The 72,089-nt window shown below is 33.0% G+C and overlaps 1 protein-coding gene across 1 annotated transcript; it reads right to left on the reverse strand.

Moving 5' to 3' along the window:
• Window positions 1-11,379: 11,379 nt before the first annotated feature.
• Window positions 11,380-35,833, reverse strand: LOC143068171 (uncharacterized). Its single transcript, XM_076242421.1, has 6 exons — window positions 35,777-35,833; window positions 34,778-34,952; window positions 14,222-14,478; window positions 14,029-14,092; window positions 13,673-13,959; window positions 11,380-11,403 (listed from the first exon to the last, which is right to left on the reverse strand). The coding sequence occupies exons 1-6, from the start codon at window positions 35,831-35,833 to the stop codon at window positions 11,380-11,382; spliced, it is 864 nt and encodes a 287-aa protein (XP_076098536.1).
• Between the last annotated feature and the right edge of the window lie 36,256 nt (window positions 35,834-72,089).

Below are 72,089 nucleotides of genomic sequence, written 5' to 3' on the forward strand. Positions count from 1 at the left end.
ACTCATTCCCTAGTGCATTTGAAAGGCCATTGATAGATATTAATCCAAAGTTTTTTGCCTTCACAAACACAATCCATAGTTCGCTACGCCTGTGTCACTGAATAGCGAAACAGTAATGACAGCATCATCAATAACGACTGTTCGAATCATGACTCGTTTAAGTTCGTGTTTCACTGCATCAGAAACATGCACCATGATTCTTGTGTCAGCCTCTTAATGTGAACTTAGTGCTAAACTTGAAATACATCACGTGTTGGATAACACTGAACATCCTGAGCATTTGTTGCTACAACTACCATACTCATTCAAGACTTCATTCACTCTTGTTACAGTTTCAAGGTATTTTATTAAAGTAAGGACATACTACTCAATCAGCAAACTCGTTAGAAACACCTTGAAACTGTAACAACAGTGGATGTAGTCTCGGATGCATACATAGACAATACTGGTAGTTTGAAGGCTGCTTCTAAGAAGCAGGAGCTACATTTAGGGGAAGGGAATACACAGACGAATCAAGGGTCAAAACAAATTCCTCAAAATTGACAAAGTTTTATGAGAGATGACGACAATAAGAAATAACTTTTTAATTTTCATTCGCAGCAGCTTGCTCAATACAATTTTGAGGAAAAGGTAGATGTAACAACAAATGCTCAGGATGTTCAGTGTTATCCACCACTTGATGATGTTTCAAGTTTAGCACCATGTTTACATGAAGAGACTGACACTAGAATCAAGATGGATGTGTCTGATGCAGTGAATCACAAACTTAACTGAGTCATAACTCGAACAGTCGATACTGATGTCATTGCTGTTTCGCTATTCCTTGACATAGGGGCAGACGAACATTAGTTTGCATTTGGAAGTGGGAAAAGCTTTTTATATATAAATCTATCCACGACCTTTCAAATGCACTAGGCATTAAGAGTTTACCCGTTTGCTGGAAAAGGAACTGCGTTGGTGACATGGATGAAGATATGACTTTAACATTTAGAATGATGATTGACCAGCCAACATCACCAGATATTGATATGATAATGTCATTGATAAAACGATACGTGGTTTTGTTGTAAGATCGATTATTGAGGCTATTCGACCCACGACTCGGTCTAGTCTTTTTCAGCATGTAAAGCGTGCAATATACCATGGCGGGTGTGAATGAGTAACAATCTTGGAATTGGTTCCTATGCTAACTAGTCCAGACGCTTATGAATGGCGAAGGAACGAATATACGATCCATGGGAACCCTTTTGAACAACTCTTTGTGATGCCTCTTTATCTTATCAGGAGGCTGTACATTATGGATTTAAGAAACAATACCCCAGTCTTTGTAAATGTGGAAAATTAGCTCTTCAATTGTGAATAAATATGTATTTGCGGCCTAACGAATATATGCTGATTGGGCATTATGTCCTTTCCTTAATGAAATACCTTGAAACTGTAACATGAGTGGATGAAGTCTTGGATGCGTATGGTAGTTGTAGCAACGAATGCTCAGGATATTCTATCTTATCCACCACATGATGTATTTCAAGTTTAGCACTAAGTTCACATTAAGAGGCAGGACAGACACTAGAATCATGGTGCATGTGTGTGGTGCAGTGAAACACGAACTTAAACGAGTCATGATTCGAACAGTCGTCACTGGTGATGCTGTCATTACTGTTTCGCTATTCCGTGACATAGGCGTAGCGAACTATGGATTGTGTTTGGGAAGGCAAATAACTTTGGGTTAATATCTATCAATGGCCTTTCAAATGCACTAAGCAATCAGTGATCACACACACTTATTGTGATCCATGCCTTTACCGGTTTTGATACGGTTCTCTGTTTGCTTGAAAAGGAAAAAAGACTGCGTGGGAGAAATTAATGGCATTTTTAGATGTGACTTTAACATAAAGAATGATGATTGATCAGCCTAAATCACGGGGTTTTACCGTAAGATCGCACAAACTTATCAGATGGGGGTTTTGGGAATAAATTAAAGCTAAAAGTTTAATGACCAGCACAAAAAACATCATTTTCTTTACATGCTGAAAAAAGTTGAATATTCAAATAATAAATTGAAATTTCTATGTCCGCCATTTTTTTATATTACCGGAAGTAAGGGTTTAAAAGATATACGTCTTATACATTGTATCCATGAGAAGCACTAAAGAAAGGTTCCTGTACAGTGTAAGGATATAAGCAATACGTTAAAACACATTTCAATTACCCTCCCTAAAACATAAGCTTATTTTAGTACAATGTCAACCATGTTGGATTTTACCGGAAGTAGGGATTTTAAAGACATCTAATCTATATAATATATCCAAAAGTAGTAAAAAACAAAGGTTTGTACTTAGTATTATGATAGTAGCATGATAATAACACCTATTCACATACTAGCCTTCGATAATGGGCTGATTTAAGTATGATGTCCGCCATTTTGAATTTTACCGGAAGTGAGACATTTTTTTCAAACGCCTCCCTATCTGAAATCAAAGAGTAATAGTTAAGGAAGGTCTATGCCAAATTTCATGCTTGTAGCAGGATGTGCACAATTCGTCTGAAATATGCTTGAAGCCGCCGGACTAATTTGATCAAATAACTAGACCAATTTCGTACTGTTACAATTCGAGATGACGGTATGCCATGAATCTACCTTAATATAATCATAACTCGTTTATATTTCTAATATTTTGTCTCATACTTGTATAAATCTATTTGAAGGGCTTGACCGTTAAATCGCGTTATCAGAGGAAGGCATGACTTGCGACAGTTCATGCTCAGGTCAATGTAACGCGCATGTCTTAATTCGATTACACGGCATATCAATTTTAACAGCTAAAGCACTCCTCACAATATCTTGAATGCACGGTCTGCTAGGAAGTAACTGAATTCATCTAAGGTCAGATTGTTGAGTTTATTGTACGCATAATTAATGTAAATACTTATATTATTAATTTTTCAATTTCAACAGATTATTGATTAATTAATTTAAAATCGGTCACATTCAACTTGATAATTTATACATTAGTGGACAATTTACTAAAGCAAGGATTTATATATGTAGGACTCTAAAGTGCGATGGTCACGCTAAAGTGCGATGGTCTACGCTAAAGAACGACGGTGTATCACGCTAAAGTGCGATGGTTGTTTGTTCGCTAAAGTACGATGGTGTCTCACGCTAAAGTGCGATGGTTGTTTGTTCGGTAAAGTACGATGGTGTATCACGCTAAATTGCGATGGTCCAAAGGATAAAATTCTAAGTATAAAAACAGCGAGGTTTAAAAACTCTTTTTGTAAAAGATAATATCATTATGCTAAGGTTTAACATATGTGATAGGCTTTACAATTTACCGGTAGGCTGAAGTGATTGTTTCTAAAATAACAAGTCCGACCATGTACTAATTGCTATTAAGGTAACTTATGTTTTGCAAAATATTATTTTTAATGTAAAATGAATTTTTAACAATTCGAAGCGTATTGAATATTTGGATAATTGGTGTAGATTGCCGTTCACACTAATGTTACAACATATCTTACATTTGTCATTGAAAATTAAAAATACAAAACTCGCACGTTCATTGTCGGAATATGCAATATTTATTTGTATAAGCTTTAATCAGCCTAAATGCGAGTGAAATGCAATGTTCGACAAGCTTTCTCCTTTTTTTACGTAGCGAGTACAAATACATGTTTTATTTTCCTACAAAGTACAACTCGAACTAATGTCTTAGCAGACAATTTATAATTCACGCATGAAAACATGTATTTTTATTTTACCGACGTTACTTTTCATTAAAAAATCGACGGAATTTTAACGGGGATCACAAAGTAAACTGCCACATAAACAATGATTCAAATGTTTCCGTTTGCTTTAAATAGAAGCAAGTATGTGTATACTGTTTTGTATTTATATAGTAAACTGGTCGAATGTAGTCCTTTCTTCCAGCACTCGAAAAAAAATAAACCTTGTGATTCAGCCGACAAAGAACACGGTTAAATTAAATCAATTACTAGTAAGTCATGGACATTTGGTGTAAAATTTGTTAATCAAATATTCAAAATCTATCTTCCGGCATGTTCATTTTTAGTTTGTATAAACGACTGTTAACGTCATAATCCAACTACGTTTCTAACGTCTATTATACTTTTGAGGACCATTGCACTTTAGCGTATGGAAGCATCGCACTTTAGCGTATACCATCGCACTTTAGCGAGACCATCGTACTTTAGCGTCCCCATCGCACTTTAGATTAAACTGGTATTGTTCCATTATCAGGTATGTTAACTATTATTTAATAATGGGGTTGCCTTGTGAGACATTAACACCATCAAATGCAATTAATTAATTTATGGTACCATTTATTGTTCTTTAGCGTGTTTAGGACAGCAGTAAATCGTAAATTATATTTCAAAGTTGAGCCTCCGTTAAAAGAAATTAGTTGATAACATTTTTGATATGGCAGCTACAGTGATGTCTTTATAACCGATTGTTTTTCGGTCCACCAAATTGCGTTGCATATATACAGAGACATTTAATACAATATGTCTCTGATATATATTATAATATTTATTTCAAATAATATTCATTCATATTTTGAAGTTGTGTCTTTATAACCGATTGTTTTTTCGGTTATCCAAATTGATTTGCACACATTTTGATATTTATTTAGTGTATAAAATATATATTATTTTAATTATATTTGTTCATAATGACATTTATTGGAAGGTTTATGATGCCTTAGTAGAAAAGGCGTTGAAAGAGGTGTTATAATTGGGGTAAAGAAAACTGCTTTAGCCACCTGTGATGTCAAAATAGCTACGCATCTGAAACAGAAACTGAAAATTTGTTATGCAGGAGTATTTCATTCATCAGCAGGACCATCTATATGTATGTTAGTCAGATAAGTGGCAGTATGCCTTATCTAATTACATCAATAAAACAGGAACATCTTTTATTCTTTAATTTTAATGTAGCTAATTCAGTACATGCCAATTTTAGCTTTAACAATGATTTCAGTAGTAGCATTTCGAGCATAATAAGGAAAACGATTTTAAATGGCGAATACTATATTGATCCGGATTGCTTTTACTATGAAAGACCATACCACGAATAAGAATAAGATTGATTTATTTAATAGGTTTCTTATCTATATATGTCATCCCGATAAGAAAACATTTCAACACTGATTTATTTTATAATTACACTGAGAAGGTATAGTCCCGCAAGTAATTTTATATTCAGAGCATTTTTAGTATGTGTACATATCACGAAGGAATTTTTACATTTATTCTAATTATAGCATTCTCACCACAAGTTTACCTAAATTTGATTTATTTTCATATGTCATCTTTATAAAAGAGAGAACCATTTCAGTAATTTCAGAAACTAGTTCTGAACTATTCGTGCGAAGTATATATATAATATAAAAAAATAAATTGTATCTCGCAGCTATATAAAAATTCATCAACGGTAAATATCAATGATATCAGTAAGTAAACTGATGCATTTTTATATTAGATATTTATTTAACAACCAATTTGAAGTAGGCAAGAGAGCTCATCCAGTATATGAGCAAATAAGACTTGGAGCTAGCAGGGTTGATGCAGGTCATAAGTTGGAAACGAGCTGTTTCGGTTAAAGAAAGCAATTTCACAGTCTTGTAACTGGGGACCAGTTGATTTACATCTATGGCTATTATTCATGTACCATGATCACAACAAATCATTCATACCCTGTCTGTATTATGTATAAATAATGTGATCAAACTAAGGTCTTGCACTAGGATAAACCGTCATTACTCACACAGTTTTTTTGCGCACGTTTTAATCGTTCCCAGAAAAATAAAATGCTACATGTAATGGACAAGATAATCAAATGTTGTTTTTCAAGATTGCTATAACCATCAAATATTTACATAAGCTGAAAATATTATTGCCATCTATTTGCCGTTCAAGTAACGAATCTTTATTGGTTTTTTTTTTTTTTTTTTTTTTTTTTTTTTTTTTTTTTTTTTCGGGGTTTGTTTAAACTAGCTTTATTGGATTTTTCATATGAGTGGAACTAGTAGCTATCAATCCACTTGCGCATTATCAACTTTAAAGTTAAAATGATATTAGTTTTACAGATTACAATGTTTCCATTAGTCTCAAAGGACAAGGTACGATAAGCATCAGAGAACGGCCCCCTAATTTCGTTCAAATTAAAAGTGACTTGCTATTAAATATAATACATTATTTTTAAAGTTTAAGTAGAAAATTGATCAGCAAGGCACGATAGTTTTACTACTTTACTTGGAAAAAGGCATCGTTGGTTTATGTCTGTCATATTTGTTTTTCGTAAACTGTTTTGTTATAAATTAGGCCGTTAGTTTTTCATCGATTTGTTTTATATTTTTAATGTCGGGGCCTCTAATAGCAGACTATACGGTATGGGTTTTTTTCTCATTGTTGAAAGCCGTAAGGTTGCATATATTTGCTTACATTTACTTCATTTGTACTTTAGTTGATAGTTGTATCACTGGCAATTATAATCTTTTAATTAACATTAATAACGAATAGAGAAGAAATAGTATACACTTCTTAAAAGTTACGTTTACAAACTTTATTACCAGATGTGTAGATGTTTGATAAAATTATCGTCTGAAATTGTTGATATAAATTTACAACTTAAGCGAGCTATTGTCTGGGTTAATGGTTTTCTTAAATCTTATTTATATCATTACAGAGGTCAAGAAAAGTTCAAATAAGTTAGGTGATGAATTGATTTTATTGCTTTTGTGGTTTAGATTTAATAGTAGCGTATATCTCAGACTATAAAACTGCTAATTAGTGCGATTTTGTTATCTGAAAGAGAAACAACGCAATTGGGTTAAATACTGTGAACAGTTATACATGGAATTTTATGTATATACGTATGTTAGGGAATATTCGTTTTTGGAAGCAGTCATAAATGATTTGGGATAATAATTGTTGTCGAACGCCATACGCATGATATGCAATAAAACAAAAACAAAACAAAAAACAGAACTGACAAAAAAAAAACAAAAACAAAATTAAACAAACAAAACAAAATGTTACAAGATACCAGTGTTAATGCCGTATTGACGAGCGCCCTAAAGACGGCAATATTCCATCGGCTATTTTTAGAGTCTAATTTGGGGGGTCTTAACTGCACCCCAGTTTAAAAAGTTTTTGTCTGGGGAAACACGATTCATTTACTAGTTTCAATTGGCTTTGAACAAGCTTTCAGTAACTGCGAGTACTCTTAGGTGGATACTTGATGTCTTCAGTCTATTTGTTAGTTGTGTATTGTGTTTTGTGTCGATCTGATGAGTCAAACCTACCTCAACTTTGTTTTATTTTGTGTTGTTAACCACTGTCCCCGGTTACGGGAGGGCTTAGTTCTCACAAACTTGTTGTTTGTCGCAGTCTATTATACTTGTTTTACGTTTAGATTGATTTATACTTAAATATGGCCTTGTTTTCTTGTTTGAATTGTTGCCGGGGCCTTTTATTGCTATTATACTGTATGGACTATGTTCAATGTTGAAGGCTGCACGGTGGCATATAGCTGTTTACGCCCATGCTATTAAGTTTTAGGCAAAAAGTTGCCTCATTGACATTCATGTCAGATCTTTTAGTTTTTATATTTTCTGATGGTAAAAGTAGAATTCAGTCATTGGTAATATAAAAAGTATTAACCATATATCTGATTACAAACATAACAGTTGGCAAGTCAAATATCTTCATCTGTTATATCAATTTTAATTATTTTTCTATATTGTATATTACCAATCTGGAGCTGATTTTGATTGATTGTCAATTTAAGATATTTCATGTTTCCAAAAGCGTGCTTGGATAGTGGGTTTTTCAATCACCAAAATGACTTCGTTCGTGCTTGGAAGATTGTAGTTACTCATGGTTGTGTTCTCTTATACATTTCAGTATCACAATTTGTTAGCAAGGTCAAAGTGTTATGAGGCATTTTAAGTAAAGAGATAAACTAATCGTATGCTCATTCTCGAAGTGCCCCGCAATATTAAGTAATCCACTAAAATGAACATGACATCGGACAAAGCGTTCAATACGATAGGACTTAACTTATAAGCGATATTGATTTTTTTCCAAGATTTGTAACCTTAGTCAAATGTGCTTGGTTCCAATGTTACCACGATTGCAATACAAGAACAAGATTCCAATTAAGTGATTGAACCAAACTACAGTGAGAAGGAATATGTTATTTGTCAGATATACAAAGTTATCTAATTTTATACAAGTTACAATTTCAGTTATGCTGTTACAATGTATCTATTTTCATCTATTTATCATCCAGTTATGCTATTATCAATTTGCATCCATTTATTGGACATCAAACGGCGAAGTAGGTCATTGGCTTCGGGAATCTGTTAGTTAGTAGTTACTGCGGTCAGATTCTTGTTATTACATAATATTACAATCAGAGTTATCTGTTATATCGACTCTCAATGTATGATACTGGTTGGCGGTAACAAGTTTCAAAACATTCTTTATGAAATGAATGTTTTTGAACTTGTTTAGTGGCGGACTTTATAGGCTGCACCAGTACCGATGAACTTGATTTGTCACTGTATTATTATTTAATTTAGAACATTAATCCATGTAATCTTCATTTCCACCTCAAACGTAGTTTCTCATGTTGATTTTGGACATCTGTTGCCAGGGTTCATGTCAGCACCCCATTATTTCAAAATTTCATTTCATTTTAGTTTTTTATTTGAATTTTGAATTTTATTCATCTATTTTATTTGCATCTAATTTTTATTTATCTATTTTATTTGCATCTAATTTTTATTTATCTATTTTATTTGCATCTAATTTTTATTTATCTATTTTATTTGCATCTAATTTACGGTTGCCCAAAGACCCTTTGTTTGTGGGTTGGTAACCGACAGAAGCCATGATCTTACTTCGCCAATAAAATATATTTTGATTTTTAATAACGTCTTCTCTCTTATAATTATGTTCTGAATAAAATCGCGTCAGATAATGATGATAAATAAACAATCTTAACAATAAACTTGTTAACTTTCAAGGCAGGCGGACTTGTGGTTGAAATAATTTGATAATTTCACACTTCTCAACAATTACTATTTCCGGTGAGCAGCGCAAACTTGCTAGGTAGGTCTGGAATATTTTTTGGAAAAATTAGATGCAAAGTCCTGCATTCTGAGAGATTTGAGAGTCATGTTTTGAAAATGCATATAATAATTAGTTATATTGATTATAATAAATGTTTTGTTCATCTATTATTTCAAATTCAAAGAGAAATATTTCTTATGCCCCCTCGACGTTATCTTCATTATCAGCACAACAGGTAGCTAAGATTTGTAGCATACTCTGAATCACAAATGTCTGAAAATAAATTATTTCAATAATGCGTCAAGTGTTACTATGACCGAGAAGTACTGACGGTAACCAAAGAATAAAATGTATTTGTCAACAACATGAAATTTAAATGCACATCTAAATTAGTTTTTAAACAGAAAACTTTTACTATACATTTAACATTTATGACAAATTATTATGATCTACAATGTCGGTTGACATATTGCTTATGCTATATTTCTTTTTCCGCATTCCTCCCACTTCTGGATAAGGTAAGTGGACTGTATCCGAAAATAGAACTAATATATTATTATTTTTTCTCTAGGCAATGTGAGGTAAACAAAATCGAAAACACGTACAGTAAACTGAAATTGACTTAAAACAAAAGCTGACTACAAGTTTAAACCGATTCTCTTTCTACCATAAAAGTAAACGTTGATAAACGTTCGGATAGCTTTCTATAAATAAAGCAGCTAGGTACAAATTTCCTAATTTTTGGGTTCCTTAAACTTTGTTTCGGCGACTATATTTTGCTTTCGAATGTTTCTGTATTAATAATATTAGCCAAAAGCAAAGTTATTAATTCATCAATCATTATTCAGATTTCAAGACAAGAATCAACCATTCTTAATAAAAAGAAGATCCTGTCTATTAAAGTTTAGTTTTCTATAGAAATTTGCATTGAAAATAGACTGAAACATATCTGACTTTATTTTATAGTTGATGACATCTATCTGTGATGCTTGTGTTTTGTCAGAATAAAGAGTATAACGATACCATTTTGTTGTTTTATTGGTTTTAATGAATGGGATAGATGCACAATATATACAAAGGAATTACACTATAAGCAAGCAATCAAGCAGCTAGCATGAACAAGAGTTGTCACTGACTCGGACGTACTTTTTATATATGTATATATATATATATATATGACTCGGACGTACTTTTTATATATGTATATATATATATATATATATATATATATATATATATATATATATATATATAAAAAGTACGTCCGAGTATATATATATATATATATATATATATATATATATACATATATAAAAAGTACGTCCGAGTCAGTGACAACTCTTGTTCATGCTAGCTGCTTGATAAAAACCGCAATTTTTATACGTGTGCATGTAAAACAAATTTCGCTGTAGAAGGGTCTAAAAACAGCACAAACAACATTTTCCAAAAGACCAAAAAAGTCGCATTTGTCCAACAGGTCAAACAACTGATGTTCTTTAACCCTGCTGACTGTCATTGGCAATTGCCAAATAAAATTGATCACAAGATGTTACTAAATGGATCTTATTATAAATTTAATACTAAACAGAAAAAATTAACTTGTGGCCACGATGTTATGCCACAAACATACGGTGTTAATATTTTTTTAGTAAACCAGATCCGGATTTAGACAATAAATGTCGCTTCAGAAATGTTAGGGATCGAAACGGTATTTGGAAGGCCATATAAAAAGTACCCTCATTTATAGATAGACTCTTGAATTTTAAGAGTCAATATAGGATGAACGAATCATATAAACCGTAGGGAAAATATGATACAAGCCCAAACGAAAAAATATAAACGAGTCTAAATTGAAAACTACGTTCAAACCTATGATTGCGGTGGATAAAAACCGCATTTTTTATACGTGTGCATGTAAAACAAATTTCGCTGTAGAAGGGTCTAAAAACAGCACAAACAACATTTTCCAAAAGACCAAAAGTGAAAAGTATATTTAAACCAAACGCATTTGACTAACAGGTCGAACAATGTCTATTAATAAAACCTCAATACCACAGCCATATAGTTATTAAAAATACATTAGAGTGAACTAAATTTATTTTTAGTTTTCTTTGGGCGACCAAGTCCAAGTTTATGATTCAGCAGTTTTTGGTGTCTCAGTAGCTGGTATCTGGTAGGAAACACCTCATTACAAACACCACAAGTATTCTGTCTTGGAGCTTGGGTTTCTTCTGAGCTTTGGAGTCAGGTATAAACATTTCATGTTTGACCCCATCAGCTACTGATGTTAACACATATCTGAAAGTACAGAAACATCATATGCACAAATTAGTTCTAGAATGCAGTAGATAGAATGAATAAAAATAGTCAAGATGTGAAAAGAGCAATGGCCTGACACAGAATTACAACAATTTTCTTTTCTTTTGCTTTAAATTAAAATACAATTATACAGAAAAATATTTGTTCATGAATACAAATCTTCTATTATTGATGATTCTACATATGCATTTTAATATGTGATAGTCACTGTAGTGTACAAAAAAGTGTGTGTACCAGTATTTTACCTGCATTGATTCTCACAATACCCAAACGTTGCAACTCCAAGAAGCTCATCAGGGTCACTTACGGTGTCAGTTGGTGCCTCGTGAGTTGAAGAAAGATGGTGCCCATCATTCATCACATCTCTAGTAACTAGTGGCAGAAGCCATTTTACTGACTTCGGAATGGCCTGGAATACATTTTCAGCAATGACAGGTGTCCCCCTTAAAAGATTATGTATTATCAATCACGACTGATAGGTATTCATGCGTTTCATTTTAAAACTGTTTTGTTTTCACTTTATATATTAAAAGTTACGCATGACTTCTATTTTTCATTTCCAAAAAACCTAAAAACACATTTTGAAAGAAGGATAAGCTCCACAGACAATATATACCAAACCAGAAGTTTTGTTGCATCTTCTTTCCAGTAGAATACATGCATGATAACAAAATGTTGTTGCTTTTTCAATTATAATGCACTACTTTTAATAAATGTAGTGTTCTTTATAATTTATATTACTTACAATATGTCGGTTCTTTATAATTTATATTACTTACAATATGCATTTAGCTCACTATCTTAAATTTGGGATTCACATGATTCAGTTCTTCATCTATCAAAAATAATAAATCATGCAAAATTCAAACAAAACACACAAAATTCAATTACAAAATTACATATGCATGTAGGAATCTGTTTTCTATAACTATATTAAAAAATGAAGTTAACTAGTATGTTCTCACATCTTCAAAAATATGACTTTATAAAAAGTATGAGTTTGAATAAAGGCAACAGTTGTATAGCGCTGTTCAAAACTCATAAATCTATGGACAAAAAACAAAATCGGGGTAACAAACTAAAACTGAGGGAAACGCATTAAATATTAGAGGGAAAACAACGACACAACATTAAAATGTAACACACACAGCAACGGACTAAGCATTAGACAAAATCCGATGAGAATAAGCAATATAACATGAAGCACTAGTAAAATAAAACCAGATTTGAATATATTAATAAGAATCATGGCAATTCAGCTTCATTAATTTTACTTGAGTCGAAAGGACAAACACAACTACAGATTTCAACATTGGAGCTGTTCTAAAAAGTATACCTGGGAGAAAGGATTGCCATTTTTAAAATTTGTCTATTAGTGTGTGGGGAAACATGTATAATAGTGGGTAGAACTTTTTTTGTTGGTGGGGAGGGGTCTGATATAAGAGGTTTCTCCACTCCCAAGTATATTTAAATGGAACAGCCCTTTGTACATGTAACATGCAAGAAATATTAAACAAAATTGTGACTGTAGGATATGTTTTTCATCCAAATTTTTCGCAACTTGATACTTTTAATATCATAATCATGATAATTATCAAAAAATACTTCGCTATAATGAACTACTTTTAGGAGAATTAATTCTGTTAAAAATCATACAACCATTCATTAAAACTTTTTTTTCAAATATTTTTAGAACATGATAAAAAGGAATAAATTATTTATAATATAAAGGTTTTTATAGAGAACAATTATTCAAACTTTATACCTGCATAAACAATCATTGTCACCACAGGATTATTTTTTTAACACAAACATTCCAGTTCTTTTGTACATGTGTTTAATATAATATTGCCATTCAAGCAAGAGATTGTTAATGGTTCAGCTTTGTTTTTTTTTTAGACTGCAGGAGAACATTTCTTTGACCTTTTCATAGTCCTGATAATAACTGGTGTAATTCCATTCAGCATGACTACTCAGAAGACTACCATCACATCCAACTCCAACTGAACATATATTAAAGTCATCATGGGTCCTTTCATTCCAATAGCTGTTCAAATCTTTTACTGCTGAATCAAGGACTTTATATTTCTTTTGTATTCGGTCATCCTCAGATAAGTCTGTTTGGTACACTGGGGGTTTCCTTTCACCAGGTAGACTTGCTGATAAAGAAACTCAAGCAAGAAATTTGCTTAGTGGACTCCATAGGTGTACATAGGTGTATTGGAATGAACCTTGACCAGCCAGGTACATTTGTACATGAAATTACCATATCAAGGTTTTCTTCTTTCCAAAACCTTCCTAAGAAAAAAACAGTTAAGGAGGACTTTGGGGTCCAATTTGGATCTCCATCTGTTATAAAGACCTGAATTGGCTTTCTTAAATCAGGATTCAATTTCAGAATGTTTCTGACATCAGATATATGATCAAAAACTGAGGCTGAATGATGTTTCACTGCTCTATTAACCACCCATAATGGCCCAGTTGCAGGATACTTGTGACTCTTTCTTCCAAGTTCATCGGTACTATAAGACTGGTCTTGGATATTTGCAACGTCAATTTCTTTATTCTTCAACAGCAAGTAACCATCAGGTTCAATTTAGTAGCCAGGAACTGGAAAATCATGGTCTTTATAGTGTGGTGAATCATCATTTGGGAAAAATGTACGAAGCTGGTGATATCTCGAAATAGCTTTCCCACCTAATTGGACTTAACCATCACGGCTCCAAACTGAAAAATGCTCAGAGTATTTTGCACCAAGTTCTCGAACATATTTAACAGAGCTAAAATATGCATGTACATCTTGGTGGTCATTACTGATATCTGTGTTCTTTTTTCCAACACTAACATCAACACCATTTTTATGATTACTGGCTTCTTTTGTATTTGACCTTCTTGGCTGTCGTAAATTATACACTTTTGACTTTGATATGCTCTGGAGTCCATCTACTGTTTTCCATAAATGCTGTCGAATATCTTCTATACGAACTCCACAAGCACTTACAGTTCCATTCCTTCTTCTTGCATGAGCAGCAAATCCATGAAGTTTACAAAAGTCTAACAATTATTCTATGAGCTCTGGATGTTTTTCTTCTAATGGTTTAGGTCCACTTTTTGAACAGAAAAAAACACCTTCATTCACCTGTTCATCAATTTCATTTTCTTCGTTTGAATCTTTGAATGTTTTCCATAGCAAATTCCCATGTTTATGTGCAGGAATTCTCACAAGACATTTTGAAATTATCAGTCATTGTAAGCGTCTTAAAGTTTCTCGCCTTTTTAGCTCTGATTGCTCCTTGCAAGCTACTGATGACATATTCCATTTTGTTTTTTTAGACAAAACAGTTCAGGTATAGATTGAGTGATTTTATTCATTTTCATTTGACAACACTGCAGTTTTTCAATCAAACTATTACTCCCAGTAATTATACTTGCAATTTCTGAGAGCCATGTTACTGTGACTTTAACCATTTGCTCGATATTATTTAAGTTGACTTGCAATTCAGATTGTGATTTTGTGAACACTGAATGTGACTGGTATTCAGACTTTAACATTTGAAAAGTTTTGCAGGTGGTTTTTATGACCTTAGATCGTGGAATTTAGCAACATCAGACATCTGACCTCGGAGGTGCGATGGTCATTTTGAAGTATAATGGTCTACACTGAAGTGCGATGGTTTTTATGACCCCAGATCTTAATGAGAAGAAAAAAAGGTGAGTTAAAAGTGATTAATACCTAAGATTTTCATCACACACTGCTTGCTCATTCAAGATTGAATGTATGCGTTTTGCGAGCGGTTTGTCAAAACTATTCAAAATGCAAATAAAAAGTCGAGAACTTACTTCAATTTCTAAATCGTTATTATTTCTTCAGACTTTCATGAAAACATAGAATATAACAATCACTCTCGATCATTAGATGTAGGAAGATGGGGTGTGAGTGCCAATGAGACAACTCTCCATCCTAATAACAAATTAAAAAAAGTAAACAATGGCCATTATAGGTCAATGTACGACCTTCAACACGGAGCCTTGGCTCACACCGAACAACAAGCTATCAAGGGCCCCAAATTACTAGAGTGTAAAACCATTCAAACGGGAAAACCAACGGTTAAATAATCAAATAATCTGCGTTAAGTACGCTTAAATAGTAATTAATGTCAATAGATTGCCAAATATAAATGTGGAACCCCTAGTTTAAAATAACATTGACTCAGACTCCACAAAATATCAATCACGGATTTCACCGTTTTATGACGAAACTATTACTGGAAATCTGTAAATAAAATACAAATACGTACTAAAATAAGCTTCCGATAATTAAATACTCGATCTAAATGGATCCCCAATTCAGAATAAGGCTTTGCATCGGATAGGCTCGGCATTTCAGTTTGTGCTTACCAAGTTTGTTTTTCCAAGTCCATGCTGACGTCAAAACACGCCCTATTTCCCGTAAAACCAAATGACTCGCGGAATGTATCTCAATAGGAAGTTAAAGTAACTCAAATAATACACAAACTAACGTAAGTCAATTCATATAATTTATAAATCAATATATACAATATTCAATGAACACAAATTTAACCAGGTTATTATTGAAATGTTCCTAGTTTGAACTATTTACTATTCAAGAATGGATAACTCGTACATGAAAACTTGTAATGAACTTTGGCGAATTTAATAAAAGTAAGCATTTCTAATTAATTAAACATTCTCAGGTTTTAGCAGTTAAAGTCCAACGTGATCACATCATTAATATAGTTTTAAATTGATTAAAATACGTTCATCTCTGAATGTTATGTTCCAAAACATCGCGGTTTATATAAATACCGGACAACGATCACGTACCGAAATACCATCACAACACTACCCCCCTCCCAGAATGTATTTTGTCCCCAAAATATTACTATGTGTTCATTGTATAAACAATAATTATTTTATCATTAAAATGAGGTACCAAATGTCAAAATCTTTGAATTTAAATAAAATATCAAAGGTTAAATTACTCCCAGTATAATTATAAAACTATGTACTGAGGATTTCACCTCTTTTTTGTACATAAATAATATATAATGTTGTATTACTGTACCGAAGATTTCTCCTCTTTGAGTACAAAATCGAACAAGAGACCTTTTAGACAGTTAGGTAAGTACCCCCAACTACATCATTAAATATGAAAATAAAATAATCAATAATTGACTTTTATAAAAATGTTAATGTTTCAAAATCAGTACCGTTTTTCATTTTATCAGTTCTCTTCTGCTTCCTGGGTGGACTCATGTTTTCCTTACTCCAAAGTGCATCGAAGCCTTATATATAAGGGTCTCTGTTTTTTAATTCTTTTTGTAGATTGTCAATATCGTCTACCCTTCTCTTAAGTATTCATTCCAGTCTCTGGACATAGTTACCAAAGTAATTTTGATCTTTCTCATATTTTGCTTTCAAAATCTTAAGCTCTTCTCTTGAATTTTGTATAGTTTTTAAGTCACTATATTCTGTCTGTGTTTCTTTATTATGCATCTCCGAACAAGTTGTCATTTCTTCCCTCTGACCAGTCAGCTCCACTATATTTATCTCTTCTACAATTTCCTCCCTTTCTGTATAAATTTGTAAATCGGTGTCCTGACTATATCCCTATGTAACATTATGTGGTACACTTGCTATACTAAAATATTCTTCATCTTCATATGTTGCCTCTTGATGTTTCAATAAAAGGTGTGGCTTATAAGTTTTAACATGTTTTATCAGATGGTTTTTGAAAAAAGTCCTCTAAATCCACAAAGAGTGCAGGCAAAAGGAACTCTGTCCAGTTCTTTATGCTGCCAAATTATATGTTTGATTGCTGCTCTCTTATTGCAGCTACTGAAGGAACATGTTGCCCAGTTGCAGTTGTATTTAATATAAACAGACATTATCATATATCTAAATTATGTAAAAATCCAATTTTAAAAAGGAAAAAGATTTATTTTATATTTTCTTCTATAGAGTGAAGCCCACAGAACATTATCTAAATACCGGACAACGATCGCGTACCGAAGTACGATCACAACAAAGGCATGAAACTGCTGGGCACCAGTTAAACCGCATCAAACAGAGCATTCCGGGCAAAACAAGACAACTCTAAATACATGTTCATAGAAAATAATATGTGTATGTTACTGGAATCCTTCTCTGAATAAGGGACCACCATATTGCCAATAATAAGACCTCAGTGTTCAATAATTACAATTTCTACCAAAATTTGGCAGTCAAACTTGGAATAACAATTAACAGCAAATTCATTCTCACAATAACGGATAACAAAAAAATAAAAAGTCCTATAACAGCTAACAACAAATGAATTTTCTTCTCCTTCTTCTTCGACGACTTCGACGAGACGAGACGAGATACGAATGGGTATATAGTTACAAACGCCTTGTATGTTAAGAGCATGATATCCCTTTTTGCAAACATGTAAATGTTCATTTACGGATGGTCCCTTTTCCGAATCAAAGTTTCGTCAACAGCACCTAGGACAAAAGGAAACTCTTTTATTTCATAAAATCCACCCATGATATTTTGTTTCTTCCCATAAGACAATGGAACTCATTCACACAGCATTTACACAACGCAAAATTGTCATTTTACTGACACCGTTTTCATCACCAATAATACCGTTCATAGAACTTCCACTGGCATAATAACGTAGGGCTATCATGACTTGTAGTGAGACGGACAGTGAACTAGATCTATGCGTTGATTCGTCAGATCATCTTGCATTTCTTTACATAAATCATATATGCCACGGGCCGGTAAGAAGATATTTTATTAACAAAGATCGTAAGTATTGAATTAAAGGGACGATAACATAATCCTAAGATCATTCAAAGAGTGTAAATCAAAGCTCAAAGGTTGTTTGTAGATCGGTCTTATTTACCCCTAAGATGCATCGTGATAATATTCCATTTATTAATAATTTTTCGGCGTCTCCCTGTCAGGTTTCATGCAAAATTTGAATTGCCTTAAACGAACCATACTTTTTAACCCTTTTTTTTTTACTTTCGAACTTTTATATCTGGGCGTCACTGGTAAGTCTTGTGTAGACGAGGCGCGGTTTTGACGCATTGAATTTTAAACCTGATGCCTTTTGTTATCTATTATTCATGTTTGTCTTTGCCTAATACGTTCTCCTATTTATTTGTATTGAAGTGCTGTATTATTATGTTGTCATTTTAATGTCATATTTAACAATGCCATTACAGTGCGAGGTTTGGCATGCCACAAAACCAGGTTCAATCCACCATTTTTTTCTTTAAAAATGTCCTGTACCAAGTTAGGAAAATGGCCATTGTTATAACATAGTTCGTTTCAGTGTGTGTAACATTTTTACGTTGTGTTTCCGTACGTTGTGTCGTTTGTTTTCTCCTATATTTGAGTGTGAATTCACATTACTATAAGACGTGTCACGGTACTTTTCTATCCCAAATTCATGTATTTGTTTTTGATGTTATATTGGTTATTCTCATCGGATTTTGTCTAATGCTTAGTCCGTTGCTATGTGTGTTACATTTGAATGTTGTGTCGTTGTTCTCTTATATTTAATGCGTTTCCCTCAGTTTTAGTTTGTTTTCCCCGAATTTGTTTTTTGTCCATAGATCTACGATTTTTGAACAGCGGTATACTACTGTTGCCTTTATTTAATGAACGATAAAAGGCGCACAATAATCAACTACACGTTTAACTTAAGGAAAACAATTCTAACAACAGCATGACTCAGAATTAAAAATCGGGAAACAGCCCAACAAGCCAAGGAAACAAAACTTCAAATCTGATAAGATAAACACTAGTCGATGAGGTTGAAAAGAATAAAATCATTCTCCTTTGCAAACTCACAAATACAGTAACAAATGACAGGAAGAAAAGGAAAAGTTGTGAGGCACAATAGCGGCCGAAGTCGGTGCAGTTGGCGTGGGGGGGGGGGGGGGGGGGGGGGGTGGGGGTCATAAGAGATGATAGAAGAAAAAAAGTTGCAAGATTGGTCCAGCATAACCAAAGGGTGAAAAGCTAAGCAACTAAGGAAAAGAACGGCAACAGGCGGTGGACCCAAACTTGTGGAACATTTTACACCACTTGAAGAAAGAGTTTTTGACATCATATTGGTGCAACTTCTGTGGAAGTGCTTCCTACAGGGCTAGATTAATTCCTTTCTCAAACCACAGACACCAATAATATTGAAACAAGGTCAGTAAATCTTAGTTGTCATGAAGAACTTGATTGTGATGAGGATGAAACATATCCCATTGAACTTAAAGGTAAGGATGCATCAACATCCCACGTAGATCTAAATGAATCTGCAGTAGCTGAGATAACTGAGAGAGAAAATGGAATTGATCAACAACTTCAGCAAGTAAAAAATGTGGTCTAGGGAGAGAAAAATAATCTCAAGAATGTTTGGATAATAAAAGATTATGTGTTAAAAAGGTGCGAACAATCAGGTACAAGTACAATAAAAATAATAAAATGATTATTATTGATGATGACGATTTTTTATTAAGATGAAAATGATAGGCTCAATCTAGAACAGATTGGAGTCGATTAGAAATTGAAATGTCTGAACACTTGAATGTTGACAAAGATAGACTTCAAGTTGAGAGAAGTATCGATACAAAATTATCAACCTTGTAGAAAAACATGATTCCAAGGTTGGAGATGAATATGTTAAACCATCCGAGTTTACACTGGCATCAGGCAGCTTTCATTGTTCTGGAAGTGTTCAACATCTATTTATATTGTTATCGTATATGTTTTGTGGTTCGCTATTGTACATAGTTTATTACATTTTTGGGGGGCTTACGTATGATCAAAATAATTCTTTATATTTTTAAAACCGTGGTATATGGAGTAATTAAAGAGATATATTTATAGTATTAATATTGGTAGAAATTTCGAAATATTCTAAACCGGGAAATTTTTAGATAAATTTCCAGCAAATATTTTTTTATCTAATTATAGTAATATTCGTATGGCACCAAATACTCTTGACAAATAATCCAAAATCTAAAGTTGTTTGTATGAATTTGATTAAAATAGAATAAACACGGTAGAACAAACGCAAAATGCAAATCCATATTTATTTGTTATTTTGTACCCTTATTGCGGCCTCACTTCATCCTTGATTAATATCACTCATGATCAGCTATGTGATGAGGGCAAGTTCTAGACAAGGTAATTCACGATCTTGTTAAATATTCCGCATCAACTTCACAAATAATACATGGTATCTGCGTACTGACGTTATTTATCATATTAACAACTTGTTATATTGTTCTTTCATTGGTCTTTTTGTTCTATTTATTAATATTACTTTTACTGTTTGGATTGTTTTCTGTGATATCCATTTTACGTGGCTCGGTACTTATACATCCCGTCAATGTGTTTGTATTATCTTTCATTTTTGCTGGTGTGTTTTGTATATACGATTTTTTGTGTTTCTTTGGTTCTCATAACGTGGCTCGGTACTTTAAAAGAGCCCGTCATTATGTTATTATTAATTAGAAAATACTTTGAACTACAAACGACAAAATTATTTTAATCGAGTAGTGGTATTTAACCATTTGTGGATTCTTGAAAATACTACAGAACTTCTGTACAATTTTAAATCTCGGTCTTATTTCTGAAATTATATCTAACATACTTTTGATTTTTTAACCCTTTGTGCCAACATTCCAAATGTGAAATTTTAAAATTGTTTTGTGTAAACATTGAACGACAAAATTTCTTCCTATGTGACGTATAAGTTTTCTGACGTCAGACACGCCAAGCAATGAATGTGTTTTTAATTTGAGAGATGCCTTTGTGCTTTTTTGTAAAATTGTTGATGTAATCAATTATAGTTCATTAAGGCAGCAACCATTTGATTTTCTGGGGGGGGCTATGGTTTTTTTTGGAAAAAAAAGTTTGTTTCCAGGTTTTGGTGAAAAAAATAATTTGTTTTGGACCCTGAGTAAAAAAAATTGTTTGTTTCACCCTCAGCTGCCACTATATGTAATGCTAAAATTGAAAGAAAAAAATTGTCTTCGGTTTGTCGCTAAAAAAATAGATTGTTCTTCGCCGAAGGCGAAAAAAAAAGTTTGCACAGAAAAAAAAACCATAGCCCCCCCCCCAGAAAATCAAATGGTTGCTGCCTAATTAATCTATAGCAATGAACAATTACAAAATGTAAAATGTACGTACTATTCAAATGAGAAAAATATAATATATTCTATATTTTGGTGACCGTAGTAGTATACCGCTGTTCGAAACTCATAACTCGATAAAAAAAAAAATCAAACCGACTCTTCAAATGCATGGGAAATGGTATATGAAAACTGTCTCGATAGATAATGTACTACTGTTGCCTTAATCTATCGAGACAGTTTTCATATACCATTTCCCATGCATTTGAAAAGTTGGGCCTTATTTTACATTCATGGCAGGTATCAGTTGATGGAGCCTCTGACCTGATAAAGGCCTAATACATTTCATCTAAAAATGTCACTCCAATCCTGTAAGCGTTGTTCCTTTAATGATACATACGTACGGTTGTCTGTAGAAAAAAAAAGAAAACATCAACATATCAAGATCAGTTCAATAGGCCCGGTGTTACCATTGTATTGCACATGAATATACTTTAAACGATCAAGTATATTCGGATTCAATGTAGGTTTATCAGTTGATCAAACTGTATATATAGCTGTACAAATGTAAGAAAGAAACATAATTAAACAGACCAAACCCATTAAAAAATTAATCTCTTCCAAAAAGTACTTGTATTCATGGGCATCTTTTTTTCATGGTTTGAGCAAAAGATACAAAGGAACATGTTCCTGTTTTGGTGAATTCATGGATTGATAGTTTTCTGAAGACGAAAGAACATGTGATAGTCGACTTGTTTGGCGGTTGTTGTTTGTTGATGTTCATAAGTGTGTTTGGTTTTTTTATATAGATTAGACCGTTGGTTCTCCTGTTTTAGACTAGTCACTTGTCATTTTAAGGCCCTTTATAGCTTGCTGTTCCATGTGAGCCAAGACTGTAAAAGAAAAATTTCAAACTAATCTAGACAAAGGTGGGTCCGATACAACATCAATCCCAGGGAAAGCTTTGAAACTAGGTCTAAATAATTAAAAAAGAGGTTCAGAAAAGGCATCATAATGCACACCAGGCAAAAGGCAACTAGTCATTTTTAAAAAGAAGGGAGCGGTCATACATATTAAAATCATTAAAAACTAAGTTGTCAAACAAAATAGGGTGTTTATACCGCCACAATTTTCAACCGGATACCCTTGAATCCGCCATTACAGTTAATAAACCAAATCCTGACTTTTTACCTACCGGATTCAGAATAAGGTTGGATTTCATTTTTCGTTTCATTACCGAAGAGCAAGGCATGGTTATAGAATATTCAGAAGTTGAAGTTTTACCAACGGCAATGACTTTGCATAATGCTGAAAGTCAGAAACGTCTCCATCATCAGCTTTCACACCACGAAATAGGCGAGAAAAGACAACATTTTTATAACGTTTTCCAGACTGAATCTAGCAGACAAGAACACTTTTCTTTTACGAATTAAAACCATAGCGAAAATAGAAGTTAAAAATTGGTGACTAAAATAGCAGTATGGCGGCTGTTACGTTGAATTAGGTCGAACGTTAAATAGCGTTAAAACACGTGTAAGAGTTTTTCATCTCCGGAACTGGTCTCTGTCTTTTCTTAGCCGCTAATAGTGGTAACATATATACTGTACAGTATGTAAGTCGGCCGTTGTGAATGCTACTAGCAGACTAACATCAGTAATATAATCCTTATAGTATGAGCTAACTTAATAGGATCGAGTGGTTATTCATCATATGTAAAACTAATGCCATTTTCATCTAAAGAGTAATTTAGGGATGGATACAACCACACTTACATAAATAAATAAAGGGCTGCGCTTTAGCGCATGATACGCCCGTTGCTCTTTTAACTTGTCTTTTAAGCTTTAAATGAATTTATATGATCAATTAGAAATATATATACAAATCAAAAGGGATGTTACATTAATATATTCACCAAAGTTTCATAAAATCCCCCTTTTTTAAGTATAAAAATTCATTACATAAGAAAACGTAAAATCAAAAATTTATAAAAATGGAAAGGGAGCTTATGTCAATAGATATAAACAATTTATCAAAGTTGCATAAAATTTTGTGAAAGTGTTAGTTATTGTCCCAAAATTGGAAAATCCCCCCTTTTTTAAGCATAAAAATTCATAACACGGAAATGTAAAATCTGAAATTTATAAAAATTGAAAGGGAGCTTACATCAATAGATATAAACAATTCACTAAAGTTTCATGGGCATTGGTGAAAGCCTTTTTGAGTTATTGTCCGAAGTGTTGAAAATCCCCCTTTTTTTATGAATAAAGCCCCATAAATCCAAAACTTAAAATCTGAAATTTATAAAAATTGAAAGGGAGCTTACATCAATAGATATAAACAATTCACCAAAGTTTCATGGACATTGGTGAAAGCCTTTTTGAGTTATTGTCCGAAGTGTTGAAAATCCCCCTTTTTTATGAATAAAGCCCCATAAATCCAAAAATTAAAATCTGAAATTTATAAAAATTGAAAGGGAGCTTACATCAATAGATATAAACAATTCACCAAAGTTTCATGGACATTGGTGAAAGCCTTTTTGAGTTATTGTCCGAAGTGTTGAAAATCCCCCTTTTTTTATGAATAAAGCCCCATAAATCCAAAACTAAAAATCTGAAATTTATAAAAATTGAAAGGGAGCTTACATCAATAGATGTAAACAATTCACCAAAGTTTCATGGACATTGGTGAAAGCCTTTTTGAGTTATTGTCCGAAGTGTTGAAAATCCCCCCTTTTTTATGAATAAAGCCCCATAAATCCAAAACTTAAAATCTGAAATTAAAAAAAAAAACGAAAGGGAGCTTACGTCAATAGATATAAACAATTCACTTAAGTTTCATGGAAATTGGTGAAACTGTTTTTGAGTTATTGTCCGAAGTGTGGACGACGGACAACGGTATACCATAATACGTCCCGTCTAAAAGACGACGGGCGTATAAAAAGTGCTAAGTAAGTTTTTTATTACGCTCGTAAATGCTTAAGTAAGTGCAAATATTTCTTAATAAAGAACTTACAATTTAAGATGTGTTCGAGTTACCTGAATTGATAAGTTTATGATACGGTAATGCAAAGCGTAAGGAATTCGAATGTGTTACGGGCTGTCAATCGTTTAAGATTGCTTCTTGTGACATTATTAGTCACTAAGACAGTATTTGGGTGATTGCTCTTCAGTGCTAAGAGCGCTTCTTGTTCCCTGCATGTGGTTCATAAAGTGTTTCTCGTTTATTATAAATAAGACCGTTGGTTGACTTGTTTATATGAATTTACATTAGTTATTTTTGGGCCCTTTATAGCTTCTGTTCGGTGTGAGCCAATGCTGTGTTGAAGACCGTACTTAAACTTGTAATTGTTCACTTTTACCAATTGTGACTAGGATGGAGAGTTGTTTCATTGGTAATCATACCACATTTCCTTATATCTAATAATAGAAATTGAGGTAACTGCATGAATTAAAAAAGTTTACATTTTTCAACAGTCATTACAAGTCATGGGTTTCAGCCTGATCTTCGAGTAAACAAACTTGCAGTCCTAGGACCGGTCAGTGAAGTTCTTACACCTATTTTTAGTTAACTTGACTAGTCACAATTACTGGTTAGAAAATTATGCTGAATAGGAAAGTCCAACATCAACAGTCAATGTGTAGGACAAAAATGGCCAGTCGGAAAACACTTTTTTTTTTTGATTTTATTTAAAACAAACAACTGCTCCCTGAGCTAGAGGTGCAAATTAATGTTTTACACAGATTAATTTGTTATCTCTGTGTGGTATTTTTTCGGCGGAAGTGATTGTTATGCTAAAAAAGATGTATTTTCACCTACCATAATTAATAGTTTATTTATAAATTTGTCTTCTACAATTGCTCCGAAGCTCCATACTTTAATTAAAGTGTAAACACAGGTATCACAGATGAATTAAATCTAAACAGCCGAACGCCACCAATGGGTCTTCAATGCAGCGAGAAAATCCCAATACAAAAATCATACTAGTTCAGTGATTAAAAGTAAAACCACAAAAATACTGACCTTAGAGGAAAATCTGATCGGAAAGTCCATAATCACATGGCAAAATCAAATAACAAAACACATCAACAACGAATGGACAAAAACTGTCATATTCCTGACTTGGTACAGGCATTTTCAAATGTAGAAAATGGTGGATTAAACCTGTTTTTATAGCGCTAACCCTCTCATAATGGACGTCATTCTAAACCGAAAACTCCGAAATATATATATAAAAAAAAAATTATAAAAGATCTACAAAGGCCATAAGACTTTTTCAACTGATTTTTATAGGTCGTTCTTATGTTGTACTGTTTCATCAATGTCCCAGGGTAGGGGGGAGTGTTGGGATCCCACTAACATGTTTAACCCCACCACTGTATGTATTTGTCTGTCCCAAGTCAGGAACCTGTAATTCAGTGGTTGATGTGTTATATATTTGTTTTTGTTCATTTTTTGGATTGTCAAGTAACTAACAGAAAACCCTTGCCGTTTTTGGCACAACCTTTTTGATCTTTTGGTCCTCGATGCTGTTCAACTTGTACTCGTTTTGGCTTTCAAACTTTTGTATCTAGGCGTCACACGTAGGTCTTGTGTGGACAAAATACACTTCTGGCGTATTAAAATTTTGAACATGTTGCCTTTTGTTGGCTGTTGTTCGTGTGATTCTTTGCATATCCAACTATCTCCGTCATCACGTGACTTTTACACTTCTGTTGTATATCATTAATGGCCGATAGATTATCAATGAAAGTGAACGGGGTACATAGGTAAAACGGTCATAACTTTTTTGTTATAAAGTATATTTTTCCTTCCAACCCCTCGTTTCACAGTTTATAAATTTTTACAATTAAATATGTTTTAAGTTTCAGTTCAGAAATATGATTTCGTGCTTCGAAATAAGTTTGAAAATTGAGGTGGCATAGCCACACAGCCTCCGTTGACATCTTCGTTAAAACTCGACAAAATTGCAATGGGACCTTTTTGTAAAATCAATTTTCTCAATTAATTTATTGTTACTTATATCCTTCCAACCTCTAAAAAGATCGACAACATATTTATTTAAAGTAAATGGCAAACCATATCAGTTCAGGTATTAAACTTTTTGCTTCGAAATTTGTTTGAAAAGTTCATATTTTGGCAGTCTTCAGCAACATTTTCAAAATGGCGGACACTGTTGAAGGTTCATAACGACACGACATGCCGGTATTCATTTAGTTATAAATCAAAAAGTAATGTTTCAAATATTTATCAAAGTGTGTCTTTTTTGTACTTAAGAAATTTCTTTTTTCACATGTTCTTCAATATATTTATTAGAAACAGTCTCTCACACTAAAAATAAAGATTTACATGCAGCGACCATGCAGTTTAGAACATTGATAGCGTGGGGCGACATGGACATATATATTTTTGAAGATTTGTACGATGAAAATCGTAAAATTGTTAGATGCATGTCTTTTCAATAATTGTCTTACCTTAATGCAGCATATATTTAAACACTATTTCCCTCTGTGAAAGTGGATACATGCTATTTGTTTTGATAAAATTTCGAAGTTACATATAACAAAATGGCGACCAAATAATTTCAAACGTAGAGGATGTTCGACACTTAGTTTACACATGCAAATAATTCAATAAGATTTAACTGTTTGTATTGCAATTAAATATGACACGTTATTGTAACTCGTATGATAATTAAGGATAAAGCAAGATTGTGGAGATATTAATTAAGTCATCAACGTGATCAAACAAAACAAACATGGCAACGTGACCTAATCATGATGTAAATTTTGACAAGACTTTTAAAATATATATATTAGTATTATACGATTGTTTATGAAATCATTTTATGATAATATTTTATATCAACGAAAGGAAACCACGGATGGGTTGAAACAAAGATGCAATATCTATATATATATATTTTGAAATTATTACTTGGGTAACCAGTTCATTTTACATAACCATAATTAAACCAGTCACATACAGAGTTATCGAACCTAATTATGACTGGAATAGTTGCATATGGTCAATTGTGTTCTCCAATTTATTTATATTGTAGTCCTGTGTTGTCTTTTTGATGTTATATTTCACATGGCCATAAAAGTGCGAGGTTTGGCATGCCACAAAACCAGGTTCAACCCACCATTTTTTCCTTTAAAAATGCCCTGTACCAAGTCAGGAATATGGCCATTGTTATATTATAGTTCGTTTCTGTGTGTATTACATTATAACGTTGTGTCGTTTGTTTACTCTTATTTTTGAGTGTAAATTCACATTGCGATAAGACGTGTCACGGTACTTATCTATCCCAAATTCATGTATTTGGTTTTGATGTTATATATATATGTTATATTTGTTATTCTCGTGGGATTTTGACTATGTGTGTTACATTGTAGTGTTATGTCGTTGTTCTCTTATATTTAATGCGTTTCCCTCGGTTTTGGTTTGTTACCCCGATTTTGTTTTTTGTCCATGGATTTATGAGTTTTGAACAGCGGTATACTACTGTTGCCTTTATTTGTACATACATTATGCCGTTAGTTTTCTCGTTGGAAATGTTTGTCATTTCTGGACCTTTAATAGCTGACTATGCTGTACAAGTTTTATATACATAATGAAAATAAATATTATGAAGTTATTCAAATATCTACTCGAAGCATCTAATTTATCTTTATTCGAAATATGTACAATATGAAAACAAGGAAATTTTGTATGATTGCCAATAAATTCAAAAGAAGTGGTAGTAATTCATTATCTTCAACCTTACGGGCTTCAGCAATGAGAAAATCCCAAACCGGATGGACGAAATTTTCAACGTTATATATAATCACTAAAATAACGAGATAGCGGTACAATTTCATATTAATGTAAATTAATACTTTTTCCAGCTATCAGTTCTCCACCACGATAATGCAAGCGTTACTTAAACCGCTAAAATTGGTACCTACGACCAAAATTGATAATTAGAGCGATTTGATCGTTATATGCAACATGTTCTGAACCATATTTTTTCAAGGGCATCTTGGGATGAATACTTTGGATTTTTAACACAACCGATTGTCATTTCAGAAAAGCGTTTTAGTAAATCAACTTTAACCCAAAGCACAGACAACATAATAACTGTCCGAACAGTTTTTGAATGGTCTCGCTCATAAGATTTGAAAATCGGTAAACTACTGTTGTAATAAATTTCCTTTTGTTAAAAGGGATAACGAGTACCGTTATGCGTAGTAATTTGCAACGATGGATTCACCCGTGCATACAAATCTGGAATTTAAATCATTCGACGGTTTACATTCAACCAGTTTATAAGTGTGTAAATTTAATTGTTGCTAAGGTCTTGTTGACTTTTTATTTATTCATGTCTGACGAGAAAATCCAAATTTCTCCTGAACGTGCATCCGCAAGAAGTCATCATAGGAGTGACGTCGATTGTCTTTCCAACAATCCTACAGGTGATGATTTTTCGTTGTTTTCCAAGCAATTACACAACGCATCAGAAAAAAAGAAAAAGGAAATCTTCACACTCTTTGAAGCAAAGAAACCAATAAGCGGTCAGTGGTGACTATTTTACGGTTAAAAGTAACTTTTTGCGATGAAAATTTACTTTTCTACGGTAACGGGTTTTTTTTTTTTTTGTATCCAACTACCGCATTTTAGTTACGATATTTCGTTAACTCATTTGCGGTGAAAAGTTGTTAGTGGCTTTGAACTGGCTGTCAGTTAACTGCGAGTACTCTCAGATATATTCCTAGTGTCTCTTTGTTGGTAGGATGTACAAGTACCCGGCCACGTTCACATATATTTTGTGTTTATCTGATGAGTTGAGCCTTTTTCAACTGATTTTTATAGTTCGTTCTTATGTTGTTGTGTTATACCGGTTTGGTACTTTTTTCCGATTTCGGAATTAAAATAGAATTTTGTCATTTTCATATTTTTAGTTAGTTAAAATCATTCTTCTACTAAGACTACATATTGATATCTTTGATTTTTGACAGGAGTTATAATTGGAAATCACCGTATTTCGGTTTACCGACTGTTCAGTTCTACCGGTCTTTTTACCGATCGGAAATCGGTAATTTTTTGAAAGTCAAAGAAGATGTTTTCAATGTCAAAAATTCATATAAAAAGTGTTATAACCGGATACCATGTATACAGACAGAAGCCAGATATTGGGACAATGTGCTGTGTCATACAAGAATTCAATGCATTTGCCAATAATTGCTTAGTTGTGAAACTACATGGAGATATTATTGGACATATGCCGTCAAAACCAATTTCCTTAAAAACAGCATTGAATGAGATCCTTGATTTATCTAAATCAATTAAAATCAAATGGTAAGACTAGCTATGAATCCACCCATGCACCATTTCTATTTTTTCTTTCTCCCTGCATATTGTTCCAGGTATCTTTTACCTGGCCCAAGTTAGTCCAAATAATTATGACGTCTGGCAAGGCTATTTTGATTTTTTTCTAGGCGTCCCAGAAAAAAATTAAAATAATTAATTATAAGGGCTGTCTCTGGGGTTCTGTTATCCCACCCTTTTCATATAATTTAGATCTATAAAATTTATACCATTTCATATATGGTGTAAGAAATTACAAACTTAGAAACTAAGTCATAGCCATATTTTTTGTTGTATGTTGCTTAAAAGTATTATTCGTGTTTGGCTGAAAAGTTACGTTTCAATAACAAGAATATTTAATACTTTCTACAACTATTGCAGTACAGGTTTTTTAACCAGCTTAGCTGCCTCAAAAGTCCTTGTCTGTTTTATTTCTTTTTTAATTTGCTTTACTATACTGAACAATTGAGATTGAATTTGCAAATATGTAGACCAAACGTGCTATAATAGATTATATTGTTATGCAAATATATAACACCATTAATGTTGAGTCATTTGTAGCAAAATAAACCTCGAAATTCATTGTACGAAAGTGAGTTAAAGTTGCACGCATTGGATGTCTTTTCCCCAATTGAATTATTCCATTTCCTTATATATTTACAGTGAAATAATTGGTACTCCAATGGCAGCATTTATCCCTTGGGTGAAAAATTTAAATCATCCAGGGGCAGTTATACCATGCAGATACAGTTTAGAAATCCCAAGTCTGATGAAATCACATGTGCATGAAGTACTAGAATTATGCTTTGGAAAGGAGATGACAGTAGATCTTATAGACATGACAGTAGATCTTATAGACTGTTTTGATGTCTTTACTCCTCCAGTCTCCCTAATGAAAAAATATCCTGATTCTCCAGACTGGAAATCAATGACACCATGAGTTGTTTTTAAATACTAGAAAAGGTTTCTTTCAAAATTTTCAATGATCACTTGTCATTACATATTTGTTCAAATAAAGTTTACAATAGTTTGTCCTTGTTTTCTTTTTAGATATGGCAACACGACAGTCATCATCGTCTCAGCGAAGATTTGAAAAGAAGTGTTAATTTAATTTTAATTAAACAAAATTTAAACAACATTAATTACAACAAAAATTAAATATATTTGCAATGGATGTCTTCAACATGCTCAGGAACATTTTGTTCACTCTATGACTTTAGAGAGTAGTTTCAGTGATCATGACACATCATTAAACATTTCTCATAGTGATAATGACACTTCTCTCATTTCAACTAACAATGGGAATGATATATCTGTTCTTGGGTATAGTGACAACATGGAATCTTCTATCAATACTGATTCTGTTCAGCCTGTAGAGTCAATTCCAACTGCATGTATCACCTTTGATCAAATCGTTGCCTTTTTGAGTTCTCTTAGTGACTGGAATGTGCTGGAAAAGTCAGCACAAGACAGTGTCGCTAAAATTTCTGAAATCCTAGAAGGCTTAATAAGTCAAGCGATATATAAAGAGGGTCGATGCATGCAGGAAAAACAAGAATATAAAAATATAGATATTGAAAAACATAATTCGATGAACGAAAGAAACCCAGTTTTAATTGGATTTATATATGGGGCAACAGGTTTGAGATCGGACAACTTAAACGATAGGAAAATCAATGCTGTAGTCCATGGTGTAGAGCAAATATATTATGCACGGAATATTAAACTTGTTACCCCATTCGCGTTTCAAAGAAATTTGGTATCGTACAGTTTAACTAACTCAAAGCTGTGTACATCCTTGACTGGATGTTGGGAATCTTCAGGGAACTATCCCACTGTACATAGCTACATTTGTTCCCCATGCGATCCCATAAATTGTCCTGATGGGTAAGTTCACTGTGCAATAGATAATAATCAAAAAGTAGGAAAATCATCAGGGAGAATATTTGTTAATTCCAAAGTCCCTGTTGACGTATGTACATCTGTGTCTAATTTTCAAATCGACAGTGAAAATTCAATTCAGAACAAAACTGATATGATGCCCTCGGAGTGGCAACTTGAAAATAGAACTGATGTTCTTAACAGAGTTGGTGTATATGAAAACAGGTATATCGACATATTCAGGTGTTACAGAAACCGTTTAATATTTGAAACTCTGAATGAGATAAAATCGGATCAACTAAAAAGTGTTGACGGAAAGGTTTATGACAAGATCGACATTTTAAGTAGGCAAGCAGAGATGCAGCTTTCGAATATGGTCTGCATCAATTGTAGTTTTGTTTTTCCGGGTACAATTGATGTTTGCCCAAAATGTAAACATGATTACAAGTACAATCTATTAGGGTACGATCCGTACAACAAAACAGTATCAAAGCACTTGGATACTCATCCAATAGTATCAGTAGGGGAACCGTGTTTAGTTAACCCTAATAATGAGAAAAAAAGTGGCCCATGCTTTAGACCACTTAAAGAACTCTTGCCAAATTCCTGAAGAACGAAAATTGGTAGTTGTTTGGTCTGACGGGATCCCATATTTGTATGGGATGCATCTTCAGCAGTACGTCTTTTATTGTTCCATTTGTGACGATCTGGTTGACACTAGGTTAGAGTCTTTAAACGACCATTCGAAATTGCGTAATCATGGTGAAAATTGTATCACAAAAAAATTCGGTGAATTCATCTTCCAACCTGGACCAGGGCATATCAAACTGAATATGGTCAAATGCTTACATTTTTGCTGGCCTATTTTATGTCCATAAGTCCAATCTCTGGGGTTTAGAACAAAGAAAGCACAAGATGTGGTAAGGCGAGGTACAAACCATCACCGTTCTAAACATATACTATTTTTACCGCTGAATCTTATAACAATTGGGTTCAAAATACAGTTACTGACCCCAATTACATTTTCTTGCATGATCTATGTCTTACGTGTATGATGGCTTTCAAACTGTACAACGAGGCAATAAGGAAAAACAATCATAATAATATGATGGCAGCCAGAATATTCTTTGCCCCGCTTTTTTTTTGCTGGCAATCATCCCAAGTATCTAGAGTTACACATACGAGACCTCATGGAAGAGTTCAATACCCCCCCCCCCCCCCCGAATTAGCAGTAGAGATATACAAAACTGAATTTTTTTCGGTAACAGATGTTGACTTTAAAGGTCAAGGGGCTGACTTTATTCATGAAGAAAAAAACAAATTTATTAAATCTTTCCTGCCCCCTGGTGTCCCTGCGGGCGAAAGGCAAAGGGTTTGCCGAAAATCTGAAATGCTGAAATCACTAAAAGAAATGTCTTTTAATACAGCAAATCAAAGTCATGTTAATGTTGTGTCCAGACGTCCAAGGTTTGACCGGGAAGAAATGATGATGCGACAATAGCTTAAGAAGTTCGGAAATACTTCCAAATGTCACATGTCAATGAACAATGAGCCACTCGACCCAGTTTTGCATTTTATTAAACAAACTGGTCGAGAGAATTATTCCGAATATCTTCATCATCTTGTAGGTACTGGTAATTTTACTGGCGCCAAACTATCTCCTGTATTTTTGTATAAATTTGAAAGGGATGAATATGAAAGAATTGAAAGTAGAAGTAAGGAGGAATTGTTCTCTATGATAAGAAAATTGATCGACACTCTGCCAGATGCAGAAAAACAGGAATATTTTAAAATACAATTACCAAAATCACACCGTTCTGTGAAAAAGCACATCTTGTAGAAATGTATTATGACTTATTACAAGACATTGATGAACAATTAGTACAAGAAAGTGTGTCAGGTGACATTACAGAAAGTCTTGATGCTAATAATGATGATATTTCATGTGCTGACTAACAAGCTATTAGTATTAGTATTATAACTGTTAAAAGGACTGTAAAAAAAATTATCACACTCTTTTCTATTTTCGATTTTCTATTAGTTCTTCAGTAAAAGGTCGTCCTGGATTCGCACAATTCACTTACTACACAAAAGTAAATATTGAGCTACGTGGAACTAAAAAAAAATGGGTTAAAATCGGATGCACCAGAAGGGTCAGTATTTTACTTGTTCCACTAGTGACACCTGTTGTGGAGGCAGTTGATTCATTGAGAATTAAGTTTTTAGTTCAGTTGCAAATATTGCATGAATTAACAGAAGCTCAATATTTCTAAGTGCAAATACTCAAATCATGTTCTGTTTAAAACAAAATCTTGTACAAATGTACTAGGTATGACACATATATATATATATATATATATATATATATATATAGGATATCTTCAGGTTGATCAATGATTTTAGTTGCTGATTGATCTTTGAAAATCTGTTGTAAACACGAACTATTCAGAGCTTTTGTTCATTATAATAGTACTCACGACGCAATCTACATAGTCCTTGTAACTGCCCAGGTTCTTTATACACGTGCAATGTATATGAGGGATAGATGATATAGACACAAGAACTGGTTCCCATAAGCAAAAAAAATAACCTGTACATACAAGAACAAATTGTTTAAAAGCAATCTTTCCATACATTAGAAATATACAAATGACAGTTAATAGTTTTAATATGTTATTGCAACAAGAAGATAACGGGAAAAATATCACAAAGGTAAACATAAAACTCTTAAAAGGATAAACTCTGACATAAACAACAATAGAACAATAGATTTTGGTAAACTTTGGCAATATGCCTTGGGCAATAAATCATTTCCTTTGTCCATTTGTTCAGGGCTCTCAAACCGGCTGCAGTTGTCGGGTACCAGATGCCAATACATCTACAATGTACCCATCAACTACATCCTTTTTGAGAACACTGAACCCAGTGGCTCTCAAAGTCAGCATCTGAATTGTATACAATTCTACATATCACACAAATGTTTTTTGGTTGTTGACGTTCTGGTAAAATCTCGGCCAGTGGCAGTCGATATACCACTAGACTAGCTGGTTGCTGCTCTTCCATTGGCATGTCTGGTGGCACAGCTGGTTCATTGGTCTCAGCTGGATTAGTTACCTCCTGTATCTCTGGGAAGTCTGGTGGTTGGTATACCTAGAAAACAAGAGGCTGTAATTATGAAATGCTGGCTTTATCAGATTTAATTCAAAAATCAAATTATAACGAGTGCTGATAAGATAAGAAAACTTTATTTTGATTCGGCACAAGTACAAATAAGCAACACACGCTCTAAGGAGCTTTTGACCGAATATAAAAACATATAAATAACATAAAAACAGTCCTGTTTAATATATAAAACAACCTGTTATACAAAGTTGAAATCTCACATTTATAGCATGCAATAAAAATAAGCAACAAATTTTCGAATGATGTGGAGTTATTCCTTCAAACACGTGTACAGTATAATAAACAAAGATGATTCAAGATGGATGTTATTTGTATTTTGCGCATGTGTTGTGTAAAATTTTAACCAACCGCTTTTTTTTCAAAGAAATGTGATTAAATATTATTATCATTATTAAATTAAAAATTCATTGCTGTACCACGGACCCTTATTATAGGAATGATGCCATTCTAAACTTAATGGCCTCTTGATTTCAACTTTCATCGTAAATTATTCAGTTCAAGTTACTATTAAGTAAATCAACTGTCATTTTATTATATAAAACATGTTTTAATTTAAGAACACCTTAGGCTTCCCACCATGCCAGTTAGGAAGAATCAACGTCTTCACGTGGGCTCCTGTTATGTTGTGCAGCTCTTAACTTTTCTTTATGATAGTGTTCCCTCTTGTAAAGTAACTGTCTGCCCTTGCTTTCCCCTCCCTGAGGTTTTCTGTTTCAAAACCCCCATTGTCTTTGAAATTCCTCCTATTGTTCTTTTAACTTATTTTAGACATAGTCATACTTTTTATGTACCATAACAACTGCTTCTTTGTCGTCTTGGTTGGCTCTCTCTTTAGAGCGTTGCGTCATATTTCTTATGAACCCATGTCTTAGTGCATTTGATTGTATTAGTCTTAGAAGTAGGTAAGTTTGGACCTGATATAAATCCTTAGATGACGTAACTAGACGTCGTTTAACTAAACGCAAAAGGAAACTAAAGAAGTTAAAAAAGTAAAACTGACCAAATCTCAAATGAAATGAATAAAGGAACAACATCATTTACATTATGAAAATGATTATTGGTAAACATAACAACGTAATGGCAGCCCCGAAAGTAATCTCTGACATGCAACTCTATATGTTGATTAAAACAAATCATAAGAACATTAACAAACTCATCATATACCTAAAACAACCACTGAATATCTTTTTATTCTGAAAAAAAAATATAACAGTTAGTTTTCTAATTTTTCTACTGATGTTCGACGACTTTATTGAAATATCAGAAAGAAACTACATTTTAGATATGTTTCCATCTTCGGTATATTAGCCAATCAAAAACGGCCTTTGATATTGTAATTAAATGACGTTACGTTACGTCATTTCGCATATACTTATTAACAAATTATTGATTCCTTTAATTAATTTTCCTGGTCTGGCATATTATTTCTTGGTAAATGTCAAATATTGAAGAGTAACAATTTTCCGACTTTCTACAATTAATTTTATCAACTTTGACCAAGAGATGACAAAGTTAGCAAAAATAATAATGAGTAACCTTTTTCGTCTTTCTCTTCAACTGCCACCTGAAGAATGACCAAATTAGGTAATGCAGGTCCTAAGGTACTCTATAAAATGAAAAAAAAAATTTACTGAGAAGTAAAATGTCATGCGTTTTGTATAATATTCACTTCTTGTATGAATTACAATAGTTAACTATCAATAGAAGTCAAAACTTGAACTCTTACTTACTTTCCCTTTATCTTTATGGGTAAATATATAGAAAAGGTTACCAGTTACCGTTTGGACAAAATAACAGACCGCATATATGCATAATACCATTAAATACAATAAACGAGAGAATATTAGACACAAAATGGAGAAAAAAAAACTATTGTCTCTTCTCGGAGTTCAGTATTTTTGTGTTTTTACTTTTTTCTCAATAGGACATAATCCTCTGAATAGTTATTATATATAATAATGCGACGATAATATTTTGCAGTAACGATTTCACGTTTTTTCCCACTTAAATACAAAATCTTCTTATCCAATCATTATACTTCTGAGCTATTTTATTCGATGTTGACTTGTAAAATGATTCGCCTACATCGTTGATTGTCATACAGTATCACCTGTGTACAATATAAATCAGGTAATACAACAAGGCTAGTATATTTTCACAAACAAAAAGCAAAAACAAAGACTGCTTCTATCTAAAATGCAAGCATTGCTTTAAAGATCGGAAAAGTGTTCACGAAGTTTTGGCTTCAAATTTATCGTCATTTGGACTATAGAACGGGTTTGAGTAGTACGCTCGCATTCAGATTTCTTGAACAAAAGTCCAGTATTTATTTATATGTGTCAAGATTTCAAGATTTATTTACCGTACATCAGAATCATATGATATGAATAGTACATATTCTAAAACAGAATTTAATACATCTCAAATCAACAATACATCTTCGCTCACCGTAGAATTGCGATTGAGTGTTCGATTCGAGGGGTACCTTTCTCTTTTTATTGTGTTAGGTCACATATGTGCTTTGCTTCTAATGAGGACATGTCGAATGGTACAGCTATCGATTAAGACGTTAGTGCAAAATTTGTGTATTGTGGACGTTATTATAGGAATATGGGGTTCTCTGCGTACATCAGTTCAGTACCTCTTCATAAGCTACGGATCAGAGGCATTCTGCCATATTGAGATATTTATTCTTACAACTGTATTTAATGTATCAGCTATCCTAGTAACTGCCATTGCCGTTGATAGGTTCTGCAGCATTTTCTATCCCATGAGGTATATAATACATGTCACTGAGACGGTAATTAAAGCAACATGCTTTTCTGCTTGGATATGCGGAATATTTCTTGCCACATTGGTATTGTTAAGAGATCTGACTTTCAACGAGGACATGCTTACATGTAGCACTCAAATGGAATTTCAACTGTTAGTACCATGGTTGCTGATCAGTGTTCGTATAATAAGTATTGTGACAATTTGTTTTACTTATCTTAAAATGTACATCAAAGCCAGGGAGATCAGTATATTGTATTTTGAGGGAAGTACAACGAAAGAACTGAAATCACTAGCAAAGGTACTGATTATTGTCTTACCGCATTTGGCTGTACATTTATTTTATGTAATAACATTTTTCCTTAGACCTTATATATTGATAAAAAGACTGATAATTTTTCAATCTCATCTGATTGTTATTGCAATATTTATTGATATGTGGGTATATGTGTTAAGATTTCAAGAATGCAGATTAAATTTCCTAATCAGTATATGTTGTCTTTGTAAAAGTAGGCAAGAGATGTATCGTAAAAGGAAACAAGCATTGTATGCATCATATTTACCTCAGTAACCATGTAGATGTTTTATGGGACACTGTTTTCCTGCATGTGCGTCTGTTTGTCTGTCAGTCAGTCTGTCCTGTTTCAGGTTGACGTTTTTGATGAAGGTGAAGCCAAATCTACTTGACAATTAGTTCACATTATATGATCTTTCTAAAAGTAATGTCAAATTAAGAGTTTTTATCCCAAACATTTCAACGAACATAGAAAATGATAGTACAAATAGGGCATGCGTGTAATACGGACACATTCTTGTTGCGCAAATTGTGAATTTTAGAAAATGTGTATGATTTGCACACACAGTGATTTAAATTAGCCACCAATGATCAAATAGAGTTTTCAAATTCACATTTTTGTAAAACATTTCTTAACAAATAAACCTTTAGCATGAACAAAACTTTTATTTTTAAATATCCGATAAAACGGCTTATAATTCTAGGATATTTTTAAGTACGTGGTTGTTGAACTTTTACATTCTATATTCTAGCCGACATGTTCACAAAAATTAATTAGGTGTATTTTCTCACTTATATGTACGATATGTTTTCCCACGTGTTTCAACACACTGATTTACTTCTTCAAAAAGCATAAAAGTTAATATTTTACCATTTGATTTAGATTATGACTATAGTAATATAATGATTGACAGAAACACAAAGACAGAACTGCTATTTCTATGTTTCAAACTAATAAAAATCTTTTTTTTATTTTTTAATTCATATTTAAGTTGGGAAGAGGGTATATCTGTAAATATAGTTGACACCACACATGCATTTTAATGATAAACCTGTACATTTACGGACCTGTTGTTAATATTGTCACCGTAAATATTTTGTATTTTGATATTAAAATTATATTTTAGATATATTATAGGTTTGTTTCATTTATGTATGCCCTTCATGTGAAAAATCTTTTTCTTTCAATCTTCTCATATGCTGACTTCATCATAAGTTTGGATATAAAGAAACTAAATTTGTATAAACCAGATTTGCCTTTACACATATGTACAGATGTACATGTGCAATCGTTAAACACTATTGCATATAAATGGTGCAACCGATAATTATATTAAATTAGGAATATATAAAAAAAAAAACGGCTAGTAAATGAAATATGTAACCCTCCGAATGTTTAGTTCATGATATAAGTAGTGTTCCAAACTGCCTAGTTCGACTGTACGCCAAAAAACAAATATTCGCCTAAAGAGAGCAAGGTACATGTACTAGCTCACAAAAACTAGTTACTTATCCATCGTTATCGTTTAAAGTCCTTCTTTTGTTAAATATTTATAAAAAATGGAAAGTGATGTCCAGTGTCATTTATTTTCGAGTTAAGAACATTTGAGATAGATATACAAAGTAGACCTTCATAGATGAGGGATTTTTGCAATGCAACAGGCAGACAGACACACGGATCCCTGTAATTAGAGTTGCTAACGAGCGTACACTACGCACAAGGAATATTTGTGTTCATCGAGAAACCATATTATTTGATATTGTATATTCAATATGATAATAAATATATGTTGTTAATCGACCGAATTTCCGAAGTTTCAATTTTTGTAAAATATTTATCATAGACAAAAGCAGCATTTGTGTTTGTTTTGATAACAAGGAAACATACTACCATAATATGATGCCGTCAATACCTGTTCTAATTCTGATTTGTTTTAGGTATTCTTATAACAAAAAATGGATAACTTAATTCCCTGAATTTATTTCACATTATAGAACCACTTATGCAGGCCCTGTCGAAAAGAACATACAAGAGTATAGTACATATTTAAAAAAAAAAAATCCTACGCATAGCTGTATCTTTGTCAAAAGGTGAAATATTTGGCTACTTTTGTATCACTGGTTACCCGTGTCGAAAGATTTTTATATCAAATTTAAAAAGAATAAATTATAATAGAAGCTGTTGTTTATATAATAATTACCTGTTTTTGTAGTATTTATCTTCCGGGACTCAGGGTAGCGTTCAATATCGTAGCAGATATAGAGTGCTACGTAGATTTATGACTATTGAACGTGTAGCTAGCCTAGCTGCTATCAATATCTATGTAGCAGATAGGCTAGCTACACGTTCAATAGTGATAAATCTGCGTAGCCCTATGTAGCCGCTACGATATTGAACGCAATCCAGTACGCTCTAATATGCAATCAAAGGCATGTTGATTTTTTTCAGCACAAGTCAGGATAAAGTATAGTTTTCACTTCTGTGTTGACATGAGTTACCATTGATATTGTCATATTTATAAATTTACTGTTTACAAAATTTTTGAATTTTTGAAATACTAAGGCTTTTCTACCTCAGGAGCAGATTACCTTATCTATGAGATATAATTTTGAAATAAATTGTTGGAAGATAGGTTTCATAATATCTCTTAAGAAAATAAAATGTTTTAAGAAAATAAAAAGAAAACATGGTGCCACCGAACTTGTTTTCTTGCTACAAGTAAAAATAAAAAAAATCCCTAGTAGTCCAGTATAAATTTTGTACTAAAAGAGTTATCTACCTTTAAATGGTTCATTTGAAAAAAATGTTTCTAAAACCGAAAAAAATGATATTTGTTAAAACATTTTGTATAATACAATTAATTAACAAGTTTTCTGTATATAGAAAAAACAGTCTAACCATTGAATTGCAAATCTGTCTCCAAATTTGCAGATTTAGGCAAATAACTAGACCGATATTGTACTGTGATTGTACAATCCAAGATGGCGGTAAACGATGTATCTACCTTAAATGTGTTTTGCATGCTATTTGTCTCAATGGCTTATATACCACATGTTGTTGTAGTAAGAACCTTAGTCATAAATTTTACAAAGGTGAACAACTAAAAGGATTGAAAGGGGTATTAGCTTCATAATATGGCCACCATTTGGGTTTCTTCTAACTGGCTGTACAGCGTATATAATATTCCTGTAAATATAATGCCTCGTTTAGAAAGAGCACCACTCTTTTTGCATGTTTTAAAGAACTCTTCCAACAACCCTCTTAATGATCATTTGGTGATACAAGTCTTAATTTCTGTTGCTTTTCAATATACTCTTAGTTTTCCATTGGTATTCCAAATTCCCCATCAATCACACGGGAATTGATACCACAACTTAATTAGGGACGACATCAAAGTTCAATGTAGGATAGAAAAAAATTGAATTCATAGTTTTTTCGTCGACCCCCTACCCCCTCTCATAACTTAATTTGGGAAAAAATTATTGACCAATAAAGATATATATAAAATAGATTTCAATTAAACAAAACTTGTAGCACTTTTGACCCCCCACCCCAAACTATTTGAATTAAGTTTTTTTTATCCTTCATTGATTTTTTTATGTCGTCCCTTATCCAAGTCTGATTTTTTAGCATTGAAAGATTATTAAATTATTTAAGAATTTGTTTTCATAAAATATTAAATTGCTATTATTAAACATATATTTAAATCATGCTATCTTTTTTAATCTTTAAACATTGCATGTGAGGTTAAATTATGACAAACATAACTAGCTTTTGATTAAGTATATGATAATTTTCGTGTATATTTGATACGCAACGCAAACGGGTGAGGTCAGAGAGGTTTTTTTTTATGTATTTTCAAAGATGATTTGGAGTATCTCCTAATTGTACGGCGGCTTCGAGAAAATTGTGCACATCCTGCTACAAGCATGAAAATTTGACACAAAGCTTCATCTAGTATTACTCTTTGATTTCAGATAGGGAGGCATTTATAAAATTGCATCACTTCCGATAAAATTCAATATGGCGGACATTATACTTAAATTAGCCCAATATCGAATACTGATATTTGAAAAAAGGTGTTATAAGCATGCTACTATCATTATATTCGTCACAAACCTTTGTTATGTGCTACTTTTGGATATATTTTATAGATTATATGAATTTAAAAACCCTACTTCCGATTAAATCCAACATGGCGTACATTGTACTTAAACAAGCGTATTTTTTGGGAGGGTAATTGAAATGTGTTTTAATGTATTGCTACTATCAGTATATTGCGCAGGAACTTATCTCCTCATGGATACATTATATAGGACATATCTCTTTAAACCCCCTTCTTACGGTTAAATCCAATATGGCGGACATAGAAATATCTCAACTTTTAATTTTAATATTACACTTTTTTTAAAAAGTGGGTTTTTTTTGTGCCGGTAACTACACTTTTGGCTTGAAGCTATCTTCAAACTACTTATTTACTATAATGTTTAGAATGTTTTAATACAAAGTTCACACATCCGGTAAAAAGATGAGTCCTCAATCTGTATCCTCGATGTAGAGTTTTAGATAGATTGATTAAACAAAATAAGGTCACTAAAGTACTCAAACATCTTTAGAATTACTAATTTATGGCCGCAAATACATGTTTATTCATAATCAACACCACAAGTACTTAAAGTAGTGCACTGGAGACCTGATTTACCACATTTACAAAGACCCTGGCACCCTTCCTTACATCCATAATGTACAAGCTCCTGCCAAGATGAAGAGGCATCACAAAGAGTTGTCCAAAAAAGATCCCAAGGATCGTATTTGTCTCTTCGACATTCATTAGAGACTGGAATAGTTAGCCATGGAACCAATTCCAAGTTTGTTACTCTTTCCCACCCACCATTGTATATTGCACGTTTTAAATGCTGGAAAAGACTAGACGTGGGCTGGGAATAGCCTCAATTAGTCCTTCCTCTTCCAAAAACAGATGTTTTCTTGCTTCGTTTACCCCATCTGATAGGTTTGTTTGATCTAACAGGAAAACCCTTTATCGTTCTATCAATGACATTATCAAATCCATATCTGGTGATGTTGGCTGATCAATAATCTTTCTTAATTCTAAAGTTACATCTTCAAACGCCATCCATGTCACCAACGCAGTCTTTTTTTTTTCCTTTTCCAGCAAGCGTGTAATCGCTCAATGCGTGGTGCGTTTGAAAGGTTATATATATATGTCTCCCAAGCAGTATATATATTCTTGTAACAGCCTTCAAACTATTGTCTATGTACGAATCCGAGACTACATCCACTGTTGTTACAGTTTCAAGGTGTTTCCTTACGAGTATGCTGATGTGGTATTATGTCTTTACCTTACGAAATATCTTGAAAATAAACTCGTCATAGATACCAGGCCTAAATTTTATATATACGCCAGACGCGCGTTTCGTCTACGATGATGAAGTCTTGAATGTAAATGGTAGTTGTAGCAATAAATGCCTAGGATTTTCTATATTATCCACCACATAATGATGTTTAAAGGTAAGCACCATGATCACATTCAGAGACTGACACTACAGTCATGGTGCATGTGTCTAATGCAGTGAAACACGGACTTAAACGAGTCATGATTCGAACAGTCGTTAATGATGATGCTGTCAATACTGTTTCGCTATTCCGTGACATAGGGGTAGACAAACTATGGCTTGTGTTAGGGAGGGCAAAAAGCTTTAGATAAATATCTATCCATGACCTGTCAAATGCACTAGGCAATGAGTGATCACACACTTCCTGTGATCCATGCAATTACCGGTTTTGATACGGTTCTCCGTTTGCTTGAAAAGGAAAAGGACTGCTTGGGAGACATTGAGGCATTTGAAGATGTGACTTTAACATTAAGAATGATGATTGATCAGCCTAAATCACCGTGGTTTTACTGTAAGATCGAACAAACTTATAAGATGGGGTAAATGAAGCAAGAAAATTACTATTTGTGCAAAAAGGAAGGCTAATTGAGGGTATTTCCTTTATCATCTTAATGACCTGCACAAAAAAAAATTTTTTTTTACATTTTGAAAAAACTTAAATCACATTTTTAAACTTTGCGCACAGCTTTAAATCAAAGTTTGACTGACTCTTTACAAACTTGTTTTATTATACAACCATTCTTCTTTGTTATAATTATTTAATATACATGGTGTAAGATATAATTTGTTTATTTTATCAAAATAAGGATTGACTTATTTATTTTTAAAGAACTGTTGAAATATCAATACAATATTTTATTATCAACCAAGGACGCCGTAAGAGGCAAGTATAATTACAATTTTTGTTATTATATTATAATGAATTCTTAATGATACATAGTATCAATAGATGATTAGATTGTTGAAAATGACCCTTCTATGCCGCTACTGGTAGCAAAAATTCAATACTCGACAGAAAAATCACTATTAAGGTAGGAAATTCTTTGCAAAAAAAGTCATTTCCAAATTATTACAGAAATAAAACACAAACTAACACAATAAAAATATTTAATGTTGATTAATTTTGTTCAAATAGAAAGAATTCATGTGCTGAAGTATTTCTAATATTTATTTTCTACTATGAGACAAAGACAATCCATATTGCAATTATATCAGAGAAGTTTGTTTTCATATTTCAGCCAATCAACAACGAAAGAATTCTCTTGACAACAAGGTTTTTCACCAGACCCAGTACCTCAGGCCAACCTCAAAATATTGCCCGAATGGCCATGTACACAGTATAACACTTGGGAAGCTTACCCAAATTGACTTTTGTCTTATAATAAAACAGTAATTTCCTTTAATTTATTGCCGTGCTGAAAACGGTGAGCGAGACACACTCAAATAAATCAATTGTGGACTGTGGAATGAAAGGACTAGGATCCCAAGAACTATTCTTCGTCGTGTTCTTTTTTTTTATCATGCTAAATTTCCAAAAAGTAAAATAATATCGGTAAAAGGAAATCAAATAGACAGACCACTTTCGAGTTCATTCGTCACCGGGGAAAACTCATCAATTACGCACGCCTTTATGACGTCATTTACCAGATAGAGGGGATCGCCTGTATCCCTGCACTATTAACGTTCATCAAGCGTCTTAATGATCGTCATTGTGCAGGAAAAACTAGAAATAAAGTTTGTTTTGTAAGTACTTTATCACAATCCCCTAATGACAGCAGTGCTGATTGTCAATTTTGAGAATTTAATTTGCCGAATAATTCGTGCAATATAGCATTATAGTTTTTCAACCACTAGCTCAACATTGGGACGGAAGTGAAGACGCCGCTAAATTATTAGTTATACTGGGTATATCCAACATTGTTCTTTTAATTTGATTTGTACGTGTGAGGATTTATTGAATTGTTCTGTAGCTGAAAGGTTAGGTCATTCAAGTCTTGTCTCCTTGAAAAACTTTTAGAGAAGCACGGAAATTTAGGCAACAGTAGTATACCGCTGTTCAAAACTCATAAAACGATAGAAAAAAACAAATCCGGGTTACAAACTTAAACTGAGGGAAATATAAGAGGAGAACAACGACACAACATTTAAATGTAATACACACAGAAACGAACTAAGCATTAAGTCCGATGAATTAACAAATTTAACATCAAAACTAAATACATGAATTTGGGATAGAAAAGTACCGTGACACGTCTTATGATAATGTATTTCACACTCAAATATAAGAGGAAACAAACGACACAAAAGAAACACAACGTTAAAAGGTAACACACACAGAAACGAGCTATAATATAGCAATGGCCATATTCCTGACGTGGTGCAGGGCATTTTTTAAAAGAAAAAAATGGTGGGTTGAACCTGGTTTTGTGGCATGCCAAACCTGCTTTAATGGCAATATTAAATATAACATTAAAATGACAACACAACATTATTACAATTACAAGACTACAACACAAAGAAACACACGAATAATAGATAACAAAAGGCACCAGGTATAAATTTAGTACGCCAGAAGTGCGTTTCGTCCACACAAGACTTACTAGTGACGCCCAATACAAAACTTCTAAAGCCAAAACAAGTACAAAGTTGAACAGCACTGAGGACCAAAACTTTTTACTCAGGACAGGTGACTATAATATAGAACATGGAATTTAGGTTATCGATGATGTATGCACGTTAACTCATAATAAATTAAATCAAGTTTTTGTTAAGTAATCGTTACATGTTTAGAATGAGTAAACATAATTTTATTTATTCTGAGCTGATCGTTATCGATCACCATATCAAAAAAGCACATGACCTCGAGACGTCTAGGATTTGTCTGCTATGAATTTTCATCGATATTTCAGTATTTTTGCAGGATCAGTAAACGTGGAAGCAAAAATAACAATTAATGATTTCCTATTATAATGATGTTTCGGAATTTAAAAAAATGTGCCCCCCTTGGTTTATTTTTGCCCTAAGCCTGTGAACGACGTGATTACACCACTTTTGTATCAATGCGCTTTACCTCGTGTCATGTTTTGCCTGCCCGAATAACATATACGTAATATACGACATTCTAATCTAAAGTCCATGCCTATCCGATTAACATTTACGTAATATACGACATTTTAATCTAAAGTCCAGCTTTCCTTTAAGTAATGGCTTTAAAAGCACCACACTTAGGCAATATGTTATCTCTTAACCGTTTCACAGATGATATCGAATATGTTCCTTATGTCGTAACGACAATACCCTTCCTTTTTCACGAATATGACCTACCGAATTATACCAGTTACTGGAGTTGTAAAAACATAAGCAACACGACGGGTGCCACATGTGGAGCAGGATTTGCTCACCCTTCCGGAGCACCTGAGATAACAGTTTATCTCACTGAAATCCTTATTAAATGGTCCTTTGTTATCAATCCTTGGTGAAAAAGGTCGATGTGGTGGGGAAAATCTGAATGGGGTAACTGGACAATGTATGAACTGGTAGTAGTTTCTTAAAATTATTCGTATTCCCCCCTATGCATTCTGCAAGTTTATGTGCTGGTATATTAATAAAAGGTTATAAAAAATGTATGTAATCTTCATACCTTTGCTGTGTTAGACTTCTTTTATGCAGATATGTATATTTATTTTGGTATCTAGGTATACTGCCACAATAGATTTTTGTCATAATACTGATGCGGCACTAAAATTATGTCACGTGACAGGCATTGGGCCAACCATGACACTGAAAACAAGACGGTGAGAGAAGTTGAGCATGGCAATTTCATCAACTTTCATGAATTAAGAATTTATTAAGAGATAAAAGAGGGACAAAAGATACCAGAGGGAGAGTCAAACTGGAAGATTGAAAATAAACTGACAACGCCATGGCTAAAAGTAAGAAGATAAACAGACAAATAATAGTACAGAAGACAAAACATAGAAAATAAAGACTAAGCAACACGAACCCCATCAAAAACTGGGGGTTATCTCAGGTGCTCCGGAAGGGTAAGCAGATCCTGCTCCACATGTGGCACCCGTCGTGTTGCTTATGTTTTTACAACTCCAGTAACTGGTATAATTCGGTAGGTCATATTCGTGAAAAAGGAAGGGTATTGTAGTTACGACATAAGGAAGATATTCGATATCATCTGTGAAACGGTTAAGAGATAACATATTGCCTAAGTGTGGTGCTTTTAAAGCCATTAGTTAAAGGAAAGCTGGACTTTAGATTAAAATGTCGTATATTACGTAAATGTTAATCGGATAGGCATGGACTTTAGATTAGAATGTCGTATATTACGTATATGTTATTTGGGCAGGCAAAACATGACACGAGGTAAAGCGCATTGATACAAAAGTGGTGTAATCACGTCGTTCACAGGCTTAGGGCAAAAATAAACCAAGGGGGCACATTTTTTAAATTCCGAAACATCATTATAATAGGAAATCATTAATTGTTATTTTTGCTTCCACGTTTACTGATCCTGCAAATACTGAAATATCGATGAAAATTCATAGCAGACAAATCCTAGACGTCTCGAGGTCATGTGCTTTTTTGATATTGTGATCGATAACGATCAGCTCAGAATAAATAAAATTATGTTTACTCATTCTAAACATGTAACGATTACTTTACAAAAACTTGATTTAATTTATTATGAGTTAACGTGCATACATCATCGATAACCTAAATTCCATGTTCTATATTATAGTCACCTGTCCTGAGTAAAAAGTTTTGGTCCTCAGTGCTGTTCAACTTTGTACTTGTTTTGGCTTTAGAAGTTTTGTATTGGGCGTCACTAGTAAGTCTTGTGTGGACGAAACGCACTTCTGGCGTACTAAATTTATACCTGGTGCCTTTTGTTATCTATTATTCGTGTGTTTCTTTGTGTTGTAGTCTTGTAATTGTAATAATGTTGTGTTGTCATTTTAATGTTATATTTAATATTGCCATTAAAGCAGGTTTGGCATGCCACAAAACCAGGTTCAACCCACCATTTTTTTCTTTTAAAAAATGCCCTGCACCACGTCAGGAATATGGCCATTGTTATATTATAGCTCGTTTCTGTGTGTGTTACCTTTTAACGTTGTGTTTCTTTTGTGTCGTTTGTTTCCTCTTATATTTGAGTGTGAAATACATTATCATAAGACGTGTCACGGTACTTTTCTATCCCAAATTCATGTATTTAGTTTTGATGTTAAATTTGTTAATTCATCGGACTTAATGCTTAGTTCGTTTCTGTGTGTATTACATTTAAATGTTGTGTCGTTGTTCTCCTCTTATATTTCCCTCAGTTTAAGTTTGTAACCCGGATTTGTTTTTTTCTATGTTTTATGAGTTTTGAACAGCGGTATACTACTGTTGCCTAAATTTCCGTGCTTCTCTAAAAGTTTTTCAAGGAGACAAGACTTGAATGACCTAACCTTTCAGCTACAGATCAATTCAATAAATCCTCATACGTACAAATCAAATTAAAAGAACAATGTTGGATATACCCAGTATAACTAATAATTTAGCGGCGTCTTCACTTCCGTCCCAATGTTGAGCTAGTGGTTGAAAAACTATAATGCTATATTGCACGAATTATTCGACAAATTAAATTCTCAAAATTGACAATCAGCACTGCTGTCATTAGGGGATTGTGATAAAATACTTACAAAACAAACTTTATTTCTAGTTTTTCCTGCACAATGACGATCATTAAGACGCTTGATGAACGTTAATAGTGCAGGAATACAGGCGATCCCCTCTATCTGGTAAATGATGTCATAAAGGCGTGCGTAATTGACAAGTTTTCCCCGGTGACGAATGAACTCGAAAGTGGTCTGTCTATTTGATTTACTTTTACCGATATTATTTTACTTTTTGGAAATTTAGCATGATAAAAAAAAAAAGAACACGACGAAGAATAGTTCTTGGGATCCTAGTCCTTTCATTCCACAGGCCACAATTGATTTATTTGAGTGTGTCTCGCTCACCGTTTTCAGCACGGCAATAAATTAAAGGAAATTACTGTTTTATTATATGACAAAAGTCAATTTGAGTAAGCTTCCCAAGTGTTATACTGTGTACATGGCCATTCGGGCAATATTTTGAGGTTGGCCTGAGGTACTGGGTCGAGTGAAAAATCTTGTTGTCAAGAGAATTCTTTCGTTGTTGATTGGCTGAAATATGAAAACAAACTTATCTGATATAATTGCAATATGGTTTGTCTTTGTCTCGTAGTAGAAAAAAAATATTAGAAATACTTCAGCACATGAATTCTTTCTATTTGAACAAAATTAATCAACATTAAATATTTTTATTGTGTTAGTTTGTGTTTTATTTCTGTAATAATTTGGAAATGACTTTTTTTTTGCAAAGAATTTCTACCTTAATAGTGATTTTTCTGTCGAGTATTGAATTTTTGCTACCAGTAGCGGCATAGAAGGGTCATTTTCAACAATCTAATCATCTATTGATACTATGTATCATTAAGATTTCATTATAATACAATAACAAAAATTGTAATTATACTTGCCTCTTACGGTGTCCTTGGTTGATAATAAAATATTGTATTGATATTTCAACAGTTCTTTAAAAATAAATAAGTCAATCCTTATTTTGATAAAATAAACAAATTATATTTTATTTTGGATCAGAATAGCGGCGAAAGACAGAAACGCGCGTCTGGCGTACTAAATTATAATCCTAGTAACGTAACGGTACCCAAATTGCACCTATTTAGCAAAAATAGCAGCGGACATCTTACAAGATTTCCTAGAGACTAAACAATTTGTGTTTTTATGATTTGATACTATGCATATCTTTCAACAAAGGTAAAAATATTTAGATAAGCACAAAACGTTCACAGTATTTATAAATAGATGAAGTGTTTACTGAAAAAGCAAAATGTACTGAAACGTCGCCATGCGACGTCATCAAAACGTCATCTTTTTAAAATACAATGTTACAAGTATCCACATTAAAAAAAATGAAGACTAAGCATGGACTAATATCCAATTGTTCAAATATTTGAAGAAATTAAACAAAAGCTCTGTTATTAGACTTTTGACGATGCAAATGTAAGCATGGATGCAATTTGGGTACTCCTCATTTCAGAATCATTGATGGTTTGGAGGTCAGTTTAGACCAATTTTTCTCTGATTCCATATGGATTAAAAATTAAATTGGTGAAACCATATCGTAATAATGATACATCTACAAAATAAACACATAATGAAAACGTAGGTGAAAAAACTGTCAAAGTAGGTGCAATTTGGGTACCGTCACGTTACCTTTGATAACTTTGCCACTAGTTCATCAAAAACAAACTGACAAAGGATAGCAAAAACCGAAAAAACGAACAAAAACACAAACATTATACTGAACACCACGCAGAAAACTGAAGACTACGCATCACGAACATCATCGGGATGATCTCACGTGCTCTAAGATTTATACTAGTAACTCGAATTTGACATGATCAGTACAACAATATGTGACACATGAGAGGATTTTTATTTGATATTACCTTAGTATCAATATCAAAACTTCTGCATGTGGGGTACTCATTTCCCCAACCCATTCCGTATTAAAGAGCTTGCAGCTGCTACTGAGACTTTATAAAACGTTACTTGTGTCTAGTCAGAATGTTGATGAACCAGGGTTATGGCAACGAACGTCTCATCCTTTTCAAAAAGAATTCATCGGAAGCAACCCAGATCTAGTTAATAAATATTACGCATCATCTTCAAAAATGATACATGATGGTCTTAAAGTGTAGAATCTGGGTACTGACGTTGTTTATCATCTTAATATCGTGTTATAGTGTTCTTTTAATAATTGTCTCTTTATTTTTTACCTTTACTGCTGATGTCATTTCTGGTAATTTCATTTGGGCATGGCTCGGTACTTATGCATCACGACTGTTGTCATTTTGTGTATGCTTGAATTTCATGTTTGCTTATTTGATACTTCAATATGCTATTTGGTTTTTCTTTGTTGGTATATTTGTTTGTTGTATAGGGATTAAGGTTATAACACGATGTTGACTGCTGTTAACTTATGTTTTAAACATGTTTTCCTATTATTTCTGTTCGACAAGCATTGTTGTTAATATAAGAAATTTTATGCGACTGTCGTACAAGTCGGGGGATTATTTACTGTACTACCAGGTTTAATCCACCATTATAAGAAAATGCCTGTTCCATTTCCGGTATATAACATCTGTAACAATTCGTTAGTGGGGGAATTTCTGATTGGAGGTTCCTTGGAGTTCGGGTTTTCTTTCGAGGAAAAAAGGACGGAATTGTGGTATAGATAATTGAAACACATATGTCGATATCTGTGAATTAGATATTTCATTGCGGTCAATAAACTTATTTTAAGGGCTTTTTACTCTTTACTGTCTGGCGTCAAACATATTTTTGGCAATCATTTTCGTCAAGATTGTAACAATGTTACCGTGATTCGTCAAAATATGCTAAAATTCGTTTAAGGTCTCGAAAAATTATCGCTACCGTTATTTTTGGAAGAAAATAAACGCCATTCGTCAAAGTTCTGACGCAACGTTAGATATTGCTACCATCAAGTGTAACAGAAAAATGACGTTAAATTTGAACGTCTTTTTGAAAACGCGCACCATTTTCATGTTTTTTTCTTGTCGGGTAGTTGCATAGTATTACAAAAGAGTATAAATGCCGTGCGAGACCAATCCAATATAATTTTTCATTCTAACTCCTAATTGAACAGGCTTTATTTTTTTAGAATAGAGATAACGAGCTTTAATTTTGATACTTTTAATCTTTTAAAATATTTCAGGGGTACTGCATACAAAGAAAGAAAGACTACGGTTTAATATTTCACTATCGGTATACACCACTATATTTATTTTTAATCATACAAGGACAAACCGTATAAATATGTGTTTATTATCACCAATAGTATATCGTTTAGAAATTAAGCGATTTAATAAATAATATAATTAAATATCGTCAAGTGCTGCTAAAACATTCATATGTAATTCTTCGTTCAGCTTGATGCAATTTCCAGATTTTGTAATTTCGGATTCAGTTAAAATATACCTGGCAGATACGGAATAGTTAATTGCAAGTCTTTTTGGTAAAAGTTTGTATGAAAAATTACGCTTACTGACAATATCATAGTAATATCCTTTCACAACATTAGCGCCTCTGGGAAAGGAAATGCCCCAGTCATCTGTGACGGCTGACGGTAATATTTCTGGCTCACTTAAAGTTTTCATTAAATAATAATCGGAATCATCATCATCCGCGACAACGGCTATGATTGTGCCATTACTTATTAAATCCAATAAAGAATCCCCACTGTTGTTTTCTTCAACTGCATGATTTTCTGTTGCTTGTTCGCGAACAATTTTAACTGGCCGAGAATTTCCGCGGAATCGAAAGTTACGACATAATTCATAATTTGCTGATACACATTGATCACACGTATAACAAGACAAATCAGTCACCATCAATTCGGAGTTATTAGTCGTTCTAACGCAATGAATTTTTCTGATTTCGGCAATGCTTTTAAAATGTTGTGTTGTATTTCGGGGTATGGTTTCTACGTATCTAAAAATTCTGCGCTTGCAGCCGGTTGATTTTGGTTTCTGTAAATTATCATTACAAAAGTTAAATAAATCTTTTCCGTTCTGAATGGATGACCGACCACGGATTACGGAAAAATCGGCCTCTCTCTTTATATAACCACCAGCCGCGTCTTGGGCACCTTTTGCATGCGCAGTTTCAAAAAAATTTCGTATGATTGAATCATATTCTAAATCAGAAAATGTCGTTGCTAACAGACCAAAACAATGACGGCTCTTGTATTGCGTAGCACAGCCATCATTAAATTCGTGCATAACTTTTGGATTATAGCTAATTTCATGTAGATATTCAGAAACTGATTTTTGGACATAATGAGTAAAGTACTGGTCACGTTTGTCATCTTCACTTATAACGAAGAATTCTTCTTTAATAATAACAGGGTTATCCACTGAACTTTCTATACCATCTACTTCAAGAATCGCGTGCCGTTATAAAAGAGTCACATGAAGAGAAACCTCAATTTTTTGAAAATATCCTGTTTGGATTTCAGTCTTATCAAAGCATCTGTAGCTCTCTGAGTAATCATTTACTGTTACACAATGATTTAGAGGCAAGTTGTCTAGCAAGGATCGCAACTGGTCGGATTGCCAAGAAGCGCTAAATTGGTGGTACGGAAAAGTACGGAGAATTTGTATAAAATAAGAGAACATTTCAAATGGTGTAGTTGACTTCTTTACGAGCATAAGCTTTCTTAATGATTTAGATCCGCGTTTTAAATTAACGTATTCATACCTTTCCCACTGTACTGTAGACATATTTAAATTATCATTTTTTTCTTCTTCCGTTAACTTAAAATTGTGAACACCACAATTATCACAATTTCTTTGTAAACATTTAAGTTTGTCTACATTTTCCGCGGTTTTACATATGGTTTCGTTGACAAGCTCCTTAATATCTTCATAAATTATAAATTCTCCTTGAAGTGCAGGACTATTTTTCAGTACTTTGCGCCGGAAGTCCATGCAAGTTTTGAAAATACCACGAATTTCTATATGGTACCTGCAACAACATGTTTGCTTATCTTTAGGACGAATTGATTGCACGAAAAAAGGTTTAAGTTTTTCAAATGTTCGCTGGCAAATTTTGATAGTTGGATTTTTTTCCCTGAAATCGAAATATACTTCGGTTTGTGTTTTTTTCTAGAACATAAACAGCATGAGAAACAAATTGTTTAGGACCAGTTCTCATTCTTTTTATGTCATTTTTGTTACCCGTAGGCCTTGACATACCAGGAGAGATCCAAAAGTCATATACGAGCTTTTTATTTATATCGTTTAAAGCATCTGATCTTGTCTTGCGTTTTGTGAAACTCCACGAAGCATTGTCTGATTGTAAAACAGAAGCTCGATGTTGCCTCCCTCGACTCAACCTTTTGTTGTTTAGCCCCAATTTTCTACTTACGTGCTTCTTACTTATATTTTCTGAACTAACGGATGTAGTAATAATATCCATAACTGTTGTTGCTGTTTTAGAACGTTGCTTTTTTGTTGTGGAAATTATTTCTTGAATATTTTTTATTATGTTTGAATTCGTAGAATCAACTATTTTATCTTCGGGAGTCGTAATAACTTTCATATTTCTCAAAATATTAATCGTTGGCGATTTCTGATCTTTGATGTATGCAGATATGACTGCGGCGCGCTTAGTGGGTGTTTTGGGAAGCGATTCTTTGATCTTTCGCAAAGCTCTCCATTGACTCATTCTGTTTTTGAATGGTGTATTTGTGTGATTAAATTCTAAATTTGTTTCTTTTGATTGTTTTAATTTAGCGCGATACAGTTTCTTCCTTTCTCTTTCCTTAATTTTCCTGTGTATTTCATTTTCTCGTTCAGCTCGTTTTCTCGTAGCTTCTTTTGTTAATGGTTTTTATGCCCCACCTACGATAGTAGAGGGGCATTATGTTTTCTGGTCTGTGCGTCCGTCCGTCTGTTCGTCCGTCCGTCTGTCCTTTCGTTCGTCCGTCCGTCTGTCCCGCTTCAGGTTAAAGTTTTTGGTCAAGGTAGTTTTTGATGAAGTTTAAGTCCAATCGACTTCAAACTTAGTACACATGTCCCCTATGATATGATCTTTCTAATTTTAATGCCAAATTAGAGTTTTTACCCCAATTTCACGGTCCACTGAACATGGAAAATGATAGTGCGAGTGGGGCATTCGTGTACTGAGGACACATTCTTGTTCATTCTGTTTTTCGGCTCGCCTTGACTCGTTATAAATTTCTTTGTTTTTAGACCACGATTTTCGCTTTTGTTCATTTCTTTTTTCTCTTTTCTTTTCTAAATACAACTGCTTTTTTTCTGTACCTGTGCCATAAAAAACCCTCCATCAATATTTCATAATTTAATATTTTAAAATCTTAATGTCAGTAATTTTGTGGTGTTTGAGGAATAGTTTTGCGATATATTTAAAAAAGAAAAAAGAAAAACACATCGAATATCTTTTAATCTATGGATAGTAAAAGAGACACTACAAGTAGTTATATGATAATGAAGATTTCAGATTTTATTTTGATGGTTTCATATGTGTGCATTCTTTGTATAATATGCATTATTTCCGGGGTTTTTTTCAAAGAAGGACAGTAAACGGAGGAAAGAACTTGCGTATACAGTTCATAACGTCCATGGCATATAACGGTGGCGGCGTCAAATCATGCTAACGGACATACTTGCAAGACATTTTCATTAATCCGTATTTTTTATAGATAATCTGTAAACTGAAAACAATTGGGTGTTCCAAATCCCATTTTTAAAGTACTTTTTATTGATATAGTACTCCAAGCAGAAAAAATATTCATAACGAAGTTAACTCTGTGTTTATTTGCTTTAAAAGTTTTGTGAAGGTATAAAATTTACTTCGGACATTTCCGCAAGACATTGTAAACGCATCGTTTTGAATTGAAATTGTAGCTCTATGTATGTGATAGTTTGATTTTTTTGAAGCGTGCATTTAGTACAACACGATAGTGCATTCAATTAAATAAGTTACCTTTTAAAATTTTCATTTTTCAACTGAAATACTTTAAGCCTCCGAACTAAGTTTTCCGTGGGACATTTCTGTTCATCATATTGTTTTGTATATCCCTGTGCAAATTATACATGGAGGCAGCCATGCAATCCGTTACTGGAATATATGACGTCATAGAACTTTCATGCAAAATTTCGAAGAGTTGCGTGAAATTTTCGCGTATTTTTCGAAAAAACAAAAGAGTTTTGTGTTTCGAGTTTGTTACATGGGACAACGTTAAGTTAACATGTTTTCTTATAATTTATGTATTCCGACGCCTACATTCATCATATATTTATTCTTTCTTTATCATAATGTAAAAATTTGAGAAACAATCTTTATTTTCATATATAATACGACATATTTATTTTACGATTTCTCAGAATAATTTCCCGTCAAATATTTGATTAGCGCTATTTTTCGTGGTAGTAGCAATATCTAACGTTGCGTCTGTACATTTTATCATATTGCTCCACAAATGATAGTTTACCTCATTTGGCAAGAATGTTACCCTGTTATTCGTCATAAAGTACCCCCATTACGATCTTCTTTTATGGCCTCTGACATTTTCGAAGGAATGATTTCAACTTCACCACTTCACAGGGGAAAATGTGATCTCCGTAACTGCAGTTACGTAAGTTTATCCAAAGATGGTGGACGATGTTTTCGGTCAATGTTTCATTTGTCGATTATGTAATTACTGTGTACTATTCCTTGGTATTTCGTGTCATATAAGATTTATTTACTAAATTGGACACTGAAATACTATGGGTTTTTTTTAAATTCAACCGCTAAATGGAGAAATTGGTCGTCCAAAATAACGCAACAATATGGGTAACTGGATGAAATGAATTGCTGTTGATACACGTAAATGGAAATATAGATATCCGTAACTGATCTCATTTCTATACATTTGTACTTCTTGTTTGAAATGAATGTAGTGTCTCCGATTATCGAAATCATTATGAATCGGAATCTGTGTTATTCTTGAAAATCTTTACAAATATTGTGGAAAGATATATTGATTATGCTACCTTTTCTGTATTCTATATAGCCAAACCAGCAGCATTCCTACTGAGTCCTGTAGAAAAAGGTACTTATGAAGCTGATTTCAGATGAAACGTAGGTTTAAACCAAGACGTACATATCACTTATAAAAAAAAAGTAAAACAACGAAAACACAAAGAAATAATGAATACAGAAAGTCTTTTAGCAAACGGCAAAATGTAATTAAAGCTCAATCACATCAAATTGCTACCAACTGTCAAAACATTATATTCCTGACTTGGTACAGCCATTTCATTATGTTAAAAAATGGTATATTAAACCTGGTTTTATAACTTGCTAACCCTCTCACTTGTATAACAATCGCATAATATTACATTATATTGACAATGTGTGAGCTAAACAAACAGATATATGTTAAAATTGGGGTACAGCAGTGTGTAATAAATTTTATTTTAATACTAATAACTATTTTCAACCAAGAAAATCAAAACGGCATATAGACAAAGAACATGAGCGAAAATAAAACAGACGAGCTCAAATAATGACTGTAGCAGGATAACACAATGGCGGGATGTATAAGTACCGAGCCTGGCCAAAGTAAAACACCAAAAAATGGATAAAACAGTCAAGATTAACAATATACAGACAGATAAAAAAAAAAGTACACTATAACACGTCATTTAAATGATAAAAAATGTCAGTACCTGTAAGCTATACAACAAGATCATCATGTATTGATTATTAAAGACGTCGTTTACACTAAATTGGATGTTTAATGTGTAATGTTGGATTGTCTTAGATGCATGATTTTTTTAAGTAGCTGTTAATTTTGTCAGCCATTGCGAAATTACTTATATCTGTTCTCATTTTTCATTTTGTTGTCGGCATGAACAAGTACCCTCTCAAGTCCACTTTGTGTTTTTGTCAGATGTATTTTTATTTGAATCCATCTGAAGCGTTTATACTTTTCAAATTGATTTTCATAATCTGTTCGTATGTTGTTCTATTACACCATTGTCCCAGGTCAGGGAAAGTTTGGCACCCGCTAATATGTTTAATCCTGCCACATTCTGTATGTGCTTGTTTTAAGTCAGGAGCCTGATATTCAGTGGTTGTCGTTTGTTGATGTGTTACATATTTGTTTTTGTCATTTTGTGTACATAAATTAGGCCTTTAGTTTTCTCGTTTGAATTGTTTTACATTAAATTTGTCATTTCGGGGCCTTTTATAGCTGACTATGCGGCATGGACTTTGGATGAAGGCCGTATGTATGGTGTACTATAAATGTTACTTTCTGTGTCATTTGGTCTCTTGTGGAGAGTTGTCTCATTGGCAATGGCTGTTATACTAAATTTTCTTTTTTTAAACTTGATCGCTCGTTCACGCAGTTTTTCAACTTATGAATTCGACGTTTACTCAGATACCTTATTGATTTGATTCATTTGGACAAACTTTGGCGTAGTGTTGAAGCACAGTGTGTTTAGACAAATTTAAAGCATGTGAATATATAACACGTAAATCAGATTTCACGGTATTCCTTTTGATTGCATGTGGATTGTAAGCTGGTTCACTTGGAAGATCTTCAATTGGTATATTTCTTATATTTCTAATGTTTTGATAATTACTAATCTTTTGACGAATTTATGACAATTTTATTATAGAAAAATTGTTCATCCGATCTATTAAATCACGATAATGAATGACGCAGTAACAAAAATACTCAACAGTAACGGATATCCTTTTCAAAAAGTTTAATACAGTTACGGATATCAGTCATTACAGTTACCCGTATAGTTGCGTTTTGGTTTTTTTTTTTTGGACGACCGATTTCTCAAATTAGCGGTTAAACTTTGAAAAACCCCGTAGTATTTCAGATTAAAAATTGGTAAATAAGTTCTAAAAAACAAAAAATACCGAAAAATTGTACATAGTTATTACAAAATCGACAGAAGAAATATTGACCAGAAACGACGTCTGCCATCTTTGGATATACGTAACTGCAGTTACGGACATCACATTTACCCCAGTGCACTTGTAACTCTTAGCTAAAAACGTCCAATTAAATCACCTTAGTATGGTTTTCTGTTGCATTTCGAATTCGAATAGATATACACCTGAAAGACATTTTGTTGCAAATTTTTGACATTATCATTCGGGAATTACAAATAAAAAAATGACATTCAGTCTATGTCGATTTTACAAATATATGCATCGTAGGAAATGTCTATGACACGGCTAAAATAATATGATAACGTTTTAATACTTTTTTTATTATTGAATTTTCAACCGTGAGGTAAGTTAGTACATTCAAGTCTTCACTAAAGGCTTTCAATAGCCTTTCAATCTTGATTTGTCATAGACTATACAAATTTGTTGATTTGATACGACACCTGCGATCATTACACAAAGCTAATTTTTTTACAGGTTCAGAGTACGCAGCATATGGTAACAAGGCCTTTTCAACCGTGGGGTCAGTAAGTCTAGTAAACTTTTCAGTTGCCTTTGAATCTTGATTTGTCATGGCAGTATATAAATTCTATCAAATATCTGAGTGCTTTCCATTGAAAAGTAAACAGTTGAGCGTTAGCACATGATTTGATACAATTAAAGGCAATTACTGAAGTTATGTACACACTAATATTCTGCTTTTAATGTTGCAAAATAAAAATTTTCATATTTTCTTCAGCAATTTTTTTTATATATGACTGTTTTATTAGACCAGGATATTTATTTTCAAAATCCTCATGGCCATCCAAGAAAATCAAATGCTCGCCCCCTTATCGTGGTTACAAGTGTTTAAGGGCATACGATACAGTTTCAGGGGAGGTAATGAAGTGGCTAACGTAAATTGTTATTTTCGAGACGTCAAACTGTGAGATATCGGGTAAAGATGCTGTCCAATGTTGTTGTTATTCGAACTGATCTCTCTTGAAAACGAGTTCCTGGTTTCCTCTTTTTTCAAATGACATTTGCTTTGATAGGATTATGTGTACCGATTGTCATGAAATGATAATAATGCAATTTTTGGGATATTGATAAATATACAGCAAAAATTACGTTTTCTTTCTACATTTATAAACATTTGATAAATAAGAGTTATTTGTAAACACAAAATGCACAATAAAACTCAAAAACAGCTTGAGTTTATATTTCTGTCTAAAACAAAAATACGTCCACAAATCAGAATTTTGAGCAAATATCTAAAATTGATAAACTTGTGGCGATTTTTAAATTCACATTCATACCACATGTTGTCAATACACAGTACAAGATTCCAAATACAAAGATATACAATTTGCACAAACCTGTGGAGTACAGAGGCTATGGTACTGAGCTACATAGTCCTTCAGCTCAGGATCCAATCGAATGATTAATTCTTGGCCATATCAACACCACTTGAGTTTTGTGTACACCACTGTCTTAGGAAATAACTCCTTCATATTGTCAAGTTCAGAACATAATGAACTGTAAACATAGTCATACGAATCCTCAACACGAGTTTTTTCAACCACATCCTGCTGGTCTTGTTGAAACCACCAACTTGATATTGGGTCTATCCATATTTCCAACAATAGTCCCTACTCCTTTCATTCCAAGCCTTTTCACAATTTCAGCTCGCATTTCTTTAGTTGCTGAAGCAGTCAAATGTTTGCACTAGAAAACAATGACCGAAGCTTAATTAGTTCCTAAAACTGTCCGCGGAAAGAAAAACATTAAAATCACAAAGATAATGAACTCGGAGGAAAATTCAAAACGGAAAGTCTCTATTCAAATGGCAAAATCAAAAGCTAAAACACATCAAACGAATGAACAACAACTATCATATTCCTAATAATTTTTAGTAAGTTTATCAATTGTGTTGTGAGGTTCTCTTTTTTGTTTTTGGACCTGTGTTGACGGAAAAAGTCATTTTCATGCTTCATTATGTCAAATTCCTTTCAAAATAGGGGAAGCCTTGTGATATCTATTCAGATAGTACCGGAATGAATCATGCAAATTGACTTCATACATTTCTCTATCAGGTTTACGGGCGTCAATTGCAACATAGTAATGTTTCAGGACCAACCAGAACTATACTAAAGTGTGTGGTTTCGTTTTTCTGAGATCTATTTATGTAGTAAATTACCAGCCCTTTTGTTTGCTTTTTGTTTTTATATCTTTTGTCAAGAATTTCATTCTCCGTGTGGGAAGCAAAACGGTTTGCCATTTTCAATATGGACGTCGTTGGTGTTCAAACGCGTGTGATGTGTCCCCGGGGTAATGGATAGGAACGTCGGGTACTAGTATGTAGTAGTTAAGTGGCAGTTCGACTTACGCTTAAGTTATTATCGATCTATTCATTTCTTGTCATAAGTCAATATTCCAGGAAAAGTCTAAGATATAATGTTGGTACGCGGATTCTATTGAGTCCATACGGTAAAATTATTTTCATTTAGTAAAAAAATGAAAGTGTCCTTTTATTCTGTTTTTAGAGTCTCTGTAGATTCTCATTGTTTCTTGTAGATTAGATTATAAACCATAATGGATTTCCGATACAATTGTCAACTATGTCGCCAACAGATAAGAATCCGATCGATCCCGTCCGTCAGCAAGCAAGACCTTGGGTACAAAATTTTCCGGTATTTTTTTTTTTTTTTTTAAATATTTAATATTTTATATATTAACGACAAGAGTATTGAGTCTGTTTATCAATATAAATATTTGGGTGTTCTATTTAGTTTGAATAGGAGTTTCAAACGTGCCCTCAATGACCTAAATTCTAGAGGGCAGAAGGCATTTTTTAAATTGACTAATATATATTTAAAAATACTCCTTGTGACATTCAAAATTTTACATTTATATTTGATCATACTGTAAAACCAGTTGTACTGTATGCTTCTGAAATTTTAGGCATGTTTGACACCAGAAAATGTAATAAATTTAACAGTGAAAATATATTTGACCAGATTTTTAATACTGTACCAATTGAAAAGATTAATCTTAATATGTGCAGATATTTGCTGAAAGTAAATAGAAAAACATGTAAACTGGCATTGTATGGTGAGCTAGGCCGTTTTCCATTATATGTTGATATTATTATGTCAATGGTTAAGTACTGGATTAGATTATATAATGATAAACCTAAAGATGCTTTACTGTCAGAAGCATTAGATGAAAATATTACTATGATATATAATACCCAACAATGTTGGCTTAGTTGTATTAAATGTATTTTGAATGAATGTCGATTGTCACACTTTTATAAGAATCCAAAATCTATTAAAAATAATTTTTGTTAGTATTAAGAAAGTGTCTTAAGTGTAAATTTGAAAAAACAGTGATCTCAGCAATTACAAACTAGTGATAAGTTGAGAACATATAGATTATTCAAGAATATTTTTAAATTTGAAAAATATTTATCTGTTGTAAATAATGATAATGATAGAGTAAGTATGACAAGGTTCAGAACCAGCAGTCATAAACTTCATATTGAAATTGGTAGATACACTATACCAAAAACTCCTATAGATAACAGGATTTGTAAGAACTGTAATATAAATTTGGTTTAAGATGAGTTACATTTTTTATTAAGTTGTCAAAAATTTTCTCATCTAAGGAAGGAGTTAATCTACAATCGTTTAAATAAAAACATTACTAATTCCACAAATATTCGTTCTCAGTTTATGTGGTTGTTAAGTAATGAAGACACTGATGTATGTAAAAGTATAGCTAAGTACATAAACATGTGTTTTTTACTTAGAATATAAGTGTGAAATTTTTGTTTGCTGCTTATCTATAATACTAAAATTACGAGGTCCAATTTGTCAGCCGTCATCACGTAAAAACGACGAATCAAAGAATTCAACTTTATATACAACTAATATAGTACAAAGGTGTAGATTAAAAATTACACCACTCCAGGCACTTTTGTTTTCCACGTAATTTATATCGCCAATAATTAGGAAGTTCCGGGTCGAGTCCGATACCGATACCAATAGTATAATCACCTATTACCTTATCTGTACGTTCCGCATCTGACAGGCGCACCACCAAACGGTGTATTTAGGATAAATATGCTATATAAACGGGTCATAATCACAGGGTTGACACTACTAAATTGTCAAATTGTTACCTATTGTAGTATTTTAATCCGTAAGACTTTCTAAGATAACAATAAGAATACTAAAAATCTGGACTAAAAATAAGTTTCAATTTGTTAGCGGGCATGACGTAAAACAGCGAATCAAAGAATTCAACTTTATTTATAACTAATATAGGACAATGCTGTTGATTAAAAAACACTCCATTCCAGGACCTTTTGTTTTCGAAATATTTAATATTACCAATAATTGATAAGTTCCAGTTCGACGGGTTCAAACAGAAAGATTTGAAAGCAGAGAAAATTGTGTATCTTATAATCGGCATGACTTTATCAGATGACAGTACTAATACTAAGATAAGGCTTGCGCAAAGTTATATACTTTAATTCAGTCACGGACCCTCGATATCATGGGTGCGTTCTAGTAATATGTAAAATGATTACTTATATTTTTTTACAGTAGAGTTACTCCCCTTGGAACACACATACCTTGATACTTGTGTAGTATCAGTTTTAGTTAAGATTGTTTAAATGTTATTCTTTGTTGTATCTATGCTATTAATGATTATGTTCAAAATTGAGCTTTCTTTAATAAAATATTTCGTATATTTATTTCAATGAAAGGAAATATTTCAAATTTTGAAATGAACTTGCAACTGAAAAGTTGTGGTGTGTAACCATTTTTTAAATCTGCGATGGAGCCATTTTCTGATTGATGATAGGGTTTTTAGTAATTATTTAATTTTTCAATATAACTTATAGAGTAAATCTTTTCATTTCAGTTGATCTTAGTCTCTGATGCATGCTTTTTAAATTTTTAATTGTTCATGTTGTTTTTGGTTTTTAAAATTAGCTTACAGTAACTGACCAGTTGGTACATTTTTAGTGATATATCTCGTCTCACTATTTTAAATACATACCACATTTGATAAGTTTTCGGTACGACGATAAATTTTCACTTTTGGTCTTGTACTATGAACAACAAAATTATTTATTCTGAAATTATAAAATATTTCCGTACTCTATGTATACTTTACAACAACATTATTTTTATTTATCTGTGTATGTTTGTTTTATTTGACGTCTGATGTCCAAGGTTATGGTTGGCTCTCTGAAATTGTTTATGAATTCCCCTACTTGTTCTTTGGCGGATTAGACGAAACATCTATAAACATGGAATGAGGGAAACTAAGTTACGAATATGTGCATTTTATTTTCATCGGATTTCATTAAAAATTAACCAAAAACAATTAAAAAAAAACTTCAAAACAAAATTTTGCCAAAAATTGTATGGTTATTAAAATTAACATCCTTAAGTTGATAGAAACTGTCTAAGTTCTCTTTTTAAGTGCAATAAAAAGTGTAGAGCCTTGAGAATTCTGATTAAGGGGGGACATTTGGCATATATTCTTAAATATTATTTACTTGACTGGAATGAATCTGTTATAACTCTACCCTTAATCCCCCTGAAGCTGGTGGTGTCCATCAGGTCGATAACCCTCTCTACTGCTTTAATGGGTTGCTTTGAAGCTGTTCCTTCCCCATTTTCACTTCTTCGTTTAGGAAGTACTGCCTTTGCCACTCGTGTGGTGTTCCTCCATTGTTTAGTACTTCAGCAAATCCAAGAGAATTAATTCTGATGGTAATCTCATCCCAAATTTTGTTTTTCAACTTATTTGTCACAGTGTTAGTTAATTTCCCATTAATGATGTTGGAGGTTTTTTTCGACATTTGTATTGAGTCTTCTTCTGCCACTGTTAAGTTAAGCCTTTACAGTTTGCTAGGAGTTGGTTTAACTTCAGACAAAAATAATGCATGATGAATAGATTTTATTTAATCACTTGCATTTATAATTCAGATGATTAATTTTAATTTATTGATCATCTAATCGACACGTTAAATATTGTTGAACAACAGAGAAGAAACGACTCGTTACGTTTAATCACTCGTGTGTATGAAGACAAGATGAACAACAGAGCCCAGGTTATAAAATAACAATTTCATCAGTAGTGGATTAATTAACAACAGGTCAATGTTAATAAGGTAAAAAGTACTACAATGAATGTATTCTCCTTCAGATGAAGACTTTTTATGTACCTGTTAGTAAAAATATACTTTCAAAACCAGCAGCCGGTTGTACGAACGTTTCATAAACTTTAACGACTAATCAAAGTGTCTTTAGAGCGTGATTAACTAATGTGTCATAAATATCAACAATCCTTTCCTGGTCCTCTGACAAGGGTTTTGATGGTGGACCACCGATTTGTCTTTGTTGATATTCGTCATCATATGTCCATAAGAAAATGAGCAACAAAATATTGCTTCGTGCAACACATTTTAAGGATTTAATGAATCATTAAGTCTTAGTGACTCATTAAGCTAATGACACTTTCGTGCAACCGGCTGACGATGATTAAATAGCTTAAAGGAAAGTTTTACTTAAGAACTAGTACATAAGTTGTCTCCTATTGGAATTGAACCAACTTACAATAAATGTATTCTGGAGATGCAGACATTTTATTTACCTGTTAGTAAAATAATGTTCCAATCACCAGGGGGATAAATATTAAAGAAGTAAATAGTTCATGAGTTGTCATTCATAAACCTGTTAGTAAAAATAATAATTCCATCAATAGACCAATAATTAATAACTGATAAACGTTAATGGTAAATAGTGCATGAAGAGTTATCTATCTGCCATTGGAATTGAACACACATACAATAATAGTTTTATATGAAAACAATTTAATTATTGATATCACCATGATATTAAAAAGCATTGTTTGATCAGAAACCGTTAACTTTATCTTATGATGAAGAATAAACTTTTTAAAAAATAATAATGCAAAATAGACTTACCTTGGATACACGAGACTGCAAATAATCCTGCAGTTCATGGGAGATGTGTCTACCTCTTTGTCGTGCACTTGGTTTCCATTTTGTATTTTTTTGTTATCTAGAGTATAGTTGCCCCTATGGTAAATAGTTGGAATTGTAGGGTGGAAACAATCCCTCGACAGCCACAACCTGATTCACAATCTTAGGTGTTGTATGCTTTGCCACCAACAAATGGTGACTTTGCTTTTAAAACCAACTCCTTCATGATAGAATCCATAAATTCTGAAATTTACCAATTGAGGTTTTTCATCTATCAAAACCAGATTCCGAGAAATTACTATATAAATCTGTAATGGCAGATTGATAAAATATGGCAATTTGGTTTTTCAATCTGCAGTATTCTTTTTCATCTAAGCCCTCTTTAATGTACTTTAACAACAGCTTCCTTGCTTCAGAATTGTCTATGAACACTCTGGCATTGTGAGAACTGAAATAATACCAACAAAAAACATGTGCATCTAAAAAAAGGTCAGTATTAACCTTCAAGTCTTCCTTCAAATATACTTTACAGTAAAATGCCTTGAGTGTGCCATTAAGGTAATATCTTTGCTAGCTTGTACATGTGTATGTTAGCTGAACCGTGAAATCAATATATACTTCCCTCCTTTTGAAGTAGTCTAGTCCTACAGACATATCAATTGGTTATCTGTCCAATCTGTAAAGGAAGGTAGTATACTTTACATAATAACTAAGTATAGCTTTCTTTCAAAAAAATTCACACTTATCTAAAAAAAAATATTAAAAAAACATTTACTCTCAATATACCTATTATCATAATGACTGCCATGAAAGAAAAAACTCTTAGAATTAAAAAAGATTTCAATACTGATAACTCAATTATTTACATATTGATTTTTGTTTGACGGCTGTCTGCCTTATTCATTTTAATTTCATGTTATATCTGAAATCAAGATACTTAACTTATTGTTTAATTGTTTACATCGGCAGATACTTTTGACGACTTTTTAATGGTATTTTTATTTTATATTGTTGAAAGTATGTTTAACAAAAATATTTAACATATTTGCTGTTTGACCTTTTTGAATATTTGAACATCTCATTGTCAATCGAAAAACAAATGTATGTATCGTGTATCAAGTAAAACTAATTCTATAAAAGAGAACACTGATATACCTCATATCATATGTAACGTTATATGTTGTCTCCTTTAAATAACTGTTCCAAGGCATAAACAATAATAAATAAGTGATTATTCAAAAATTACAAATTTATCTTGATAAAGGTCTGTCTAAGTCCCAAAGAAACTCCATCCATTACAACCGTTTCTGGACATTCTCCACATTCAGGACATGAAAAGCCATTGTTGTAGTTCATATCTTATATCTCAATATCTTAACCTATTACGAAATTGTTATTAAGCATAAATGTTAAACAAATAGGTACCTTTAAATGAATGCAACAAGAATGCACATTTCAGATATATTATGAAAAAAATGATATCCTCCATACAAGATGGTTGTTAAGAAAAAAAATAATACAATAAAGAGTATTAACCCTTCTTAATACATTAAATAATCAACCCTTTATAGCTTGCTGTTCTATGTGAGCCAAGCTTCCTTTTTGAAGACATTACTTTGACCTATATAATGGTCAACTTTTACAAATTGCGACTTGGACGGAGGTTGTCTCATTTGCACTCATACCACATCTTTGTATATCTACATCCCTTATACCTGTTTATTTCGATACTGGAATGAAAATTTTCTCTCATTTCAAAATAAATACTAATAAATTTTGACAATGATATATTGATTAATAAAATGTGCGTTGTCCATAATCCACTTCTTGTATGTTTTTTATTTAATCTATACACCATCCATTTGTGAACATTATAAACACTCGCTGATGAATCTTCTTCACCTTGAGTTACAAACTGTTTCAGTTAATTTCTCCAAACCTTATGCGACACTAAATGTATGCCCATATTTAGAAGCTGGTCTTGACAGCCATCGTATTCCTTAATATTTCGGCATTCTGTAGTATTCAGGCATTGTCTGCAAAAAGTAGTTATAAAAGGAATCAAATTATATTGATAATAGTCATCAAAGGTACCAGGATAAAATTAATGGCCTGTCAGGTACAAACATTTTACTTTGCAGTCCAGGAATATTTAAGACCCTACATAATTACTACAAAAAATTCCTAGATAGCCATTTTGTGTAATAATATATAAGTGTTCAGTAAACAATGACTTTTAAACTGCATTTTTGCAAATACAGAAAATAACTTAGTAAAATAACTTCTGAATGAAATTGAAATAAATTTTGATGTCATCTTTTATCTGTTTTGCATTTAATGCTGAAGGATTATATGTATGAAGATCACAAAGAGATCATGTGCTGTTGTTGCTTCATGTAGAAGGTTTAATGTTTCTTGTAAAGCATAATTTTTTAAAACAATTATAGACTTGTGAAACTCGAATAGCCATTTTTTTGGCACGATAACAAATATTTTATTCAATCATTGTGTCCATATCCCATTTTCAAATTAAATGGTGGTTCTCTCATTCAATGTCGAAACGCGGGAAAAAATGAGTGACTCTTCCTATAGGCTTCTAAGCTTTTATAAACTTTCAATGAACTTTTGCTGAACATGCACGGTGTTTCGACTAAGTAAACATAAACTTGACCAAAGTCAAGTTCAGGTCAAATACGCGGAATCGTTCACCCATTCAGAATTGGTAACTGCATAAGGATCGGGGAGGCGCTGTAGTCCTTTGTTGTAAGTTAACTTTTCATATCATTCCCTTGCCTCAACCGTTTACCCGTACGCATACATTTCATTCCTTTCAATTGTTTATTTTTTCTCGCCCGTGACATCAACAATAACAATTATGGCGGAATTTGACGGCCCGTTCATTGCGCAAGCGCAGGAAAGGGAATTTCGTAAAATCTACTATAAATACCTAAGTAGCACATGTCGCATACTTAGGGACCCCTGTATTTTTACTACCTCACTTGACAAAGGGGGGGGGGGGGGGGTTGAGTAAATTGGATTCCTTTTTGTGAGATTTTATTCAAACAGGACTTTTAATTAGATTTTTGCTATGACTTTATTGTTCACATAGTGAAAAGAAATTATTATGGTAAATCTTTTAAAAGACACTGACAATCAAAACCAAGGAGTAAATGTCATATTATTCAAGCACAACCATTTTTTTGTAAACTAGGACCTGTGTGATGAATGAAAGTCAACTTCTTTAACTTATTCATCTGATAATAAGATTTTGTTTAACAACTTACTCTTGACTTGTATGACATCATTTGTTGTGTATAGTTACTAATCTACTTCTTCAGAGGCAATACCCCAACCTGACCTTCAGTCACATGAACAATCTATTGGTGGAACCAGTTTAATCATGTAATCTTCCCATGAATTAGGCACATGTTTGTGGCGTTTCCTTTTCTGTTTTCGGCAAGACAATCAGATGTATTTTTTTTCTTTTAAGATGCTTTGCGGTACGTTTCTTAATCTCCCTTTCATTTCTTTGTTCAATGCCTCTTTAATATTGACCGAAAAGTCCGAGCATTTTTCTTTATTTAATATTTCTTTGATATGTTTACAGTTGACTGATACATGATGACAAGAAAGGCATACCAATTCTGGTGCCGGACCACTGTAATCCACTCTGACAATGTTCTTTGTAGTATCATTCAACTCGTTCCATCTTACACATAGGATAGTTGAGTTGTTTTCCAGACCATAGACCTCAATCTTGATCTATCTATTAGTAAGAAATAATACTCCCATCACCAGGTGATAGATGCGTCACTGACAAACATACCACATCTAATTGTCACGTTAGTTTTTGAATATGGTTTGCAATTCCCGACTCACGAAATAAACGTCTTGTAAAACGGTTTTGATTTCTTCGCCTATGTAAAAGTAGTGTCATTTTCATCCAAAGAGTAATCAGTGGCGAATCCAGGGGGAAGGGTTCTGCGGTTGGAAAACCTTTTTTTTTTAACGATCAATGCATTTCAAATTGGAACATATTGCTTGACCTCCCCCCCCTCCTTTTTTTTATCCTGGGTTGGGAACCCCTCTTTTGAAAATAGCTGGATCCGCCCCTGGTAATTTAGGGGTTTATACAACCACACTTACATTAAAACGTGCCAATAGTTATCAAAGGTACCAGGATTATAATTTAGAACGCGCAGACGCGCGTTACGTCTACAGACTCATCAGTGACGCTCATATCAAAATATTTATAAACCAAAACAAGTACAAAGTTGAGGAGCATTGAGGATCCAAATATCCTAAAAGTTGTGCCAAATACGGCTAAGGTAATCTATGCCTGGGATAAAAAAAATCCTCAGTTTTTCGAAAAATTCAAATTTTTGTAAAGAGGAAATTTATAAAAATGACCACATTATTGATATTCATGTCAACACCGAAGTGTTGACTACTGGGCTGGTGATACCCTCGGGGACGAAACGTCCACCAGCAGTGGCATCGACCCAGTGGTGTAAATAGTTATCAAAGGTACCAGGATTATAATTTAGTACGCCAGACGCGCGTTTCGTCTACATAAGACTCATCAGTGACGCTCATATCAAAATATTTATAAACCCAAACAAGTACAAAGTTGAGAGCAACTATTGACCGGTCCAATAGTTCAACGCTTGTTATTCGAAAAATATTGAAAATATTGTGTACTTATTTTATATAGAAAATGATAACTGAGGTATAGTAAACAAAAATATATCATTTAGTTAGATCCAATTAGTAAATATTTAAACCACATTTCATATTCTACAAATATTCTAACATGGCATTTTAAAAAAATTATAATTAATGAATGTTTTGATTTTTATTCCATTGAATAAATTGTAACTAAATAAGTCAGTGAATAAAATGTGTTTACCCTTAGCTTGATGCTAAGAAAGAAAGGGTAAAGAGATCTGTAAAAGATATGACACGAACTGCTTCAGAAAATATGAATATCACAGCCGTATTTTATAATAATACATGCTGCTGTATAAACTTAGACTATGGACTTGGTTGCCGTGTAATTGTTCAAATCAAACGGACCTATTACTTTTAGCATAGCTGTAAATAGTGACGTGACTGCTAATGACTACTAAATCTTGTAATGCATCGTGTCTAAATGCTGTCTCAAACATCAAATTTAATAACAAAGGGAATACGAAAACAATGTACATTATTATTGTGCACAATTAAGGTAAAAAAGAAAATTTTAATCTTTTAATATCCCATGTTCTCCTATGTAGAACAACATGGCCTTGAGTGGGAGGTTTAGCTTGCTATAAAACAAAGATTAATCCACCATTTTCTGCTTGTACCAATTCAGGGATATAACAGTGTTTTTCATTCTTTTGAAATGTCTATCATCTCTTCATGATAAATATGTTGTTGTTCCTACGGACAAAGCTTCAAATAATATTTTCTTTGTATGTAAATCGTATTATTACGAATGTCTTGTAAAAGAATTAGGAATAAATTAGCACTCAGGTAGTCCCATATAAAAAGACATATCATTTGACAAGGATGAGATTTTCGCAAATCATAAGTCCTTCATGGCTTCAATGAACACTGAACATTGCATTGAACACCAAATCGGAGGACTTACCTTGTTTGTATTGGATACCTTAGCTTCATAAAATTCCGTACAAACAACGGTACATTGCTGGCTCATCTTCATGTTCCACTAAAGAATTGTCCATTAGAATTACTAAAATTTTGTCCGCAGTGAAAGAGGGTCTTCAGAAATACTGTGAAACTGTTTACTCGCATAGTTGTATTAACCATATATGGATTCTTAAAAATTCTAAAGAACTTCTAGATAATTTTTAATCTCGGTCTTTTTCTGAAATTAGTTTTATCAAAACTTTTGATTTTTCAACCCTGTATACCACATTTCCCCATTTGAAATTGAAAAATCGCCTGAAAGAAGTAATCCACAATACCTTTCAACATAAAAATGGTAGCATACGTATGCT

This window comes from Mytilus galloprovincialis, chromosome 1 (genome assembly GCF_965363235.1).
Source record: "Mytilus galloprovincialis chromosome 1, xbMytGall1.hap1.1, whole genome shotgun sequence".
Lineage (NCBI taxonomy): Eukaryota > Metazoa > Mollusca > Bivalvia > Mytilida > Mytilidae > Mytilus > Mytilus galloprovincialis.

Excerpts from the sequence above, each read along its gene's own strand:
- LOC143068171 (XM_076242421.1), bottom strand. The coding sequence starts at position 35,833 with ATGACGCAACGCTCTAAAGAGAGAGCCAACCAAGACGACAAAGAAGCA. Across the intron at positions 14,093-14,221 it reads TCAGTAATGACCACCAAGAT|CTTCGTACATTTTTCCCAAA; the intron begins GTACATGCATAT and ends AGATATCACCAG. Across the intron at positions 11,404-13,672 it reads TGGTAATTTCATGTACAAAT|ATATGTGTTAACATCAGTAG; the intron begins GTACCTGGCTGG and ends CTGTACTTTCAG.